This window comes from Notechis scutatus, chromosome 11, assembly GCF_049901735.1.
Source record: "Notechis scutatus isolate UNSWTSFEM ecotype Mainland chromosome 11, rNotScu1.2, whole genome shotgun sequence".
In the NCBI taxonomy this organism is placed as follows: Eukaryota; Metazoa; Chordata; class Lepidosauria; order Squamata; family Elapidae; genus Notechis; species Notechis scutatus.
The window spans coordinates 14077444-14149322 of NC_142019.1; the positions used below are offsets into that span (position 1 = coordinate 14077444).

Sequence of the window (71879 nt, forward strand, 5' to 3'; positions counted from 1 at the left end):
GGAGGAAGGACAAATCCTGCTGCATTGACACGCCATTCCTGCCAAGCAAGATCGTTGCCAACAGCAACTTGTTTTTGGCTTTGTTAAGAGAACTCACCTGTGGTGGTTTAGATAGATAGGTAGATAGATAGATATGATATTGAGATAGATAGATAGATAGATAGATAGATAGATAGATAGATAGATAGATAGATAGATAGATAGATAGATAGATAGATGATAGATAGATAGATAACAGTAGTTAGACAGATAGATAGACAGATATAGATAGATAGATGACAGACAGACAGACAGACAGACAGGCAGGCAGGCAGACAGATATAGAGGGAGGGAAGGATTTCTTTAAATGCTCTAAATCTTGTACTATGGAAAATGCCATCACTGGATTGTCAGCTTCAGTTATTTATACAAATCTATAACTCTCTGGTTTGGCATTGCAACCAATCAAGACAAACACAGACTTCAATGGATAATTAAAACTGGTGGTGGGTTTCAAAATAATTTTTCCTACTGGTTCCGAGAGAGCGCTTCTCCATTACCTAGTTTGGCTAATAAAACATCTGCAAGAAAACAACCAAGCTCAGAGAGCACCAAGGACCCCTCATAAAGGTGCCACATTGGCTTTCTTGTCCACATCTTGAAGGAACCCCAGCCCACAATTCTACTATTTCAACTATTTATAGTTCAACTATTAAACAGTTCTCCCTTCGTTTATTCTATTTCTCTCCTCCTTAAGTGGTGGGGGGCAAGACTTCAAGAGTTGATGACTCTGTGAAAGGCACATCTATCAGTTAATTTACTCACTGGCTAGCCTTCCCTTTGTCAAATTCTTATCAGGCTTAAGTCAATTAACTAGCAGTTTTAAGTTCAGGACTCTAAGCAAGCAGAGGCCCAGTTATAAATCCCATTCAGCTTCAAACACAACAGAGATCTTACTAGCTGACAAAGGTCCTAGGGTAATGCAGGCTATAAGGCCAAGGTTCTAGTGTGAAGTGAAATACATACCACACAGGCTAGGCTCCTTTCTCACACAGTGTCCATCCAATACCAGTCAGAAGAGAGAACTTCAGCTCAGCTGCAGGCACTGATTGTCCTTGATTTCCTGCATCAAATTCCTCCTGTGCAGACCTTCCTGGATCAGGGGTCCCTTCAGTTTGTCTCCACTTGTCTGCTTGCTGACTCTTCACAGAACATTGAGGCTGCAGGATGAGCCTCCAGTTCAAGGTTTGAGTCACAAAGAATTGGATCCTGATGCCCTCTCGCCACGGTGTCTAGTCCCTGTTTCTTCACTGTTGTCTCTCTCCTTCGGGGAAAGCTTTTTGATCTGGGAACAGGACATATAAATCCCATACCCATTGGATTAATTCAGTAAATCATGCATTAAATAAATCATGAGCTTATTATTAGTGGGCACCCTACAGTTCTAAGAGTCCCGCTGGCAATGACAGCTGAAAATTGAAGACATGATTTCCTATCCATTTCAAAACGGGATACTGTAATGCATATTACTGTTTGTTTTTTAAACAAACAAAGTGAATTTCCAAACATGTCCTGCAAACCTGGCTCAACCCATACCTGGAATCTGCTCTCCACCGACTTTGCAACTCTCAGCTGCACAACAAATATTAAAAATGAGTGCTGAGTTTGCACGTTGGGTGCATATCACGCCATTCTGTGGAGTCCCAAAGGCCCACAGAGGAGAGACTGCAGGCAAAGATGGGAGGCGGTAAGCAGTACATGGCCTGAGATTTTCAGGAAAGAAATCCTGAAGCAAACAATAGGAACAGCGTATGAATTTCTCATCTTTGCTGATAAATCCAGAACTAACAACCCCCAGGTCTTCTTTCCATCTTGCTTTTCGAACTTGCAAGATGGATGTCAGCCTTGTGAGGTGACAAGACAAGAAACTTACATTAGGTTACATTAACAGAATCTTGTGCGTCTAAAAATGCTGTCAAGAGCTGTGACAATATATATATGTGTGTGTACAATTGGGCATGACTCACATAATGCCTTACTTAGAGTTAATTCTGGTCCCAATTGTAGGAATAAGTCCAGGACTACCAAGGTTGGCATTTCCTTTGCTGCTTTCAGAGGAAGGGAAGTTGCAGCATAAAAAGAAAAAAAAATTAAATTAAATTACAAAAGCTCTCACATTACTTCGTTTTTTTTCTTTTTATGCCACAAGGCTCCACCTGGGAAAACCCACACAAAGAACACGTCCTTCTGTTGTTCTACTTCATTTGAAAAGGGACCCAAAGCTTGATCAGCAAATAAATGCAGAAATATGACCTACTATAAAATCCTGTCCCTTTCTAGGTTGCAATTTCTGGAGAAAGAACTGTTTTATGACTCATTGCTGAGTACAGCCGAACAATGCTATAGTAAGTCACATTAAGAGATGTACAAATGGGCTGTGTGTTTCTTTGTTTTGTGGTGACTTTCTAGTCTAAAAGTCTCCTCAGAGTCACTTTGAATAGTGAGACGGGTGGCATACAGGTAGACTTCACTACCCACAATTGAGCCCAACATTGCTATGGTTAAATGAAACATTTGTGAAGTGACTTTTGCTCCATTTTGCCACAGTGGTTAAGTGAATCACTGAAGTTGTTCAGTTAGTAACCCGGTTGTTAAGTGAATCTGGCTTCCCCGTTGACTTTTGTCAGGGAATTGCACAGCCGGTGTCCGAATGGAGTCAGAGACGCTGGGAGAACTTGTGGTTTTATCATGAATAAATGTATTTAGAGTAAATAAGAAAGGCAAATAGGAGCATAGTCAGGTAAATCAACACAACAGGAACATCATCAGGTAAATCCCAGGTCAAAAAGGCGGGAAACAAGGGAAGTCGCCCCTTTTTGCTCAGGGCAACCAATCACAGCTTAGATTGCCTCATGCAGTAGCCAGCTCTCTCTTTAATCCATCAGCTATAATTGTGTTTTGTGACTTTTTACACAACCCCCACTCTTCCAGTTATAAATTTAAATATCTTGACAACTTTGTTTGTCAGAAGGTCACAGAAGGTAACCCCAGGACAATGCCACTGTCATAAATATGAATGAGTTCCCAAGCATTTGAATTTTGATCATGTGGCCATGGGGATGCCACAACGATCATGTGTGAAAAATGGCCATGACTCACTATTTTCAATTCCGCTGTAACTTTGAACAGTCACTAAATGAGCTGTTGAAAGTTGAGGACTACCTGTATATCACTTCCTCTAACCTTTACAGCTCAAGAAACTAGAGAGTGTCCATTTTGGGACATTTGCTACACCCTACTGCTTCGGTGGGCTCAGCTACCTCTCTTCTGACCATTGTTCTGGCTTTGGTGTTTCCACCTGCCTCTTAAGGTCATTCCCATATCTCATTTACAGGAGCTTTGATTATCCAGTCTTGGCTACTATCTTGATTTGTTTTATCCTGCTGTCAGAAATGGTATAGGGTCTCCTGCTTGAGCAGGGGGTTGGACTAGATGATCTACAAGGTCCCTTCCAACTCTTCTATTCTACTCTACTCTACTCCATTCCATTCTATTCTCTATTTTCTACATTCTATTCTATTTTATATTCTGTTCTATTCTTCTCTATTTTCTATTCTATATTCTATAGTATTGTATTTTCTATTTTTTATTCTATTTTATTCTACATTCTATTCTATTTCTGTTGAATTCTATTCTTTCCTATTTTCTATTCTATATTGTATTGTATTGTATTGTATTGTATTGTATTGTATTCTATTCTATTCTATTCTATTCTATTTTATTTCTATTCTATTCTATCCTATTCTACATTCTATTCTATATTCTATTTCTATTCTATTCTATTCTCTCTACAGACATCCCTGAGCTATCTCATATTTTTCTTTACTGTATTTTAAAAGGGAAGGTGGGGAACTGAAGCCTACTTCAGACCCTGCTCATGAGCACTAGACATTAATTCCAGTGGCCAATTGAAATTTTATTTTAGGGAAACAAGCATTCAGCCTTATTTAAAATGGATAACCCTCCAACCCAGTCTTCATAGCACGGCCCTTCTCATGAACAGAGTTTTAGTGGATAGCCAGAGGAATACAGGTTTAAGACCACAACTGAGCCCATAATTTCTGTTGCTAAGCAAGACAGTTCTTGAGTGAATTTTGCCCCATTTTATGACCTTTCTTGCCACAGTTGTTAAGTAAATCGCTGCAGTGGTTAAGTTAGTAACATGGTTGTTAAGTGAATCTGGTTTCCCCATTGACTTTGCTTATCAGAAGGTCATAAAAGGGGATTACATGACCTCAGGTCACTGCAACCGTCATAAATGTGAGTCTGTTGCCAAACATCTGAATTTTGATCACATGACCCTGGGTGAGGCTGCAATGGTCGTAAGTGTGAAAAATGGCCATAAGTCACTTTTTTCAATGCTGTTGTAACTTTGGTCACTAAATGAACTGCTGTAAATTGAGGACTATCTGTACCACACACAATAGCAAGTGAATACATCTGATATGACCACTAAGCCACACCCACCCAGTCACATGACCACCAAGCCACACCCACCCAGTCACATGACCACCAAGCCACACCCACCCAGTCACATGACCACCAAGCCACACCCACCCAGTCACATGGCCACCAAGCCATGCCCACCCAGTTATATCACCCCCAAGCCACACCCACAGTACCAATAGTAAAAATGTTTGAATCCCACCACTGATGAGGTCCCCAAAAGAACTATTCTTAGACTGTTCTCCATTCAGTTCCCAGGACAGGATATTTGCCCCTTACCCAGGCCCTCCCCGTCCCTTATCATCAGGTGTGATTTTCAATCTTTCTGGCTTTAAACCCACATTCGTTTTTCATTGCATTTAGCAACAATGCTGTTGCAAATGTTTTCCTGACAATATAAACATGCTCCAAAAGATTAAAATATCACAAGAGAGACACAATAGAGAATGTGTTTATTTAATGTGTTTCTTCCATTGAGGACCTATATACTACATGAGTCAAAAAGGGGGCTGTGAAAATATTTACAGACCCCTCACATCCCGGACATAAACTGTTTCAACTCCTACCCTCAAAAGGAGCTATAGAGCACTGCACCCCAGAACACAAGGACAGTTTTTTCCCGAATGCCATCACTCTGCTAAACAAATAACTCTCAACACTATCAAACTATTTACTAAGTCTGCATTATTATTACTATTACCATTACTATTAATCCTACCATCCTTTCTTTCACCCATCTCCTCCTTGTGACTATAACCTTGTTGCTTGTATCCTAACAATTTTTACTGACTATTTCATGGTATGATTTGAATGCTTATTTGTACCCTGACTATTATTAAGTGTTGTACCTGATGATTCTTGACTCTTGATGAAGGTATCTTTTCTTTGATGTATACTGAGAGCATTTGCACCAAAACAAATTCCTTGTGTGTCCAATCACACTTGGCCAATAAAGAATTCTATTCTATTCTATTCTATTCTATTCTATTCTATTCTATTCTATTCTATTCTATTCTGTTCTGTTCTGTTCTATTCTATTCTACTCTACTCTACTCTACTCTACTCTACTCTACTCTACTCTAGTGGGTGGCTTTAAGATGTAGATAATAAACAGGAAGACAAGAAGGTTAGAGATAGCCTTTTTCTACTCATGAATTCTGGCTGGGTTGGAGAAGAGCTTCCTGATTCCAGCCCACAGCAAATACAATTCTCAGATGACACAAATTTCCAACCATCTGTTGGTGCAGGGCAGTGGGAATTGTAGCAGTTTTTCTCTCAAAGGCCTCCTGGTCTCATTCCTAGCTGTTGCTGCTGCTTGTGACATATTTTTCCTACAAGTTTGCATGATTCTTGTACAAAGACATCTCAAAGCCATTTACAACACATAAAACCCACCATCAAATTTAATAATGGAATATAATGCCAAAAGCTTCGTGCAATAAATACAAAGAGAGGAAAGCAAAAGATGAATGAAAGAGCATTTTAATCCAGCATTTATTTAGAAAAGGTCAAGAGGGAGACATTAAATGGATACCCCAAAAGTGTACATGGAAGCAGAGCAACAATTGTGCAAGGAAGCACAAGTCCAATTGCAGGTCGAAAGAGCATTTAGGAATGTAGGGGATTATAGACTATAGGGAAGACTTTCCGACAAGCACCTATAAAACAGCAATTATTAATTCCCAACACACTCAGGAGAATTATCCCTAATATTCTTAGTAATCAAACATGTCTATAATGGGAAAGCTTGTTCCCAGGCAGGTATTCAAAAGTCTATTACAGGTAGTCCTTCCTTAACTATGATAATTGGGACTTGAATTTCCACTGCTGAGAAATGCAATTTGAAAGTATGACATCATATGACTGCATTGCATAAGGACAAGCGGTTCCAGCAGTCTCCAAGCTGCCATCATTAAACAAGAATGTCATGTGTTTGCAACTTTCAATTTCCTGCCAGCTTCTTCATTGACTTTGCTTGTGGGGAGCAGGCAGAGACATCACAAATTGCATCCACGTGACTGTGGGATGCTGTGTGACATCATAATCAGGCACCTAGTATCTCTATCACAATGATGTGACTGTGGGGTCTGCAAATGGCTGGAGCTTCAAGGACCAGTTGCAATTACTACTTATCATCACAAGTTCAAGTGATTGCTGAACAAGTGGTTGTTAAACAAGGACCATCTCTATATAAACAACTGCTACAAGTGTCTTTGTTGTCAGAGAAGGCTCTTAGAAAAAGAGTATAGCCTTTATCCTAATATACTCAGGATATATTACCTCTAAATGGGAAAGTTCAGTTGCTGCATTCTCCTAACCCAATTGCTTCAATCTCAATAAACCTTGTTAAAGAGAGCTCTGCAAGAATTGTGCTTGGAAAGTTCTTGGGATTACTTTTAATTTAGGCAACTGTCAAGGAGCTGGAGAGAAAGGAAGTCATGTCCCTTCCCTTAAATCCAGCCAAAGTTTGTGGCTGCACACTTTCCAACCATGTAATTGCATCACTAGATTGCTTCCTTGAGGTTATTCGGAAAACTGAAGGCTGTTTTGTGGCTCTATCCTCAAGGAGGTTGCCCTACACCTATCTGGCTATTTAAGATCAATCTCCAATATTCATTGACATCTTACATTTGTAACTTCTAAAAACATTAAAGGATGCTCATTTTTGCCTTTCTGCCTGTTATTGCATCCAACCTAAGAAAATATTTCCGCCTCCCTTCTGTCCAACTCTGTAGAGTTGTAATTGCAGGAATATTCCAATCTTGGATGGCAAACCTCAGATAAAGAATGTATCCAAGCAAATACATCTCAGGTAAACAAAGTCACTAATCTAAAGGAGGATTAGAGAGAGGAAGTAAACATATGTTAGACTTTAACTAGAGATAATTAATTGTATGGATTACTATGCTAAACAGTAACGAAAGTTAAGCAGTAACCAAAGTTAACCAATGATGGAGGATAATTAAAAATGTGTATAAATGCAAGACTAGACTCCAATAAAGATCATCATGATTCAGTTGTTCATGATCAAACAACTCGACTGCCTCGTCATTACAACACAACTCCTTGAGAGTTGCTTAAATTAAAAGTAATTTCAACTACTTTCTGCAAAGAGACTTAAATGATGCAGTATGAATTGGCTAAAATATATATATCTAAAATATCTACTATGACTTTGCTGCTTTTAATAGTGGGAAATAATAGGAGGAGGAGGAGGGATGGTTTTAGTCACACACTGTGCTGAGCTCGTTTCTTTAACAACGCTTTGGCAAGTGAATCACAACTAGCTGACAGAAGTTGTGGTTTATGAGCCTTAGCTAAGTGGCCAGATATTAAACCAAATTCTTTAAAACACGCACGCACACACGTTCAGAATTAATTCAGTTTGCATACTCAGCTATTGAATGAACTCATTTGTTTATGATCCCTTCAAGTTATTGGTGACTCCTGATGGCCATCTGGATTACTTCCTGCAGTTTTCTTGACAGGATTTTCAGAAGTGTTTGCCACTTGATAGGGCTGAGAGACAGTGCCTGGCCCAATGTCACCCAGCTGTTTTCATGCTTAAGGAGGCACTAGAACTCATGGTCTCCAAGTTTCTAGCCACTATTTAACCATATATAATATTTACCAAAAATAAATATGAAATTATGTTTTTATATTTCCCTCCTTTCTTTTTTCTACTATGCTCATTTGAAACGTACTCCTGGCTGTTTCTTCTAGAGCTCTCTCTGTCCATCTCTCTCTCTGTCCATCTCCCTCTCTCTTCCTTTCCCTCCCTCCCTCCCTCTCCCTCCCTCCCTCCCTCTTCTCTCTCTGTGTTACAGATAGACAGAGGGAGTGTCATCCACCTCCACTCAAAAATTTGAGAAAATTTGATTGCAAAGAAATGCCAGAGCATTTTAGTACTGTTGGAAGTTTGGCCATCTGGCCCTCAACATTTCCAAACCTTTGCAAAAGTCCATCATATCAGCCTTCCAATATCAAATTGTCCCCTTTGCAGACTTTCTCGCCCCCTGGTGGGAAGGAGAACTGCAAAACTTGGGAGCTTATCCAGAGAGCAGCCAGAATGGAGAAGACCGAAGGAGTTATTCACGACGAACAGAGAATAATAATAATGAAAATAATAATAATAATCAAAGGACTGGGCTTCACGAGCTTCAGGACCCTGGAAAGCGCGAGGCAGGGAATCCGGAAAGCGAGGGAAATGGCCACGCCGAAGTTTCCCTTGAATTGGAAAGAAACGAGCTGAATTATTCGTCGAGGAACTTGGAGCAGAAACAGAATCAAAGAATCAGCAACAGTATGAACACAATGGCATCGATGAGTAATGATTACATATCGTTAATCTGTCTAATCTACTCCTTTTAGCCCACCGCACAGATAAATTTTCTCCATTTGATCTGTCCCTCTTAACCTGGTCTTTCAGCTCTTCCAACGGTACAATTAAATTAGCATGTCTGTAACGGATGCCGCAACTGGCATGGTGTCCAAAAGGAAGATCAAATTGATCTAGTCGCCCCACCTCTAGGAGACATAAAGATATTCTCCCTGCAACTTTCAGCCGAGAGGCGTTTTCCTTCATTCTCTCCGGTTCCAAAACCGACCCGTGCAGGGTTCAAGTAAAAGCTGAGGGCGAGGAGGCAAGTCGGTGTCCGTCCTCTGAGCGTCTTTTAACCTGGTTAACGTTATCCTGGGTCTTTATAAAGACAAGGGGAAGGGGAAGAGAGGAAAGGGGAAGGGAAGGGAACGGGAGGAAAGGGAAAGTGGAAAGGAAAGAGGCAAGGAAAAGGAACGACAGGGAAGGGGAAGGAAAGAGGAAGAGGCAAGGGAAAGGATGGGGGAAGGGGATGGAATGACGAGGAAGGAAAGAGGAAAGGCAAGGGAAAGGAAAAGAAATATTAATCATGCACTATATCTAATTTGTGGGAAGAGTCGGCGGAGAAATTGCTGCAGCGAAGAAAAAAAACAGCCAATCCCCCCGGAATTCCTCGTTTTCACCTCCCTGCCCTCCTCCTCGTAGCCCGTCGGGTCCCTCGGGCATGGCCACAAGGCGCCACAAGGCGGGTGCCGCCCGGGCGCGGGCGCGGCCCCGGGAGCGCGCGTGGAGCGCGCCCGCGTGCAGCCTCGTCCTCGGATCGAGGCAGGTTCGGCTCCCCCCACTCCACCCCCTTCCCCCAAATCGCCCTCTCTTTCCTGGGCGACGCTTAACCAGGTTATTTTTAGGCCGGCTCTGGCGAGGGACGGAGGAGGCCGGAGCCGCAGCCACCCCGGGAGGACTCCGGCCGCGTCCGCCTCGAAGGGGCGTCCTCCCCCGGAACGACGGGGATGCTCGGGCGGTGAGCTTTGCCGGAGGCATGGAGGACGACTTGGCTTCCGAGGAGGACACGCGTGAGTATCGGGCGAGGGAGGCGCGCGCGTGGGGACCGGTCCCTGCCTCGGGGCGCCGGCAGGTCGGGAGGCCGAGAGCGAAGAGATCAGCCTGGCGGGGCGTCGTCATTTAAGGGCTGAGGTGGAGGGGTCGCGGAAGGGTCCCTTCCTTGGTGGGGGAAGAACCGGAGGAAGGGAGGTGGCCCCAAGCAGCGACAGATCCCTGCTGGGTTCCGCCGCCGCCGCCGCCGCGCGATCTTCAGCCTGCTTGTCGTCCGTGAAAAGACGGGAGCCAAAATCGCAACCTTTTGCATTGGGGTGGGATGGATTGGAAGACGGGGAAGAGGGAGGGGGGGAGGGCATTGCCACCAACCAACTGTGATTCAGGGTCAAAATCCTGCAAGGGTCGGCAGAAACTCCTTGGTTCTAGAATACTAATTTTAGTATTTGGGGTTCCACCCACACCCCTCTACCAACTCCCCACCCTGTTGACTTCAACGGATAGAGAATTATTAGGTCGGTGGAGGCGGGGGGTGGAATCATATTGGCATATGGGCAGAAATGAATGGCTTGTCCCTCAAGGTGCAACTATCCAGGTTTACAAACTTTAAGGCAGATGTTTCGTTTTTTTTTTTTTTTTCAAATCGCAGGGGCTGAACTGACAAGCTAAACCCATCGGATCAGTTAAAGCAGAGGTCTCCAACCTTGGCAACTTTAAGGCTTGTGGACTTCAACTCCCAGAATTCTCCAGCCAGCTCTGCTGGCTGGAGAATTCTGGGAGTTGAAGTCCACAAGCCTTAAAGTTGCCAAGGTTGGAGACCTCTGATAAAGTATAGTCCCGCTTTTTTTTGTATCTTCTCTCTTTATTCGTTTTATTCAGCAATTGATATGACTGCCAGTCTCACCAGATTCTAGGTCTTGTGGTTGTTGTTGGTTTAGGAAGGAGGAGGAGAAAAGGGAGCGATAGTAGATCTATATCCTGATCGCCCAAGAATATTTCAGATTTTATTTATTTATTATGTTACATTATTACATTTATACAGCCAGGTAGTCCTCAGCTTATGAGGTTACAGCAGCACTAAAAAAAATGACCAGTTTTTTCACACTTATGACCATTGCAGCCCCCCCATGGTCACGTGATCAAAATTCAGAGGCTTGGCAACTGACTCGTATTTATGACAGTTGCAGTGTCCCTGGCTCATGTCATCCCCTTTTGTGACCTTCTGACAACCAAGCCAGATTCACTTAACAACCGTGGGACTAACTTCATGACCACAGTGATTCACTTAACAAGAATGGTTGTAAAATGGGGCAAAACTCACTTAACAACTATCTTGCTTAGCAACAGAAATTTGGGGTCCAGTCATGGCCGTACATCAAGGTCTACCTGTATGCCACCCATCTCACTATTCAAGGTGACTCTGAGGGACTTTTAGACTAGAAAGTCACCACAAAACAAAGAAACACACAGCCCATTTGTACGTCTCTTAAAAATGTGACTTATTATAGCGTTGTTCGACTGTACTCAGCAATGAGTCATATAACCCACATTACATATCTGATATTAACACGGTTGAGAAAGTCCAGAAATATTTCACAAGAAGAGTTCTCCACTCCTCTACTTGTCGCTGAATACCTTATGCCACCAGACTTGAAATTCTAGACCTAGAAAACCTAGAACTACACCGCCTTTGGTCCGATCTAAGTATAGTATATAAAATCATACACTGCAATGTCCTACCTGTCAATGAATATTTCAGCTTCAACCATAACAATACAAGAGCACATAATAGATACAAAGTCAAGGTAAACCACACCAAACTTGATTGCAGGAAATACGACTTCAGAAACAGAGTGGTTGATGTCTGGAACACTCTACCTGACTCTATGGATTCTCCCCCAACCCCCCAAAACTTTAACCTTAGACTTTCTACTATTGACCTCACCCCTTTCCTAAGAGGTCTGTAGGGGGCGTGCATAAGCGCACCAACGTTCCTGCCATCCCTGTCCTATTGTTTCTTTTTATTTTTCTTATATGTATCCATTTCATGTGTTCATAACTATATTTATACTTATACCTATTATCTTATAATGGCTTGATAGATAGATAAATAAATAAATAAAGCAAAAACAAAAACAAAAACAGTTCTTTCTCCAGAAAGGGAAAAAGGGAGAAATTACATAGTGGATCATATTTCTGCATTTATTTCCTGATATATATGATTCTATGATTCTTATATTTTATATATATATAAAAGCTAAATACCACTCAGGCATCATCACAAAATCTCCAGAACTGTAAAGCCTACAAACCTGAAATTTGGCTTCTAGGTGCTCACTAAGAAAGGATTTTTCGAAATGACCATCAGAGCATTAATATTTGCTATATTATTATTAACACGCTCTGATGCTAAGGAGTTCTGCTCCCCGTCCCCACCTGAAAAGAACTCTGTTCCAACTGCCAGTTGCCTCACGTTCCGTTACCTCAGTTCAAACCGCCAGACATTTCACTCCTTCCTCAGGAGCAGCCTGGGGCTCCTTACAGTACTAAACGTCGGTACCTCACCAAAATGTCTACACCTTCCACCTCTGGAACTTGCTTCTGGACTGAAGGCGGTTGGGGGCCATATTCCCTTATGTGTTTCAGTCACCGACCACCACTGAGCCAATGGATGGTGAACCAAATTTCTCCTTCATAGCCCGATCCCAAAGTTTCATCACGAAGCACAGGGAACCAGCTAGTTTTGTTATACTTTTTCTTGTATGCTGCAATTTTCCCTCCTGTGAAAGCAGCAAAGGAAACATCAACCTTATTTTATTTTTTTATTTTATTCGTTTGTCAAACATGTACAAGATAACAAGTATAAGTATGAACGTAAACAAGAACAAAGGAAGTAAATACAGATAAATGGGGACAATAAGACAGGGATGGTAGGCACGCCGGTGCGCTTATGCACGGCCCCTTTAAGGACCTCTTAGGAATGAGGTGAGGTCCATGGAAGGCAGTTTGAGGTTGAAGCTGCGAGGGGTTGAGGCAGGGATGGGATCCGACTGGTATAACTACCAGTTCTGTTGCTCTGCGTCGCACGTGAGTCGCACGAGTGCAATTTACGACTTGCTGAGCAGCGCTGCGTGCAAGTGCGCAGTGGTTGGAAAAACTCTTTTTTTCCCGCTTTTTCAACTGCAGCTGTGTCACGCAAAGGAGCTGCGGTTGAAAAAGCGGAAAATAAAGCTCAGGTAAGAGCCCAGGCGGGTGGGCCAAAACAGCAGCAGACATAGAACCGGTTCTATGTATGCTCTATATCTGCTACTTTTCAAAGCAACTGTATCTACAGAGGTGGACAGAACCGGTAGAATCCCACCCTTGGGTTGAGGCTGTAACAATGGAGTTGGGTAGGGCCTTCCGGGCATTGACCACTCTGTTCCTAAAGTCATATTTTCTGCAATTGAGTTTGAAGCGGTTTACCTTGAACTTGTATCGGTTGTTTGGCCATATATTATTGTGGTTGAAGCTGAAGAAGTCGTTGACAGGCAAGACGTTATAGCAATATAACGTAGAGTTAAATATTATAGACTTATTCCTACAATGGGGACTAGACTCTTGCTAAGTAAGGCGGTTGTTAAGAATTAAGACTGAAAGAGATCTGTGCTGACCCTCTGCTCTGCATCCAACCCCACAAACCCTCCCTCCCCCGAATTTTCACTTTATAATTTTAACAATCTTTAACAAGCCCTTTCCTTCTCTCAAGTGCTCCTTTCGGAGAAGATGTTCCACGATGCGGCCAAACAAAACGACACGGCGTCCATGATCAAGCTGATCAAGAGAGGGGTGGATGTCAAAGCAAAGAATAACGTGGGTATTTTAACTGGGTGCGGGAGGTATAGAACGGGGTTATTTGGCAAAGATTTGTACCTCTCTGTGTCCCTGTTTCTCAAAATTTAAATCCTGAAGTGTGATGCTTTGTGTTACTTGTGGAATGCACTTTGGCAAGTTGGGATGGCATGAAAAAAGAGGTGGGAAGAATAAACGGAGGAGGCCAATCCTATTGAGAGATTGCTGGTCTCCTATCCCAGGTGTTTTAATCAATCGGAATAGAGCTGGAAGGGACCTTGGAGGTCTTCTAGTCCAGCCCCCTGCTCAAGCAGGAGACCATATACCATTTCAGACAGATGGCTGTCCATCTGTCTTCTTAAAAACTTCCAGTGATGAAGCTCCCTCAGCTTCTGAAGGCAAGCTGTTCCACTGGTTAACTGACAATTAATAAAGCACCAGGATCTGGTAACTATTGCTAGATCCAGGAAATAATGAGGAGGGTAGCACTAAAGCTTTGAGAAGAAACAAGATGACCCCTTTCCTTTCCAAAGCAGTCCTATCCACAAACAAGTGGAATATAAGTCTGGTTGTAAAAATGTCTTCCCATGGACTTGCATTATAAGATCATGGTTTTCATCTCAGGACTGCAGATAGCTGATCAGCCACTAGGTGGGAGCCAAGAGATATGGTCTGCATCTCATTGCTACTACCTAGTGGTCATGCACGGATTTACAGTCCACATACGCTGCCCCTAACAAAAGACAACCAAGAGATAGATGTGGCTCAGAAGTTCCCATCAGGTTCCTGCCTTTGTAAATTCCAGGGCTCTTTCAGATCAACCAGTGTTACTACTGAGTGCTTCTAATTTGTCTCAGTTGGATAGGAGCAGAGACTGGGGCGGGCGGGGGGACTGGTAAGTTCCCAATAATGCTTTTTCAAGGGGCAACTAAACTTTGTTTTTCCTTGAAGATTTTTCACTTCTCATTCAAGAAGCTTCTTCAGTTCATGGAGGAGAAATGAACTATCTTCAAGGAAAAACAAAGTCCTTTTGATAAAGCACCTTTGGGACAACCATGACCTGGATGACTGAAAATCTCCATAGACACTTGGCATTGGCAAGGTCACCATGTGGTGATCCAGGCTCAGGCAGTCTCTTTTAGCTTGCTCCTTAGGAGCCTGTCTGTTGACAGAAGGACTAAGCCAACGAAGAAAAGAATGCAGTTGACTTTAGACTTGCGCAACTTTGACAGAGACAAACAAGGGGAACACAGTTGCTCTCCTGGCTTAATTTCTCTTTCTTTCCAGATAGACAGGACCGCTCTTCACTGGGCTGCAGGAGCTGGCCATGAACAGGCAGTCCGCCTTCTCCTGGAACACGAAGCCTCCGTGAATGGTGAAGACAGTGTGAGCTTTTTTGCCATGCTTTGTTTACTAGCTCGAACACAATGAGTAACATGTCTTTATTTACAGTTGCATATTGGGACGGGGAATGGACAAGGCGGCTCAGTGGCTAAGATGTTGAGCGTGTCAATCAGAAAAGGTTGGCTGTTCGACGGTTCGAATCCATAGTGCCACATAAAGGAGTGAGCTCCCGTTACTTGTCCCAGCTTCTGCCAACCTAGCAGTTCGAAAGCGTGCAAAAAAAATGCAAGTAGAAAAATGGGGACCCCTTTGGTGGGAAGGTAACACCATTCCATGCGCCTTCGGTGTTTAGTCATGCTGGCCACATGACCATGGAGACGTCTTCGGACAGCGCCGGCTATTCAGCTTTGAAACGGAGATGAGCATTGCCCCCTAGAGCTGGAAACGACTAGCACCTATGTGTGAGGGGAACCTTTATCTTTACCTATTTGGGGGGCGGGGGCTCTGCTTATAACACACTAGCCCATATCCACAGCAGGTATCATAGAGTGACGTCATCATGCAAATGACATCACCCTGCAAATGATGTATGTTGTGTAATTTTCATCATTTGCACAATAGCAACACGGCACACAATGTCATTCCATTCCTGTATGGATGCTTTCATTCACACTCAGTTGAAGTTACTTTACTTTCCATTTGCACCTCTTTAACCCGGGGTCCCAAGGGGTCTTTATTTGAGGGGGAAACAAGATTCTTCACAGAACTTTGGACCATTCAGATAGCACAGTAGACTGTTCATCTATGGAGATTCGCAATCATCCAGGTTATGGTTGTCCCATCGGACTTTTTTGTTTTCCTTCGAAAACTTTTCGCTTCTAAATCCTTCCAATCCCCACCATCAGTTAAAACTGAGGAAGCTTCTCGGGGAAGAAGCAAAATGTTTTCAAAGGGGGAAAAAAGGGAAGGGCTCTAAGAAAGTTCAGTTAGCTTTTGGAAAAAGCATCCTTAGAATAAACTGGACTGTTTTTCCCTTCTTTCATTTTTCATAATCTGCTGCTGCATTATAGCTACTTAGTTTCTCAGCCATCAGATTGGATTAAATTGTCTTTTTCCAAAGAGCATTGATTTGTTGTAATCAAAACTTCCACCAAGTGGTTCTGGGAATATTGAACACCTGCTTTCATGCCAATGAACACCGATTGCGAGACAGGACAGCAAAGAAAGCAAGATGTACACACTGAAAAAAATGGGGAAAAAATATAAACATTTATTTTTCCCTTTTTCTTCTTACCAAAAAGTGTCACTTAAATTCAGAGATTTTTTTTCCCTAGCTTCTCAAACACTTTTCAATGTTTGAGAAGCTAGGAGAGTCCATTTTTAAAGTCATGACTATTTTGAAGCAATCCTTTTTGGAAAAAAAAGTGCCAGAACCTCCGTCAGCTTATTTTCATGCTCTTTCATTCCAAAGGCTCGTTTTATTGACTTTTAGGGTGTAGAGGAAAATGGGATTATCTTGTCATTTGCATTCCTTTAACACTGTAAGTTTCTACAGAAATCAAGATGTTGACTTTTTGCTTCTTTGGCCCAGGATAAATCTTTGTTGCTGAAAAGCAAGAAAGATGATATAGAATCTGATGTTTAAATCAAATAATAAATAGTTAAGGGAGCTAAGTATGTATAAAGCCTTAGTAAGACCACACCTAGAGTACTGCTTCCAGTTTTGTTCACCACATTATAAAAAAGATGTTGAGACTCTAGAAAAAGTACAGAGAAGAGCAATGGGGATTATTAGGGGACTGAAGACTAAGGCATATGAAGAACGTTTACAGGAGCTGGGCATGGCTAGTCTAGGGAAGAGAAGGACCAAGGGAGACATGATAGCGGTCTTCCAATATTTGAGGGGCTGCCACAGAGAGGAGGAAGGGGTCAAGCTATTTTCTAAAGCGCCTGTAGGCCAGACAAGGAATAATGGATGGAAACTGAACAAGGAGAGATTTAACCTGGAAATAAGAAGAAATTTTCTGACAGTGAGAATGATCAACCAATGGAACAGAAGTTGTCTTTGAAAGTTGTGGGAGCTTCATCACTAGAGGCTTTCAAGAAGAGATTGGACTGCCCTCTGTCAGAAATGGTGTAGGGTCTCCCGCTTGGGTGGGGGGCTGGACTAGATGACCTACAAGGTCCCTTTCAACTCTATCTGTTATCTGTTATGTCTAGCCTATTGAAGAGAAGGATTGGGGGGCGGGCGAACATGATAACTGTTTTCCAGTGCTTGAGGGGCTGTCACAGAGAAGAGGGGGTGGACTTGTCTTCCAAATCACAGGAGGACAGGACAAGAAGTAACAGGGGTAAGATATTAGATTGTGCGGAGATGGATAGATTGACATTCAAAATAAAGGATAAGGAACAAACAGAATATTTTTTAACATGGGATTTGTTTTATCAGTGGCTAGATAAAAGGGGGAGAAATTAGAAGACAAAAGATTATTACTATGTATAAGTAAATGAAGAAAGATTATATTATAAATAAATAGTATTATTACTATAATTACCAATATTATCACCGTTATTAGTATTACTTAGTATAACCAAATTGACTCAGACAATACACTGTTTTACTAAGCACATGTTAATTAAAGAAAAAATGTATAAATAAAAAATTAAAAAATAAGAAGTAACAGGTGGAAACTTATTAAAGAAAGACCCAATTTAGAACTAAGGAGAAAATTCCTGACAGTGAGAACAATTAACCAGTGGAACAGTCTGCCTCTAGAAGCTGTGGGTGCTCCATCACTGGAGGTTTTCAAAAATAGAGAGGACAACCATTTAACCAGGATGGTATAAGGCAGGGGTGGGATTCAATTTTTTTTACTACTGGTTCTCTGGGCGTGGCTTGGTGGGCGTGGCAGAGGAAGGATACTGTAAAATCTCCATTCCCTCCTCACCCCACTAACCTGCTTTCCAGCTCTGTTCTCCTGTGCAGGGCAACCAAAGAAGACCCAGCCAATCAGCTGGGACTCCGATCAGCTGAGACTCGGAAGGCAGAGAATAGATGGGGGCAGGGCCAGTCAGAGGTGATATTTGGCGGTTCTCTGAACTACTCAAAATTTCCGCTACCAGTTCTCCAGAACTGGTCAGAACCTGCTGAATATACCACCTCTGGTATAAGGTCTGCTGCCTTGAGCAGGGAGTTGGACTAAAAGATTTTGAGGTCCCTTCCAACCCTATGATTCTATGTTCTAACTTTCCTTTTCTCATCTTCCTGTTTTCCAGTTTGGGATGAGTGCACTTCTTCTGTCGTCTTGGTTTGGTCATTTACGTGTCCTTCAGGTCCTGGTCAATGCTGGTGCTAAAGTCAACTGTGTAAATAAGGTAGGGTAGTTTTTTTCTGGATTGGGGGTCTCGACTGACAAACTTTCTATGGACTCCATAGGAAGAAATGAACGCAAGAACATGGATATCCGAAGGAGGCAATCACAGCATTGAGATGCAAATTCCCTTCTTAGCATACTTCCATGCAACAGGACAGTGATATTATGAGAGGGGGAAACTGGTATTTTGCGGACACAATGCACATTCTGTCATGGTGGCATCAATAAAATTGGGAGCACCTGGCTCCTATGCCATCAAGATCTGCAGAAAAAATATATTGCGTCTGTTAGGAATAACAAGGTTACCTAACGTAAGTAAGGTAAAATAATATATATAAACTATGATAGTAAGTTTAAGTGTGTGTCACTTTAAACTGCAAAGCAGGTAATTTTGGGTGCAGTTGTAAAACCGGCATAAGAGGGAGCAAGAGAACATGCTGGATTGCTGACTATGCTGGATTGATGGTTTGATAACTGCGTGTTCCCTGCTGCTGAGTTCTTGAACGTCGAAGGAAGAAAAGAGGTTTGACTGTTTTATATCTCTACTGCGAGGAGATATATTACTGGACTGATATTTGTAAGTTTACTGACCTCTTTATCGACACTGGACTTTGCAACTGAATAATCCCCAAACGGACTGAACTAGTGAATGATATATGGACTGTTTGACTATGATAAAACTCTTACTGGAATAAACTATTTAACTAGCACAGTGTATCTGTTTTACTGAGTGTAAGCTACAAAAACGTTTATCTCACGTATTTGCCTGCCTGCCTGACTGCCGTGCACATTCTGCTAGGGTGTATCCCTAACAGCGTCTTCTGGATGTGAAAAGTTCATGCAACATATTCAGCCAGGTCTATTAGAGAAATAGTGGCTGTTCACATAATATATTTATTGAGAAGGGGAGAAAGCCACTCATCTCCCCCATACATTTACAGCATAAAATAAAAACAACCATACAAAAAATATGCCAGAAGGAAAACAGCCATTAAAGACAATCAAACACAAATGCAACCCAAGATCTGGGAAAAAAGCCAAGTGTTTTAGAACTATTTTGAACACAAGTAGGGTGGATCTACATTCTCAGTGAAAGAGAGCAATAGGAGATGGACTGGGTTGATTCAAGTAGCTTTGAGACAACACCCAGCTGAAATATGAGGAAATTACTTTAAAGGTAGTTTCAGGGAAGACAGTTTGGGGGCTGGGGCATTCAAGACACATATGTTGGAGAGCTTAGAATTGTTTTCATCCCACAATACTGTATGGAACCAGCAATGCAACCCTGTGCATGTTTTGATCAATGCTAACTCAGAAGGAATCAAATATGAGCTGACAGTTGCAAAGCATAGAAAAAAAGTGCTTCTTTCATGGCAGCTTTTCATTTGCTTGGCAACAGGCAGTGAAATTTCACACATGGGGGAAGGAACTAATTTAAAAAGAAATGGACAGCTGCTTTCTTCTAAAACCTCAATCTTGGAAAGCATGTTTTGACCTTCCCCTTAGGACAAGACCATTCAGTTAGGGGTGCAACTGATTCTAGAGGCAGCGACCTTAGAAAGACAGGGGGTGAGGGAGAGATGGAGATTTTTTTAAAAAAGTTAAAATGTCTGCTGCAATTACATGATTCAAACTCCACCCCCTTTTTGCCAGCATTACAAGGGGGTGGGGCCTCAACCTTACAATCATATCCCCCATCTTGACTTTTATGATCTTCTCCTAGGACATTCCTGCTTAGAGGTCCTAGCTTTGAACGGTGGCATTACCTGGGACCTGAAGACCAAGATGGGGCAGGTGGCTGATTTATTCCTCCACACCTTGAATCCCTCATCCTTATTTTTTTCAGAATGGCCACAACCTCCTACACTGTGCTGCCCAAAGGGGTCATCTCAAGGTGATGAAGTTCATCGTGGAAGATCTGGAAGATGTGCGGCTGGAAAAGAGAGATAAGGTAAACCTTTAGGCTATGTGTAGTCTCCCTTTCCCCGGGTCCATGAATTGTTCTGGGATCCCCAACATGGTGCCTTTAAGTTCTAATGTACTTAAAGATTCTTCTTCTTCTTCTTCTTCTTCTTCTTCTTCTTCTTCTTCTTCTTCTTCTTCTTCTTCTTCTTCTTCTTCTTCTTCTTCTTCTTCTTCTTCTTCTTCTTCTTCTTCTTCTTCTTCCTTCTCTCCTCCTCCTCTTCCTCCTCCTGTTTCTTCTTTCTTTCTTTCTTTCTTTCTTTCTTTCTTTCTTTCTTTCTTTCTTTCTTTCTTTCTTTCTTTCTTTCTTTCTTTCTTTTTCTTCTCCTTCTCCTCCTCCTTCTTCCTCTTTTCCTTCTCCTGTTTCTTCTTTCTTTCTTTCTCCTCCTCCTCCATTTCTTCTTCCTCTTCTCCTCCTTCTCCTTTTCCTTCTCTCCTCCTCCTGTTTCTTCTCCTCCTTCTTTTTCTTTCTTTCTTTCTTTCTTTCTTTCTTTCTTTCTTTCTTTCTTTCTTTCTTTCTCTCTCTTTCTTTCTTTCTTTCTTTCTTTTTCTTTCTTTCTCCTCCTCTTTCTCCTCCTTCTCCTCCATTTCTTCTCCTTCTCCTCCTCCTCCTCCTCCTCCTCCTCCTCCTCCTCCAACAGATTACTTGCCCAATAAGACATTTTATTTGTTAAACCAGGATTTAATTATAAAATAGGGATTATGTAGTTTGGAGATTCCAATATGAAACCAGATGGATATTTCTGTTCACTTCCAACTTTGTAACTGGTTGTGTCTTCCTTGGTGGCCATTTTCTGAGAGCACCTTCAACACCTTCTCAAAATTCCAGAAGGCCCCATCAGACCAAAAGAATCGCTTTCCATAGATTGTTTCATTTGATGCTTTGCCACAGGGCAGTGTTGCTAAATGTGTCCTAAGTCAGCCTCCAAATGGTGGGTCCAAATGGCTGAGCAGGGGCTCATAATTGACAGCATGCCAGAAAGAGTTTCCCAGAATGTTTTGCCAAAGTTGCATCTACGATGAGTGCACAATGACCAAACAGCATTGCGGTCATGACTGCTACACTGCAGCCTTTTTATGTATGAAGTACAAGAAAAGACAATGTTTGCACCATAATGGTGTGATGCTGCTTTGATCATTTTAATAAAAACACCAACTCTTTCAACACAATCTCACAATATACTAGAGGTTTTAGTTTCCCAATGTGGAAAGAATCTCTGAGGCTAGAAAGTTTGAAAACTAGCAGACCAACTTTTCCTCTTTTATCAATAGAGCAGAGGAGAACAGAACAGAACAGAACAAAACAGAACAGAATAAAATCTGAAAGTGACTTTAGAGTTCTTCTAGTCACCAACCTTTTGGACTTCAGGGACCACCAAACTCATAATTTTAAATCCCGCGGATCAGAGACCCTGGGAAAATCCCCCAAAAAAGTCTGCAGGAAAATTCACCACCCCGTTTTCCTACCGATCAATCATTCTCTATTTGGGATTGCAGCTCCAGCTCCATTCTCAGGTAGAGAGAGAGTGAGAGAGACTTTTGGCTTCATGCAAGGAAAGTAGCAAGGGAAGCAGTAGAAGCAGAAGTCTTTCTCCCCCAAACTCTGCCAGAAATGAGTCTTTTCCGGTGTACCCTCTTGGAGCGGGATGCCTTGCAGGGTCTCAAAGACTCATTTCTGGCGGGGTTTGGGGGAGAGAAAGAAAGACTTTTGCTGCTTTCCTTGCATGCAGCCAAAAGCAGAAAAAGAAAGAAGTGGAAAGAAGCAACCCAGTGGCCAGGTGAGGCATGTGGGTCAAGTGTTGTTCACAATGCAAGCAACGCAAGCCTTGTGTTCCTGTGCAGCCCAGATTAATTGTTTTGGGAGGTGCTTTGGGGGTGACATTTCTCTGTGGACCACCAAAATTTTCTCGCGGACCACCAGTGGTCCCCAGCCCACTAGTTGGCGAACACTGTTGTAATCCAACCTTCTGCTCAAGTAGGAGACCCTATACCATTTCAGATAAATCTCCTCTTAAAAACCTCCAGCGATGGACTGCCCATGATATCTGAAGCCAAGTACTCTTATCCAGAACCAAAGCTAAAATGAAACGATCAGCATTGAATCCATTGATAATTTTTTGTTCTGAGTGCAAGCCTCTTGCAGCAGAATTCCTCCAAGCCCATTTTATTGTCTTTCATTGGCATGAATGTTAAATGTAGATGTGATGACCCAGAGTGTAACACAAACATAACAAAATCCAAAACATAAATAAATGTCCTTTAATGCCTCCAACTTGGCCCCACCGTTCAATAATTCTCAGGTGGAGATAAAACTTACTCAAAAATAGTCTTCAAAAGAAAGCAATACAGTCCGAACTTAATGAGCAGATAGAGGTGAAATAAAACACTAAAACAAACTACAATGAAAGAATTTCCACAACAGACCAGGATAAGTAATTACCAACTTCAAGGAGATAAGGCACAGTCTGTTGGAAGGATGCCAACCAAGATAACTTCAGCCCAAAATAAAACACACTTTGCTTCTGGCAACAGCTGTGTTTTAACCGTCTCTCTTATATACTATTCTCCCCAGCTGCAACCAATGAGGAGGATCATGGCCACTTCCTCTCTCATAAGCCAAGTTGTTGCCTTCTCCATTCTTCCCTGCGTGTCCTAGGATGAAGAGGGGATGGGCCTGGTTCTTCCTCTGACTGCCCAGCGGCCTCTGCCCTTCCCCAGCCTCCTCCACAACCTCTGGAGCCACACCTCCGCTCCCTGTGGGCTGTTCCTCCTCTCCCTCAGAGTCCAACTCTAACAAGGGCATGACAGCAGATAATGCAAAAGGTTTTTTTTAGTGATTGTTCAAAGTTACAACGGCACTGCAAAAAGTGACTTATGACCGTTTTTCACACATAACAACCATTGCAGCGTCTTCATGGTCACATGATCAAAATTCTGATGCTTGGCAACTGGTTCCTATCTATGACGGCTGCAGTGTGATCCCCTTTTGCGACCTTCCGACAAGTCAATGGGGAAGCCAGATTCACTTAACAGACATGTTACTAACTTAACAACTGCAATGATTCGCTTAACAACTGTGGCAAGAAAAGTCATAAGATGGGGTAAAACTCATTTAACAAATGTCTCACTTAGTGACATACATTTTGGGCTTAGTTACGGTCATAAGTCGAGGGCTACCTGTACCCAAATCCAATTTTCTGCAGTTTTCACCGCCTGGTTTTCTCTTCCTCTCCCTTCCCTCTTTTTCTCCCCTCTCTTTCTCTCCTTGTAGGTGGGCAGGACAGCCCTTCATCTGGCTGCCGAGAAGGGACACCTGGAGGTGGTGGAGTTTCTCCTGGCCCTCGGCTCTTCTCACAGCATCAAAGACAAGGTTTGAAAAAAGACCTGGGAATTGTTTTGCCAAAGATCTCGGAATCTTTTGGATCCTCCAGCTTTCTATCTTTCTCATAAACGTCCATTATGCTTTCCACCATTAACAGAAAAACAGACCTTTAGGAGGGATCTTGGAGGTCTTCAGATTCAATCGATTTCCCTCAAACTATAAAATAAAATGTTTGAGGAAAGCACCAACCTGACTTTCATTCAAGAATGTGCAGGGAACCTTGTTATTCCTCATAATCTCTCATATCTCGAAATGCTGCCGTTCCGTTAAACAAAGCCATTGATTCAAAGGTGCTTTTTCCAAAAAGCAATTCTGGACTTTCTTTGTTCTTCCTTGAGGAGGTTTCGCTTCTCATCCAAGAAGCTTCCTCAGTTCTGGTGGAGGAGATGGAAGGCTTGTTTCTGACTAACTAAGAATTAAGTCAAAACTAAACCTTCCGTCTCCCAAACCATCCTGCTAGAACCAATGAATCTTTTTGGATGAGAAGCAAAATGTCTTCAAGGAAAAAACAAAGAAAGAAAATTCAGAGTTGCCTTTTGAAAAAAAACACCTTTGGGACAACCATGACCTGAATGACTGAGAATCGCCATAGATGCACACCCATTGATTTATTGTATATATACAATAAACCATATATGTGTGTGTATGTATATGTATATGTATATATGTATATGTGTGTATATGTATATACATATTGACTAGAACTCACCGTTTCTAGCCTGGCCTCTTAATCGCTAAACCAAACTGGCTCGCTTATATTTACTTGCCTTGTTTAATATAGAACCCATCCGTCTGCAAATCACTTTGGGTGCCTTAAACTTTACCAGCCAGAACAATACAAGTAAGGAACTGTGGTTCATCTGGGTTAGCTGGAGCCGGTTTTTATTGAATTATAAAGTTTAGAAAAGTATTGTTATGTTTTTATGCCTTCTGGAGAGGTTCGGCATGATTGAAGGCAAATAAATTGTGTAAATAGACTTGTATAGCTCTGTTTGCTGGTGTTTAAACAAGTCATGTCTACAATGAAACCTTCAGGAGGTACCATTAGGGATAAACAAATCAAACAATCATTCAGAGTTTGATCCAAGTTCAGGTTCACATGTACTAGGAAGAGAATTATTCCTGGATTTGGGAGCCATTCAGCTTCTAAGCAATAGAAATCCCTCCTATACTTATTGATTTATTTAGCATCTGAGGAGAACATGACAAAAGAGAGGCAAATGTATATGGTAGTCCTTGACTTACAACCACAATTGAGCCCAGAGCTTAGGTTGTTAAGTGAGTTTTGTCCCATGTTGCGACCTGCGTGAAACATTTTGTTGTGGTTCACCGGTAGCCGTTGCAGATGGTAGCGGAATCGGACAAGGGGGAAGAACGGGGACCAGTCAGGGAGTCCGGAGAGGACTTGGATGAGGGTCCTGCGTCCAATGCAGGGGCGACTCGGGAGTAAGGCTTGGAGGTGATTGCCCCTCCCATAAGGGATAAAAGTCAGGCCAAGGTGATGAAACCTTTGCAAAGTCATTTGATTTGTTCTGAGTCATCCTAGAAGCTCTTTATACTTTGGTTGTTTGTTCTTGCATTTCAGTTGTTTTCTTTTCTAGTTAATTTGATACTTCTGTTTTGGCAGCACTTCACAGAACTGAAATGTGTGTGCTTATCTTGGGAGGGCGTTTGAGATTAATTCCGGCTGGGAATAAAAACAATTCCCAGCATTGCAATAAAACAGGTTTTGTTTATAAAACAAGTGTGTAAATAATTACGGTCTACGAATCCTGGGTCAGAACACATTTGTTAAATGAGGTTGCGCATTTTACAACTTTTCTTGCCCCCGTTGTTCAGTAAATCTCTGCAGTTGTTAAATCAGTCACACGGTTGTTAAGTGAATCCGGCTTCCCCCCCTTGACTTTGCTTGCCAGAAGGGCACAAAAAGGGATCATGTGACCCCCCCGGGACACTGCAACTGTCGTAAATGTGAGTCAGTGGTCAAGCATCCAAATGTAAAACATACGACCCCGAGGATGCTGCAATGATCATAAGTGGGAAAAATGGTTATAAGTCACTTTTTTTCAGTGCTGTTGTAACCAGGTGCGGGATTCAAATTTTTTAACAACTGGTTCTGTGGGCGTGGCTAGGTGGGCGTGGCCCGGTGATTGGGTGGGCATGGCTTCTTCTTCTTCTTTTTTGCAGCACCCCCCCCCCCATTTTTTTGCCTCCTAGGCCTCAGACAAGCCTCCTGGGGGGGGGACACGTTTTTGCTCCCAGAAGGCTTCCCTGGGGTCCAGGAAGGCAAAAAATGGAGCACAGGGGGGTGCATGCAAACCCCCCCCCACACACACACACACATGCCCTTTTTTGCCCCCTGGGCCTCAGGGAATCCTCCTGGGCAAAGCAGTAAGACATTGAGGGAGATCCCGGGAGACAGCTGATCATCGGAACAGCTGATTGTTGGGAGAGGGGAAAAGAGAAATACCTTAAGGCAGGGGCCCCAACCACGGTCCCGGACCGGTACTGGTCCGTGGAACAATTTCTACCGGGCCGCCGCGATTTGCTGGGCGCCGCCATCTTGTTTTGATGAAAAAGTGCTTCCGATGAGCTTTTCGGGTAGAAAGCGGCGTTTGGGTGCTGAAAGAATCATCGCGCCTTAGTTTCGTCGAAGTGGGGGGCAGCTTTGAACAAAACTAAGGCGCGAGATTCCTTCAGCACGCATGGCAAGGCGAGCTGAGCGACCATCGCAAAGCCGTCGCGAAGCCCATCGACACAGGTACAAAGGAGGAGTTGAAGGTGGTGGGAGAAGCGGGGGACAGCTGGCTGGCCGGTCGCTTGGCTCGCCTTGCCATGTGTGCTGATGCCGGGCTGCGGATGATTTTGTGATGCCGGTACCGGGCCACGGATGATTTTGTGATGCGGTACCAGGCCGCGCACAAAAAGGTTGGGGGCCACTGCCTTAAGGAGTGACTGGGCGAGGGAGAATGCCATCAGCGATGTCGCACATGCGTGATAAGGACTGACTGGGCAGGGAGGGGAGGGGCAGGCGGAGAGGGGTGGAGCCAGCCAGAAGCACAATTCGCTAGTTCTCCGAACTGCACAGAATCAAATCAACTGGTTCTATAGAACCGGTCCAAACCGGTAGAATTCCACCCCTGGTTGTAACTTAGAATGGTCACTGAACAAATTGTTGTAAGCCGAGGACTCCCTGTACACACGATCCACGTAATTATAGACAAAACCTCCCTCGGGGATGCGGCAGTGGCCTCATAACTGGGCATCCAATTCAGCTGGATGCAGCCGTACTGCCCTCTTGGGCTTCACGGCTGTGAAAAACAAGGATGTATAAAATCAGATGGCCCTTTTGGGGGATTTAGCATTACTGCTGGAATGGAACATAAAAATGAACTTAATAAAAGCATTTGAGAACTGTTCAGTGAAAAATAAAAGAGAACTCAATTCTCTGGGAAAAGGCACGAGAAAGAAACTCTAAATATCCTCTCCTTCTTCTGATTTTAATAAAGGAGAATATTTGCAGATCAGGATTGAAATGAGGGGTCCTTGGTGCTCTCTGAGCTTACTCATTTTCTTGCAGATGTTTCATTACTCAACTAGTGATATTATCAGCGCTAGAGCATTGACTAGCACTGATGGTGTTACCTGATTTGTCTAATGAAAGGTCTGCAAGAAAATGAGCTCAAAGAAGGACCCCACAGTGCTCCTCCTCCTCCTCCTCCTCCTCCTCCTCCTCCTCCTCCTCCTCCTCCTCCTCCTCCTCCTCCTCCTCCTCCTCTCTACAAGCCCTACTCCTTTCTTATAACTGATGATGTTACCTAATATGGGTAATGAAATGTCTGCAAGAAAACAAGCTCAGAGAACAAGGACCCCACAGTGCTCCTCTTCCTCCTCTTCCTCCTCCTCCTCCTCCTCCTCCTCCTCCTCCTCCTCCTCCTCCTCCTCCTCTCTACAAGCCCTACTCCTTTCTTATAACTGATAATGTTACCTAATATGGGTAATGAAATGTCTGCAAGGAAGCAAGCTCAATGAACAACAAGGACCCCACAGTGCTGCTCCTCCTACTCCCTACAAACCCTCCTCCCTTCTTACAACTGATGATGTTACCTAGTTGGTAATGAAATGTCTGCAAAGAAAACAACCAAGCTCGGAGAGCAACAAGGACCCCTCCTTTGATTCTGTCAGGGATAAGTGGGGCCAGAAGGGAAACTTTCAGGATTGATATCTGCCCTTCCAGATAGGCCAGGAGAGGAACAGATATTGCAAAGATTCCAGGAATGCCACTTTTACGTTGTAAGGTATAACAACAACGACTTGAAAGCCTGGCAGAATTTCTCTCTACTCCATCTTACGCCAAGTGGGGTCAAGGTGGGATCATTTTGAGTTTCTTTCTCATGCTCCCTCCTTTCCCCAAATGACATGCCTCTGAGCTATGGTGGTGCAGTGGTTAGAACACAATATTGCAGGCTGACTCTGCTCACTGCCAGCAGTTCGATCCTGACCGGCTCAAGGTTGACTCAGCCTTCCAACCTTCCAAGGTCATTAAAATGAGGACCCAGAATGTTGGAGGCAAGAGGCTGACTCTGTAAACTGCTTAGAGAGAGCTGTAAAAGCACTCCGCAGCGGTAGGTAAGTCTAAGTGTTATTGCTATTTCCCCTTCACAGCTCTTGCATACTTCCACCAAGGTAACTGTTCCATTCTACAATTGCCCCCCGCTGGGTCACTAGTTGATCAGTGTTTGACACAATATGTATAGTGGTTAAAATATTTGCTTAAGACTGGGGAAAACCAGGTTTAAGTCTGCCCTCTGCTATGAAAGCCAGGGGCCACAAAAAGGCAGGATGTAAATAATAAGTTTGAAAGTTTATTATAAAATCCAAGTCAAGGTCATGTTAAAATATTTACATGAAGGTTTGGAATGACTCCATTAATTCCAAATTTGAGATGACTGCATTAATTTACTAACTAATGCCCTTATTTTCTTGGATTCATAACTTAGAATGTGTGATCGTTGGATGGTGCTTTGGGTTGGCAAGGGGATTAGGTGGTGACACCTATTCCTCCATTTTCTATGTATACCACAATGTTACATGCAAACCCCAAAGGAACTGATCTTGTGGTGTGCCACACTGCAACACTACATCATTCCATGAAAGTAATAACACCTCGTTTGAAAGAATAGTTGTTTTGTTTTTCAGCATCTTAAACTAGAATTTTGCTTTCTCATTGCTAATGCTCTACCCATTGGCAATTAGCCAATATAACGATGATTATCAGATATAATCCCAGAAGTTTACTTTTATGGATTGATTTTATGGTATTGTGCCTGCCAGAATTCCTGGGGCTAGAAAATCCATAGAGATTTAAGATGTTGGTGGACTTGTATGAAAGCAAGAAAATTGGACAAAAATACACACATGGTTGGAAAAGATGATCAAGCAACACATAGATTTGAAACCAGAAATATTTTTGTTGGGTATAATGCCAGAAGGATATGATAAAGGGATTGTATATTTAGTTTTGCATGTATTGACAGCTGCAAGGATTGTATTTGCACAACATTGGAAAAATGAGAACACCCCATCAGATGAGGACATAATTCAGAAAATACTAGACTGTGCAGAGATTGATAGATTGACATTAAAAATAAAGGACAAAGAAGACACAGAATATTACTTAACATGGAACAGATTTTACGAGTGGTTAGAGTTTGAAATTAGGTGAAGAAAGATTATTGTTATGTATGAATTAAATACAAAGAGGGTTGATAATTATAAACATGTTGATATAATTAAGAGAATTATAAATAAGCTAATACATAGAGAAATTTAGTTAAAATTATTTTGCTACACTATTGTTATTGTTATTACTACATATGTTGATTCTTCTGTTTGTTTTTTGCTTTTTCGTAAATGATATGCCCTGACAATTTACTGTATTCAAAATGTTTATGAATAAAAATAAAACATACTGAAAAAAAGGAGAGGTTTAAGATGTGTGGAATTCAATTCCCCAAATTCCCCAGCCAGCAGGCTGATGGAGAATTCTGGGAGTTGAAGTCCATACAACTTAAAAGTGGCCAAGATTGAGAAACAATGTGTCAGATCCGTGTATCTGTCATTTCTTCAGTGGAAGAAGAAAAGGGTGGGGGGAGGCTGATAAAGAAATCCTTTCTTGATGTAACCTGAATATATTTAACCTTATATCGAATTTGTATAACCCACACATGATACAACGGAGGGAGAAAAGCCAGATGGTCAGAACCTATCACCTCCGAGAGGCACAGCCAGGAGATGAGAAGATCATAAAAATTCCACAGTGAGATGTATCCAGGGAATCTCTGGAAAAAGTTCGTTCTAAAAAGGGAGTGGGGGGAAATTAGGTATGTCCTGGGAAACTGGGAGAAAGATCATTCCTACAGAAGGGGTGGGAGGGGAATTAACATACTGGCTTTTGTTTCTCTAAATACACATTGAGATAAGGGGAGGGGTTCTAAACTCCCTTATGTATCCCTGTATGCCTGAGGGACCTCAGATGCTGCTTTGAACTCCTACATGAATTGTCTCATCTCAATAAAGGATTCCTTTTTGATACGTTTGGTTTTCAGAAGTTCATTCTTGCTAATTGAATGGGAAAAAGTTCTGTAGCCTGACACAATGTCTTAGACTTAGAGGAACATTTCTACCTGTTCTCCCACTGGATCCCCATGACAGCTCTTCTCCCCTTAATATGGAATGTCACCTTGGTTTACAGGAGAAGAACACAGCCCTTCATTTGGCAGCCATGAATGGACATGCAGATGTATTGCAGAAACTTCTAGAAGTTGGCATGGACCTGGATGACAAGAATGCAGTGAGTATAAAACTGAAAAATATGTTTTCCCGCATAGGAAACATGGAAATTTAATGCCAACTCTTTTTCTTGAGTTTTGGTAATAGCCAAAGCAGATTACATAACATAAGGCAGGTGTATGACACAGTCATCCTTATCTTGGCCCCTTGCCATGATTTAGTTGTTTGTGGAATTCTTGGCTGTCTCTGAACTTGTTTGTTTTCTTGCAGATGTTTCTTAGTTGTTTTCTGCAGACCTAGCACTGAAGATGTCTCTTGCAGAAACATCTGCAAGAAAACAACCAAGCTCAGAGAGCACCAAGGACCCAACTGAAGATATAATGTGGTGAGGTAACAAAACATCTTCAAGAAAACAACCAAACTCAGGGAGCTCCAAGGATCTCACTAAAAATGTAACCTAGTCAGGTAACAAAGCATCTTCAAGAAAACAACCAAGGACTCAACTGAAGATATAACCTTGTGAGGTAACAAAACATCTTCAAGAAAACAACCAAACTCCAAAACTTCACAGCTGAACTCTGAGCTAGAGAGATTCTCTTCTATTTAGTTGTCCTTCCAGACTGCTCCAGTGCTCCTTCGCTCCGACACCAATTCCATCTTCTTCCTGAGAGGGCTGCTTTGCAGATCTCATTCGTGCATGCAATGGCCACAGATATGCTACTATGTTGTTTATCCCTGACTGTGTGAGAACTAATTCTCATGCATTAAATTAGAAGGACAACCAGAGCTTTCGTTTCCTCTCTTTCTCCAGGAAGGGATGACTTCCCTACATTTAGCTGCTGAGGGAGGACACAGTGATTGCATCCATCTACTTCTGGAAGCTGGCTGTGAAGTCAATGTCCAAACGCAGGTATGGTTAGTTGATTTGAAGTATTTGGTCAAGACATATCGGAGGAATATTTATTTGTTCTTTTATAGAATAGAATTCTTTATTGGCCAAGTGTGATTGGACACACAAGGAATTTGTCTTCGGTACGTAAGCTCTCAGTGTACATAAAAATGCATTCATCAAGAATCATAAGATACAACAGTGATAATCATAGAATGCTACAATAAGCAATCAAAATCATACTAGGAAACTAAATAGAACAATATAAACTGTAAAGATGCAAGCAACAAGGTTATAGTCATAAGTAGGAGATAGATACTAGGAAGGATGAGAAGAATAATAGTAATACAGTCTTAGTAAATAGTTTTGACAATGTTGTGGGGATTAGTTGTTTAGCAGAGTTATCTATTTATTTGCATCATTTCTATAGCCCCATAATCATGGGGAGGCTACAATGGTTGTAAATATGAGAAACATTCATAAGTGACTTTTTTCAGTGTCGTTGTAACTTAACAGTCAATAAACCAATGGTTGTAAGTGAAGAACTAGCTGTAGTAGATTTTTGTGAGCTTGCATTGCCTGATGTCCTCTTTGATGTTTTTCTTTTCCCAGAAAAAAATGACCTGCCTCCATTATGCTGCACTGAATGGCTATGTAGACATGGCCAAAACCCTTCTTGCTGCAGGAATCCAGACGGATGCTCTGAATTATGTAAGTGACTGATTTCATCAACTGCAACCAGAATATCTTCACACCTCCAAATAGAGGAGACAGGCGCATCCTCTGAGTTTCCCTTGGAAGGATCACATAGGAGCCGTGATGGCACAGTGGTTAGAATGCAGTATTACAGGCTAATTCTGCCAACTGCCAAGAGTTCGATCCTGACCGGCTCAAGGTTGACTCAGCCTTCCATCCTTCCGAGGTCGGTAAAATAGTTGTTTGTCCCCAGATTATTGTGGACAATAGGCTGATACTATAAACTATTTAGAGAAGGCTGTAAAGCACTGTGAAGTGGAATATAAGTCTACGTGCTATTGCTATTCCACTCCACCTCTATCTGGAACATCCCCTGGTGCAGCCAGAGCACCAGCAGCTCAAAACTCCAATAGTGTCAGACTTCTGGCTACTATTAGAAGCGGACATTGTGTGTGCAATGATTCTGGGATGTAGCTCAGAGATCCATAAGATTGTTACAAGAACAAGGAAAATCGTGAAGAAAGAAACTCAACAACTGCCAAGGATGAACTATAAGCCCTATTTACAGTAAAAACAAAGGTTCAATTCCTGTTTATGTTTCTCCCACCTGTGGGGCACAACTGACAAAAGATCTTCCGCATTTGGTGTGGAAGGAAGATTTATTATTCAGTAAACTAGCCCGAGGACAGATTGTTTCCTTTTGTTCTGTTTGAACCCAAAAGCAATCAAGATGGCATTTCTAGAGAAATTTTTCTGAGGGCTTCTCTATGACTTTAACTCTGACTTGGAACAAGGAGAAGACTGTTAAACTCACTAGATACACAACTGCATTCCAGAGGGCTAACATCACGGTGACCTTCTACCACTGCACCATAGAGACTATCTGAACTTATTGACCTGTGTCTGGTTTGCCAATTGCACAGTGGCAGATAGGAAAGCACTCCAGAGGGTGAACATCATTGCCAGAGGATCATTGGTTGCCCTCTCCCCTCTTTGGAAGAGCTTTATAGCTCCCGCTGCCTTAAGAAAGTTCAAAACATTCTCAAAGATCCACCTCATCCTGGGAACCCTTTTTTTGAACTATTACCATCTGGCAGACGGTACAGGACAATAAAAACAAAGACAAATAGGCTGAAAAACAGCTCCTATCCCAGGGCAGTAGCTCTTTTGAATTCTGCTGTATCGTGCAATATTAATGCAATATTGGGTTTTCAATTCAGTTGTATAGAATGTGAAGGATGTGTGTTTGTGTTATTTTCATAGTCATAATGTACACTAAAGATGTGTTTAATTTCGTTGTACGAGGTGCAATGACAATAAACTAAACTAAACTAATTTGTGGGGCACTTTGGGATTAAAGCTGAACCCTCTGAATTAATAATCTGGGCCTGTTTTTCCCTCATGGCCCAGGAGAATGTGCCCAGGTAGTCTTCTACTCAGGACCACAATTGAATCCCAAATTTATCTTGCAAAGCAAGATAATTATTACGTGAGTTTTGCCCTGTTTTAGTCTTGTCAGAAAAGGATGAGGAAAAGATGGAGAAAACAGGGGTGGGTTAAACTAAGGATGGCCAACTCTTTGTCTTTAGGCAGAGATCTGAAAGCCCGATAGAGTTAGTCCTCGACGTACAACCATTATTGAGCCCCAAATTTCTGTTGCTAAGTGAGACATTTGTTAAGTGGGCTTTGCCCCATTTGGCGACTTTTCTTGTCACATCTGTTAAGTGAATCACATTATTATTGTCCTAATAGCACGGTTGTTAAATGAATCCGTCTTCCCCACTGACTTTGCTTGTCGGAAGGCTGCAAAAAGTGACACTGTCAGAGCTCCCAACAAATCCACCCTCATTCAAATCAAAAGTCTCTAGCCGCATCTCAGAAAAAGTAAACTGGTTTATTAGAAGTTGCCATGTTGGTGCGTGGCTGGGTGCAACCGGTACTAAATCACATCATACATTTCCCCCTTGACCCTGGTCTTTCCCCCACCCTCTGCATGTGACTTCTCCAATGGGACACATCAGTCTCCAAGAGTCATCCATCATGCTCTCCAATAACCTTCTTATGCTCCGAAAACTTTGGGCTACCGAGGTGATTATCTAGGCATTTCAAGAATGCCTTGTTTTCCCCCAGTCCCTTTTTCTGGCAGCTAAAAAGACCAAAGGAGTAATCTTTTTAGTTGACAATCACATAACCCTGGGACACGGCAACTGTCACAAATAATATCAACCATTTGCCAAGCTCCCAAATTTTGATCAGGAATTCATAGGGAGGCTACAACGGTCATAAGTATGAAAAACAGCTCTAAGTCATTTTTTCAGTGCAGTTGTAAGTTCGAGCAGTCACTAAATGAACTGGTGTAACTTGAGGACTCCCTACATTGTGCTACCAAGATCAGCAAATAACCACAACTTGCGTGAAGTTCCAATGTGGCTTTTTCCAGTTTCAGCAGAATGCAACTTAGAAGCCTAGATTTGCTCAATGCTCCAAGTATTAACATTGCCTTTTTTCCCCCACAGCAAAATGCATCAGCTATGCACATTGCGGTGCTACGGAACCACCCAGCCATGGTCAAGCTTCTCATTGATGCTGAATGTGACCTTGATGTTCCTGATAATGTAAGGCTTTTTAAACTATGGAGACCAATGTGTTTAAGTTCTAACAAAGCTTTGGCAGCAGATTAGAGTCCTTGCAAGTTCTTTGCCTAATTCATCATCATCAGCCTCTTTTAACAACCCCCATAATCCCTTGCGGGATGGAATCTGGGCAACTGAATGGAGCTGTGAGTTTACTGACCAGATTCCCTTCCTGTTGCCAATGTGGAGGTTTTTTTTCAGCAGATATATTCTCAGTGTGCTCAGGGAGAGAAATATCTGCCTCTACCTAGGATCAAAATCACAGCCTCCTGCACTGCTTTCATTTCTTTTAATTAAATTATTTATTCAATTTAGTTGCTACTGCACTCCAGAACACCTCTGGGCAGCTTGGAACATATGGAGGATAAAATCTAATATGAATAGGGAAAGAAAGAAAAAAAGCAAGTTAAAGAGACGGCAAGGAAAAAAATGGAGAAGAAAATGGCAATACTGGTCAACAACCCAACAAATATACACAGATAATGGCTCAGTCACCTTAAATGAATGTCTAGGAGAAGGTAATGCCATCTGAGAGGGATCTATCTGGATCTCAAGGGGATCTAATTCCAGAAGAATTAGAAGATGCCATGACAAGAGACGGGGCACTTCCTGGGTCTTTGAAGATGGCATTGCTTGGTCGAAGACTCGTGGAGCTGGTTGCATTGGTTGTAAACTGAAAATTAAGTTCACTTGCTGGAATTCTTTGTCTAATAGTTCAGGCATCAGGCTGGAAACCGGGAGTCCGGGAGTTCTAGTCCCACCTTGGGCATGAAAGCTGGCTAGATGCCTTTGGGCCAGGCCCATTCTTTCCTCCCAACTCACCTCACAGGGTTGTGGTTGTTGTAAAGACAAAAGGAGGAGGGGAGAGTATTAAATAAGGCAGCCGTCTTGAATTATTTATAAAAAGAATAATTATGGAATATTGAACAATTAATTAATTAAATCTCTAAATAAGATCTCTTTCTTTGAGAGAAATGGACAGTTCATAAATGCGAAATACAAATACATACGTAATTTTATACCTTATAGCTCTTTGTCTTAGCGCATCCTGGTAATGAAATGGTTATGGAATCCAAGTTGGAGGAAAATTCCCTTTGAGTTCAGGCAGCTGCCCCAAAGTCCAAGGAATTATTGAAAAGGCTTATCATTATTTCTGGGGTGAAATTCAGTAGGAATTGGGAGCTGGCATTTTCCGCTAGGTATTCAAGATTAATTAACTATGATTAATATTGATATTTATGTGTGTGTGTGTGTGTAAGTTTTGCCATCATTTTGTATAACTTGGCACTTTTGGCTGCTTCTGCTATTATATTACTGCTATCCTTGGAGTGCTGACATTGTTTGGTGGGTGGGGTTTTTTCTTTCGAGAGTGGACATTGGAATTTCATTTTAATGTGTGTACTACAGAAAAATAACAGTAAAGGCTACTTATTTCTTATCTATCCCTTTGATTCAGTTGGCTCCCTCCTGCTGGAGCTTCTTGTCCCCACAAGGTGCCAAAGATGGAAGAGAATGCCTCCTTAAGGCTACAGGAAAAGCTTTTATAACCAGATTCCCAAAAGCGGTTCATCTCAATGCTAAGGAACGGATGCTTCTCCCAAATTCTTTGCACTGCTGATTTCTGATTCTCTATTTTTTGCTTTCAGAGGCAACAGAGCCCTCTTCATATTGCTGCAGAGCACGGAAGGCAAGATATCGCTGAGTTGATCCTCATGGCTGGGGTGAATTTAAAATTAACCGATAAGGTAACGTCGCTGTTTTGCTATGCATGAAAGCTTACCTCTTTGCAAACCTGTGCCAGCCATGGCCACACAGGATTTTAGCATGAGAATGCACCAGGGATGTTTTAAAGGGAACTTACCTTATACATCCCACATTTGATCTACAAAAATAATGTTTTTCAGTGCACATCCTGTCCCCATTATATTTTTTACTCCTAGAAATTCAGATGGGCCAGTCCCTGATGCTCTTAACTTAAAGACAGTCAAAATAGCCCCCTCCGGGAGGGCAATAGGTAGTAGATGCCACTTAGCTTCATGCTAGGGGTGGTGACATTGTTGTTGTTCTTATGAGTAGTATTAGCTTATTTTAGGATCTTAACCCAGCTCCCGGTGCTACATAAATGAAAGGAAGGTTGCAATCTGGGCTTGTGTGATTAATGATTGTGGTGATTTGTTTAACAACTGTGGCAACAAAAAAAAACATTAAAAAATCAGTTGTGGTCAGAGGATGCTTTATTTAATGACCAAGATGCTTAACAATGAATTTTCCAGACCCAACGGTGGTTGTAAGTCAAAGACAAACTGGTCATACAAGATAGAGGGAATGGTTGCATCTCCTGGTCAAAATGATTTGAGGGCAAAGCATCTAAATGTTCCAGTGTGACACCTCTTTTATATAATAACAGCATTTGAAGATAATGGATATATGAGGTCATTGTAGCAGAAGTGTCCTGGGTTAAATCTGTCCTTCTGGACCTCATCAAAGCTTCTCTGCTAGTCTTCATTCTAGGTTTTGTCTAAGCCTACTATAGGGAGATACTGGAGAGCAAACTCACAATGGATCATATCAGATGTTATTGGCTTCTATGTCAGGGAATTATATGAGTTTATCAATACAGGTTGGATGGAAAACCCATCTATATAGATATTTTATTTTATCTTCTGCGATAACAAGAGTTTTACTGAATCTGGCTTCCAGATATTCAACTCAACAGTCCCAAAGGTGCTTTTTCCAAAACGCAATAGGACTTTTTGGTTTGTTGGTTTTCCTTGAAAACGTTTCTCTTCTCATCCAAGAAGCTTCTTCTAATTGACTGGTGAGGAATGGAAGGATTTAGACATTCTTTGCAGTCATCTGGTTGTTAGCACTAAATCCTTCCACTCCCCAGCAATCAGTCAGAACTGCAGAAGCGTCTTAGATGAGAAGCTAAAAGTTTTCAAAGAAAAAAACCCCAAGAAAGTGCAGTTGTCTTTTGGAAAAAGCAGTTTGGGACAACCATGACCTGGATGACTGAGAATCTCCACAGACATTCAGCTCGACCGTAAAATATAAAATGCTTGAAAATTCCTCCATGCTTTAAAAAATCACAGTATAAGATTGTTATCTAATAATCTGCATGGCATCAGCTACACAGATGTAAATTCTGTTTTCCATTACATCAGGCAGAACTAAATCTAAGATTCTGGGATAAGTATCTATCAATTAGTGGAGTAAACACAGTCATGATATGGCCAAAGTTAAATATTTGCTGCCCATTTATTTTTAAAAACTCCAATGTTTTGTCTTGTTCAACTCAGAGGATTTATATATATTTTTTCTGCAGCAAGGAAAAACATCTCTGGACGTAGCTGCCCGTGGGAACCACGTCAGTTTGGTTGATATGATCATCAAAGCGGATAGGTTTTACAAGTGGGAAAAAGTAAGTGGGATTTGTGGTTCTGAGGTGACCGAAGGAGGTGAAGGAAGTTGAGGGCTGAGGAGATAATGGAAAGAAGTTAACTGGGCAGAAGGGAAAGAGCACAAAATGGCTTTTGGTAATAAAGATAAGCAGTTAATTGTGCAGGGGGGAAAAAAATAGGCAAGCAGGAAATTGTAGCTGTGGGATGGAATCGGAGGCAAAGAACTTGTTGGAATTTTCTGTCAAATCTTGGGAGAATTTCTCCAGAGGAAACCAAAACCCTGCAATTATTTCTCAAGAACAAAAATCTCTCTTTGTGACAACAGTCATGCTGCTATTGGAAAAAGCCCAGGGACTTGATTGATTGATTGATTGATTGAGCTGTATGGCTTGCCATCTCATTTAAATCCCTCTGGGAGGGTCACAACAGGTAAAAATGATCGAATAAAATGGATGGAAATGTGAAAAGCCAGGGAGACTGCAGAAGTCTGATGACAAGATGGCTAATACTGTAGGACATTTATTGGACATGCATTGCATGTCCACCTTGACATTAAATAGCTGCAAGAACATGCAGTGCCTTCCTGGGATATTTTTACCATCATCCTCTTTCCTTTGAATGGTTTTTTTTTAAAGCCACTTTGTTTTCGTCAAACGGAGTAGTAAGATAGAAAAGAATATCTGTAGCTCAGGGATGAACTGTGGGTCCTTGGTTCTTTCTGAGCTTGATGTTTTCTTGCAGACATTTTGTGACCCAACTAGATAACATCATCAGTACTGGAAAGGAATAGGGTTGGTTCTTATTTTTATATACAAAAGGCTTGCCCAGTCAGTGACGGTGAGACTGGATTTGGTAGCTCTTTGATTGTGCTGTTGTTTACCGTTAGTGTGTTTGTCTGACACACTATTGTATAACCCAAGATACTGTTGGCTTCTTGATTGTTGATCTAATGTTAATCTTGGTGCTAATTTCAGCTCATCAGGATGTTGATTGCTTAATAAACACCACTCCCTACTGGCACTGATGATATTACCTAGTATGGTAATGAAACACCTGCAAGAAAACAAGCAACCTCAGAGAGCACTAAAGACTCCACCAACTAGTAGGAACTGGTAGAAGAAATGCAGGATAATGAGGAACCAGACAAGAGAGATCTTGAGGACTGAAGGGCAGGAGTAACAAAAGGCAGTGACATTCCCCCTTTTTATGGACCATGGCAGTCTCTGATGTGGCTGGAACATCCAAAGGCTTAGGGTTGGTAGACATCTTACTCTAATCCATATTGTGGTTTGTGGGATTTGGGCTTCGGACATTGGGTAAACCGAGTCTTCAGGGTGTGCTGAATCATAGTTTACTGGTTTCGATGTAAGCTATGGTTAGATGTCTAGTGGTTAGATTGGTGTTTTTCAACCTTGGCAAGTTTAAACTGTGAAGATGTCAACTCCCAGAATTCTCCAGCCAGCTGGAAGTCGAAGTCCACACAGCTTAAAGTTGCCAAGGTTGGGAAAAACTAGGTTAAACAAACCATGACAAACCAGCTTTGTGTACTGCTCAGAGGTAGATGAAGAATTAGAAGTCAGCTAAAAAGGATATGATAAAGTTGAGTCAGCCTTACATCCTTCCGAGGTGGGTAAAATGAGGACCCAAAATTGTTGGGGGCAATATGCTGACTCTGTAAACTGCTTAGAGGGCTATAAAGCACTGTAAAGTGATATATAAGTCTAAGTGCTATAATCCATTCCATGTTTAGATCTGTGGGGATGATTTGCCCCACAGCTCCTCCATTTCCCCCCTATAGAAGAGTCGTTACAGGAATCAAATCTTGCTCAGCAAGACAGTGATTCTAAGGGACTGTACTCAATCATTAAACAAAACCTGGGGTGTTTTAACCATGGTTTGTTGAATAACCATAAGTATCTGGGTTCATACTGTGAACCGTGAAGGAAATTGTGACCTTTTATCTCCAGGATAACCTCAACAGCGATTCGGATTCCTGGATAACCGAGCGTTTAACTTTCAAGCAAGACCATCGGCTGGAAACGCGACATATCCGTTCGGTGATATGGCGGCTCGCAACCAAATACCTCAAGGCCAATGAGTGGAGGAAACTTGCACACTATTGGAAATTCACGGAGGCGCACATCCGTGCAATTGAACACCAGTGGACAGGTAGGTGACAGGGGTGACTTTCTTCCCACCTGCTGCTGAATAGGAGACCAGGGACTCCAGATGGTCCTGGCCCCATCTCTGCATCGGACGCAGGACCCGTGTCCGAGTCCTGTCCAGGCTCCTGGACTGTCTGATTCCGCTGCCATCTGCACCGGCTGCCGGTGAACCATAACACATGCTATTAAGTGAATCTAGCTTCTCTCGTTGACTTTGCTTGTGGGAAGTCATCTGGAAAGGTCACAATTGGCGATCACAGAACCTTGGATGCTGCAAACCTTATAAATTACATACTGGTTGCCAGGGCCCCAAATTTTGATCTCAATCACGGGGATGCTACAACAATCCTGATCATGAGTGCCTTTTTTTCAGTGCCGTTATAACTTTGAACTATCACTAAAAAAGTGGTTGTAAGTTGAGGACTATCTGTATTATGAAGAGGGTCTAACTTTCCTAGAACATAGAATCATAGGGTTGGAAGGGATCTCGGAAATCTTCTAGTCCAACCTGTTGCTGAAGTAGGAGACCCTATCCTGTTCCAGACAAATGGCTGTCCACTTTCTTCTTGGAAATATCTGATGTTGGAGCACCCACAACTTGTAGAGGCAAGCTAGAAGGTTGGTTCTCTGTCTTAATGATCTTCCACCTGATACTATTTCTTCTGCCCTCAGGTGCTTTGGAGAATAAGTGGACTCCCTCTTCTTGGTGGCAACCCCTTAAATATTGGAAGACAATTATCAGATCCTCCCTAGTCCTTCTCTTCATTAGACTAGTCATACCCAGTTCCAGAGGTGGTATTCAGCCGGTTCTGACCAGTTCTGGAGAACCGGTAGCAGAAATTTTGAGTAGTTTGGAGAACCACACCTTAAACGTTTGAAAACTCTGGAGACCCAGCCTTGAAAGCCGACACGAGGTGTAGCGGTGCCAGTCGCCAGGCGAGGAACGCAAATCCCACCTCTGACTGGCCCCACCCCCATCTCTTCTCTGCCTCCCATTGAGTCCCAGCTGATCGGCTGGGTCTTCTTTGGTTGCCCTGCACAGGAGAACGGAGCTGGAAAGCAGGTTAGTGGGGTGGGGAGGGAATGGGGATTTTGCAGTATCCTTCCCCTGCCACGCCCACCAAGCCACGCCCACAGAACCGGTTGTCAATTTTTTTTGAATCCCACCACTGCCCAGTTCCTTCAATTGTTCATCATATGGTTTAGCCTCCAGACGCTTCATCATCATTGCTGCTCTTCTTGTTACTCTTTCTAGGGTCTTTCAGACAGGCTAGAACAGCCGTAGCCCTGGGTTTTTTAAAAATGCAAGACTAGCATTTCGACTGTGAGACCAGCACTGAAGGAAAACATCTCATGAAATATGAACGATGCATCTCTTTCAGAGAGGAGACCAAATCAAGAAGCAGTTTGCAAGAAAAAAGGAGAAGTAAAAATTGAAAACCACTTTGCCAGCCAGTATTTTTCTCTAACCTGGCTGCCATCCAGTCCTTATTAAGAGATTAGCTGGCTCAGCTGTGACCGGCTACTCATGTTGAAAAAAGGTGGATGAAGCATGTTTGAATTGGGTTTTCTGGTCTCCCACACCCCAAGTTATGTTCAACCCCAGGCAGGTTTTATAAAGAGAAAATAGAGCTGCATCAGTGAGCAAGCCCAACCCTCTAGGGAAGCTGAATTACTACTGTGCTTCCTTCATCATCTCCAATGAAAGCCAGAAAATTCTTTTCAGTTGTTGTTTTTTTAAATCCCCAGTGGACAACAATTGAGAACAGTTACAGTAAAAAAAATTTAAAACATTCAAAAATTGGCAATTCAGAAAAAGCCTTGAGCAGTGACATACTCAAAGACACTATTGGAGGGCCGCTATGTTGGTCTCTTAGCGGCACCTTTTCAAACTATTCTGCTTTATTAAAAGGCAGAAGCTTTCTTATAATATTTAACACAATTTGTTAGCTCCAGAGGATGTATCTGCAAGCAACCCATACCTATTTATCTGGTTCTTAGGAATCAAAGTGCGAATTAACTGATCTTTCCCTTTCTTTTTTGCTGACATTTTCAATGCATTCACAATGAGGCCCATTTAGAAAAAAAAAAATTCTTCTGAAATCAGATGTATTCTTACAGCAGTTTTATTCTTCTGTTAAGTCGTGTCCAATTCTCAGAGATTTCCTGCAGACAAGTCCCTGCAGTTTTCTTGGCAAGGTTTTTCTGAAGTGGTTTGCCACACTTCCTCTTAAGTAATTCCCCGTTCTTAGGAGGGGAAGAGGTGGGATTCAAAAAATGTTATTACCGGTTCTCTGGGTGTGGATTGGTGGGCGTGGCAGGGGAAGGCTAGTGCAAAATCCCCATTTCCTCCCCACCCCACTAACCTGCTTTCCAGCACTGTTCTCCTGTGCAGGTCAACCAAAGAAGACCCAGCCGATCAGCTGGGACTCGGGAGGCAGAGAATAGGTGGGGGTGGGGCCAGTCAGAGGTGGGATATGCTGGTTCTCTGAACTACTCAAAATTTCCGCTACCGGTTCTCCAGAACTGGTCAGAACCTGCTGAATGCCACCTCTGGAACTGGCCCAAGGTTATACAGCTAACTTGGTGCCCAGGATGGGACTAAAACTCATGGTTTCCTGGTTTTTAGCCTGATGCTTAAATGCGGCACCACATTGGCTCTCTACAACAGTACAAGAACCTATAAATCAACTTGACTTGATTATTGAGATTTGAAAACACTGTTCTGAATCAATGAGTTCCATGCAGAGCCTAGTTGCCTATGGCACAACTTTTGAAACTAGAGGAAGTTTGACAGAGAGAGAAAAAAAACTTTGCATAGGTAAGATATACAACACACACACACACACACACACACACACACACACAGCATAGTTGTATTCAAGTGCCATCATTAACTTGGTTATTGTGTTTGGGGCTTACACGATATATTGCCCTATATACAACAAACAGCTGTGGTGACGCAGTGGTTAGAATACAGTATTGCGGACTAACTTTTCCAACAGTCTGGAGTTCAATCCAGACTGGCTCAAGTTTGACTCAGCCTTCCATCCTTCCGAGGTAGATAAAATGAGGAGCCAGATTGTTGGGGGCAAGAGACTGACTCTGTAAACCACTTAGAGAGGGCTGTAAAGCACTGTGAAGCAGTATATAAGTCTAAGTGCTGTTGCTATATTTACCTACTGAACTGGATTTACACAATATTTTAAACTGGGGGGGCGGGGGAGCCAGGAGCATCAGCAAGGAGGGGTTAAATAGTCAAGATGGTAAATGGCATGCATGAAAAAAGTGCTTTGATTTCATCCTTGTAGCTGCCATCTTCACTTATTTGGGCACACAAATCCTCACAGATGATCCTCCTACCAAGATTACCAAGCGTAGCAGGCTATATGAATCTCAATGGATCTTCATCTGACTTGCTTAAGCTTGTTCTATGAACATAACCACTCATTATCTGGTTGCTATGCTGCCTTTTCAGTTATGATAGTGGCAATATAATAGAAATGATATGATGATGATGATGATGATGATGATGATGATGATGATGATGATGAGTAGTAGTAGTAAAGATAGTACCAACAGTAATAGGCACCTTGGGTTCAATCCCAAAACAACCCAACTTGAACATCCTCGGCATTGACAAAATCATCAGTCAATTGCAAAAGACAGCTTTACCCAGAACAGCTTATATCCTGCCACAATGCCTTGAACACTGTCAAACAATGACATCTGCCTATCATAGGTCCTTATGAAGGACTTGATAGGTGGATAAAAATGACAAATCCAGTCTGACCATCTGACTGTGCGATGGACCATAATAATATAAGATTGTCACATAATATTAGGTCAGGGAAATAGAAAAGGGGGACATGGGACTAATTTTAACTGATAGGGAATCTCTCTCAAATAGTTAGCTAGACATGCAACTAGAATAGAATAGAATGGAATGGAATGGAATGGAATGGAATAGAACAGAACAGGAATCTGTATTGTCACTTTAAATGTACACTAACCAACACTATTCTGAGATTCCAAAGCCTAGTCATAATACACCTGTCACAACAGGAAATTACACATTTCCATGTGCATCAAGTAGGCAAGAGACTTTCCGTGCATCAATCAAACTGCCTACAGTACATCATGAATGAAGTGACATCGTTTGTGTCATTTGTTGATGATGTCGTGACACGTGATATCATTGTGATATCTGTAATCCATAATCTTGGAATATTTCACTTCACCTGTGCTCTTCCTTTTTCACCAGGCACCAAAAGCTACCGAGAACACGGCCATCGGATGCTTCTGATATGGCTTCATGGGACCATCATGGCAGGAGAAAACACAATCAAAGAACTGTATGAAGGGCTGGTTAGCATTGGGAGGAGTGACTTAGCAGGTAGGGTGATGCCTTGGCCCTTCTCTTTAGTCTATTGAGCTGGTTCAGTCCAGGATCAGAGCCGAGGTGGCACAGTGGTTAAGAATGCAGTCTTGCAGGCTACTTCTGCTCGCTGCCGGCTGCCTGCAATTTGGCAGATTGAATCTCATCAGGCTCAAGGATGACTCAGCCTTCCATCCTTCCGAGGTGGGTAAAATGAGGACCCAGATGGTTGGGTGCAAGAGACTGACTCTGTAAAATAGTTGTTGTGGCCCACCGGTGAGCTGACAGAGCTGGAAGCAGAGTCGGACAGTAGTGAGGAGGTTGGGGAGGAACCTCGGCCAGTTGGAGACTGAGGAAGTCCCAGAGGAGGGCCCAGCACGAGAGGCAGAGATGGGGCCAGGGCAGGCTGGCAGTCAGCAGCTGCCTTTGGATTCGGACAGCAGTGATGCGGGGGAGCTTCTGGAACCGGTTCCCAGCCTGCGCATGTGCAGATCTAGCAGAAGACAAGAACAATTGAGAAACCAGGGTCGATTCAGGAGTAAGGCCACACCTCGGAGATGATTGGTCTCTCCCATAGGACATAAAAGAGGAGTGAATGGGATCTGAGCTTTTGCAGGAAGCAATCCGGTCAGTTCAAGCTTTGAAAAGTTCTGTTTGACTCTGTGGCAAGTTTGGCCTTGCCCTGCATCTGGCAATTAGTTCTCTGGCCGCATTCTAACTGTGATAAGGTGGGTGTTGATAAGCATCCCCCTGAAAGACTGTTTGGGAAGCCTTGTGAATGAACGCAATTCACAGCCATGGAAACAAAAGAGGTTTTGCCAGGATTAAGATTGTGTTTTATGCTTTCTAAGGAAGCCTAGGTCAGAACAACCGCTCAGAGGGGGCTGGAAAGCACTGTGATATAAGTCTAGGTGTTATTGCTATCTCCTGGATCAAGCCAAAGTCCAAAGTTTAGACACATATGTATGTTTTCTCTTCCATCAGAAAGTATCCGGAAACAAGCGAATGCAGATTCACCCGCATCTCCACGGAGGTGTTCAGCAATGTGAGATCCGAGGTGTTTCAGAACATGGCTCCACCATGCAACTCTGCCAGAGATTTCTTTCAGAACTTGCATCAAAAGGGCCACCATTTCCAAGGGCTTCTTGCCATCTTGAATGGCAACCTTTCCAATCCAGGTCAGGTCCACGTAAACTGTCTTATCAGCAGCCTCCTAAATCACAGCAATGCATCTGTAGGGCCTCAGCTGGAGAGAAGGGGAAATAACGGATTTTATTTTTTCCTCCCCGAGGTCTGAGACAAAGTCTAAAGCTAACTTTGCAAGGGATTTTTTTAAAATCTGTTCTTATCATTGCCATACGATCCCATTGACTTAATGTTTATGGGAGATTCTCAGTCGTCCCGTTGACTTGATATCTGGAATAATGGTCACAAGGAAGAGCAGGGCTATACCGCTTTATACGTGCCCTTAATTGGGAAAATCTCAGTGAGGTTCAGCATCCAACCAGCTTCCTGTTGTCTTGTGTTGTAGTAACACAACTAATGTCTCTAAAAACTTTTGGCTACACCTCACACCACAGCACCCGATTGCAAACTTGCGTTGCTAAGGACAATCATCACTCTGGTGCTAATAATCTCTTTTTTAGTCCAGAGTTAACTTGTTTAACTTGTCCTATTCATGTTGCTATCTTTGTTTTCCAATTAGGGTTCCTAAAGGTGCATTTCCTTCAATGGAATCTGCTCACCCATCCTATCCTAAAAGCATGCTTTCTAGACACATAGCCAGAATGTCTGCAATAATCTGGCAGCTCCACTTTGGATTAATCCGAGTTTCAAAAAGTTGTGCAATGCTTGCTTTTCAAGTGACTGTTCTAAAATATTGAGAAGTGGGGATTTTATGCCTCTCTCCCCCAACATATAATATAGCCCAAATACTTGTGCAGATTTGGGATACACTGAGATGAATATGATAATTGGGATCATGCTCGTTTGCATGGGAAAATTTTCCAGTTCAAATTTTCCTTGAAATTCACATCTTTTGCTTCTAAGTTACTTTATTTCTTTCACTTCCTTCCAATACCTTTGGAAAGCTCTTCTTTGGCTAAATTTCTGATACCTGTAGATATCACAACATCCACCTCTCGCCATAGATTATAGCAAAATGATCCTCTTAAAACTCAATGGGTCTGTCTTGAAAACTCTTTGAGTTCACACAGTACACATTCCATCTAGTTATTATCTCATTTGCTGCATTAATTGAACCATAAGCTTATCCAAGGTGAGCCATCAAGCAAAACTTAACCGTGGTTAAAACTGACCGCAATTACAATGGAACACACACTTATGGCTGCTATCTTTTGCTAACCTGATTCAGGGTGTTTTGTGAACAATCAAGGGATATAGGTCTTCTGGAAACAGAGTCAAAATTAGTTGCACTAACACTACAACAGCCACAAAGTCTCACTAATATAACAGCAGCTCGGTTCTCTAGAGCAGTGGCCCCCAACCTTTTTTGTGCCACGGCCCGGTACCGGCATCACAAAATGATCCGCGGCCCGGTACTGGCATCAGCACGCATGACAAGGCAAGGCGAGCCAAGCCACCGGCCAGCCAGCCGTCCCCCGCTTCTCCCCGCCACCTTCAACTCCTCCTTTGTACCTTTGTCGATGGGCTTCGCTTCGGGACAGCTTCGGGACGGTCGCTCGGCTCGCCTTGCCTTGGGTGCTAAAAGAATCCTCGCGCCTTAGTTTCGTTCAAAGCCCCCCCACTTCGATGAAACTAAGGCGCGAGGATTCTTTCAGGACCCAAACGCCGCTTTCCAACCGGAAAAGATCACCCGGAAGCACTTTCTCATCAAAGAAGATGGCAGCGCCCAGCAAATCAGCGGCCCAGTAGGAAATGTTCCACGGACCGGTACCGGTCCACGGCCCGGTGGTTGGGGACCCCTGCTCTAGAGGGACCTGGCCATTTCTGCTTTAGTTCACTGCATCCTTTTGTTGAACATTACTCCAAATTTGGATGTCCGCATCTGGGGAGAACAGCTAGCTCAATCCATATGACATTTAATGCTAGGTGGCTTAGGAATGCAAGGGGGGAACCATTCTACTGTTTCAGCCAACATTTTTGTAATTCATATTTTTATTTTATATATCTCAACTATGCACCTAGCTAGGGTGGGTGGGTGGCTTCTCTGCCTCTGTCTGGGCCTCTTCAGCCCGGCCTCTTTCAACCTTGGGTCATTTCCTTTGAGGAAGGGTCTTTCAACGTGGCAAGTTTAAGACTTGTAAACTTCAACGCCCAGAATTCCTAAGCTAACATGACTGGAGGAGGGATTCTGGGAGTTGAAGTCCACAAGTCTTAAAGCTGTCAAGTTTGAAGAGCCCTGCCTTTGAGAAAGAGATTGACACACCAGCTGGTGGGCTAGGATACAGCTCTAAGACTGGTGCCTGGAGGTGCATTGCACACTTTCTTTGGGCATTGGTTGCTCATCTCTGGTGAAAGGGAAGGCAGGAAGAAGTTGCTCTAAGTCACGCCTTGCACTTTGAAGTCGCTTCTGTCCAGGTGGTGGATGATACCAATTGCAGGGGAGAAGCTTGGGACTGTCCCCAGCCTCCATCATTATTTGCCCTGATCCCAAAGTCCTGGAGGGGACCCTGGGCCTAGGATTCACACACACATACAGACATGTTTCCAGCTGTACAAATATGCACTTTCAAATTCAAAACAGTGTTTTGTTCTCACAGGACAGTGTTTTATCTACAGACGGTACACTTTTCTTAAATTTGTCATGAAGTTTTTGTATTTTTAAAGCAATGTTGAAATGTCTGGTTTTCAAATAAATGGTTCCCCCCCCCCTCTTGTGTAGTTCATTTGTTTGTAGTTCCCGAAAACCTGGGAACTGTCACTTCTTAGGAAACCTGGATTGTTTCAGGTCTCAATAACCATCTCCAACGTTCAAAAAACTTTAATCTTCTGTAATTATGAAGAGCACAACTGGAAATTCTGAATTTGTAAAATTTGTAAAATTCTAATCTAACTGGAGGGCTCCAGGTCAGGCAGGATACTACATCTCCAAACCTTAAGGACGAAGCAAAGCTATTACCTTGCAAATTCTTCATAGCAGAATAACTGGGGTCCTTCCCACACCCAGTTAAAATTTTATTCAAAAATGATAGCAAATTAATTTTACAAAAAAACCCCTTTGATTTCAAGTCATTAAGCGGCAACAATATATAAAGAAACGTAACAGCAATACTGACACTTCCAACACAGTTTAAAACTAAATATTCAAATTATAAATGAGCTTACAGTCATCTGTAATTTGTTCATAATAGCCTTTCTCTGCATGGAGATAGAGATTTGTATATATACATATATATTAAAAAGATTTATTCTCTGTAAGAGCACAGTAATGAAGGCTTTGGTACCAAAAGTTTGTCTCTGACAGTTGCATTCGTTCTGTTTTTTTAAACGAGTCTGCCAAAGTTGCATCCTTAACTTTTATTATCCAAACTTAGCTTGTGAAACAGAAATGGGAGCGAGCATCCGTAGCCTTATTTCATATAACGAAATCCATCCAGCTGAGTTTAAAGGACACAATTCTAGCCAGTTTAGTGGGAGACAAGAGAAAGGCAAGAAGGTCAGATGTGACTGGGTAGGACATCTGCCAACAAAGGAAAGAGGCGAGGCCCTCCAGGTGAAAGAACAGCCAAACAGCTGCTTACAATGGTGGTTCTTGTTCGTTGCTAGATTGGAGATTGGCTTTCTGGACTTCTAGTTCTTCTGCACTGATCATGGAAGGGTCAATAGCAGCATATCTGGTCCCATGGAACTGAAGCAAGTGTATCTGTAGGGCAGATGGACAGAAGTAGAATCTATTCGTTCCTTTTTTTCCCCCTTTAAACCATAAAACATCGACATTGACTCTACTTTCACCCATGAGAGAGGAAAATGTTGCTCAGAGTTGCCTGAACTGTGAGTGGCAAATAAATTGGGTGGATGGATGGATAGGTGGGTGAATTGAATGAATGAATGAATGAATGAATGAATGAATGAATGAATGAATGTGTCAGCTTTGGAAGCCATATTGACATTCAATGCTCCCACGCTGCCACAAGCCTGAGAAAGTGGGATTTCAAATTGAGTATCTCTACATAGACAAAATGAAATTCTTTTGTCAGTTCAAGGCCATTGAGTGTGGCACAGAATGAAATAAGAATCTTACTTTAGGATGGACCTCGTGACTGGGCCATGTGATGTGATGGACGGCCAAGGTGGGGGATGGATTTGTAGTTTTGAATATTGCAAGGAAGCCCGAAAACTTCCAGATTCGCGATTCCACAGATGTGCCAGTTACTATCCTAATAAAGCAATCTTTGAGAAGGTGTCTGTCTCGGAGTTATTGGCTGGAAAGGAGGGTTGCTGGAACGCTGACAGAATGAGTGAGTGAGCAGGATTTACCTGGATATACAGGTTTACTTCAGCACTTCTGCAGAGATATGGGAAATTGCCTCCTGTTTTAAGATGAGCTCTCCTGGCGTTGGGATACAATTTATACATCTCTTCCTTGGCTTCTGTAGACAGGGCACTCTGATCAAATACCTAAAAGTCAAAACCAGCATGAGCTTTGCCATCCCTTATCACTGAGCTCAGGGTCTTCCCCTGAAGGGAATAACAGTTCTTTTATTCCAGAAGGTCCCAATGCTTGGAGGAAATGGTGCCGGTACGACCACCGTAGACACAGATCCTCCTGGATTGGAGATTCCCACAAACCAACACCCAGCTAACCCAGTTTCATCTCATGCTTATCAGCTAGGAATATTGCAAGGTTGCTCACATCCATGATGGTGACAGGGACATCTCGGATCTTATGAGGTTCAACGTAGGAATTCTGGCAATTGAGAGTGAGTCTTGAAGCCAGCTCGCTCTGGCCCAAACTTTCTAGCTGTTAGACGTTAAGAAAAACAAAACAAAAAAACAGAAACCATCTATTTTGGATCTGAAATCTGGCGACCAAGAAATAGAATGCAGAATACCAAAATAGAAAGGGATCTTGGAGGTCTCCCAATATATACATACAGGTAGTCCACGAGTTACGAACACAATTGAGCCCAACGTTTTTATTACTAAGTGAGACATTTGTTTAAGTGAGTTTTGCCCAGGGGTTTTGCCCAGGGGTGGGATGCAAATATTTTTACGACTGGGTCTTGGGGGGGGGGGGGGGGGGGGGGGGGGGGGGGGGGTAGCCCCCCCCCCCCCCCGGGCCCCCCCCCCCAAAAAAAACCCCCCAAAAAAAAAAAAAAAAAAAGCCACCCCAAAAAAAAAAAAAAACCAAAAAAAAAAAAAAAAAAAAAACCACCCCCCCCCCCCCCGCGAGGGTGTGGAGAAGAAACAAAAAAGGGGAAGGATTTGCGGTTCCCAAAACCCCAAAAAAATATACAACCGGTTCTATAGAACCAGTCCGAACCGGTAGAATCCCACCCCTGGTTTTGCCTCATTTTACGATCTTTCTTGCCACAGCTGTTAAGTGAATTGCTGAAATAATTACAATTAGTAACATGGTACATAAATGAATCTGGCTTCTCCAATGACTTTGTGAGGTCACAAAAAGTGATCACATGATCCCGGGAATTGTATGACCACACGATTCACTTAACAATCATAGTGATTTAGGAAACACTGCAAAAACCATTATAAAATTGAGTCTAGTTACGTATTGACTTATGGTTGCAATATCTTACGACCAACCATCATGAATATGAGCCAGTTGCCAAGCCTCTGAAATCTGATCATGTAACTATGGGGATGTTCCCACGGTCATTAAGGATGAAAACCGGTCAATAAGTCACCTTTTTCAGTGCCATTGTAACTTCAAACGGTGACTAAATGAACTTGTCAAGATTTGATGTGTACTGATGCTTCTTTCACTGCTATTGCTTCTCAACTTGCCAACGAACTATGGGGAGGGGGATTGAAGAGGGAATGTGGATTGTAACCATCAAGCTCTCAGCCCACGAGAACCAAGGTCACTTCAGCAGGTGTTTGCCAGACCTTCTAGATACCTTTTCATAACAATATTGTGACATTTAATTGAACAATGTGACCTCCACTAATTGGAGGGAGGGAGGATTCTATACTTTAATTATATTGAATTGTGCGGGAATTAGCCAGATCTGGTTTTGCTTTTATTGTGTGCCGAAATGATGTACTCAACAAAGTTTTGCATTAAGAGATCTGATCGTCTTGAGAGTGGTTGCTGGGTTGGGACCATCAGTAGGAACCTTGACAGAACTGTTGTAACTCAGGGACTACCTACACGCGCACACACACACACAGCTCACTGAACAGAAAAAGGAAAAAGAAAAGAAGATCAAAAGCACACAGTATTTTGCTATTTCCTGGACAAACTTCAGAACACCATCAAAGTAACCAAATTGACCGTTATGGATCTTTACCCTATCCACCATGAAATCAATTCCGTCAGCCATTTCAGGATCTACAGGACCAGAGGAAAAATTCCCAAGGACAATTTTCTTCAACATGAAAGCGGGCAACAACCAAAAGCTGGAAAGAGAGAGGAATATAAAGGTAAGTTAGGACTTCAGGTTCAGGAGAAGCCCTGTGTTGTCAAGTTAAACATAAAAAAATATCTTTGCCCAAAGATCTCTGCTTACCTGATTTCACACTGTTAGTAAGGCCGTTCTGGCCATCATCTAACAATTCCCAGATGACTATTAAATTATCCTATCCATTATTGTAGACAAAGACATCCAACCTAGATTGCTAGAGTTTAAGCCAGGGGTGGGTTTCTACTGGTTCTATCCACCTCTGTAGAACCGGTAGCCCTGAAGACCAGCAGACATAGAACCGGTTCTATGTCTGCTGATGTTTTTGCCCACCTGCCCACCCAGGCTGTTACATGATCTTTATTTCCTGATTTTTCAACTTCAGCTGCCAAATGAGGCACAGCTGCAGTTAAAAAAACAAGAAAAGAGGGCTGTTTCAAAGGCTGCTTCTCTGCAACCAGCGTGCTGATGACGATTTACAGGCCTGCGGCTCACAGCAGGCAGGGAAGCTCGTAAATCCCGAACCGGTAGTTAACCCTGTCGTATCCCACCCCTGGTTTAAGCTAGTGTTGGCCACTTCAAATGTTAATGACTACTTAATGTTGAACAACACCATTGGGTAACAAAGCTTTTTACTCTGTAACTTCCAATTTTAATTTCTTTTATTCTTTTCCTGCTGGCACTGACTTTGTGTTGTGCAAAATTGCATGTTGTGTGGTTGGACTTTTAAGGTCTATGGCTGGTTTTAGGGTAATGAAATATCTTTAATCTCCAAATCCAAGTGGGAGAAAAAAATATTGATTATATACCTTGCAGATTTATATGGCCACCCATCTTAAACAAATCAGTCTGGGTGGCTGAAAAAACAGTGAAACCAAGATACTCATACAAATGAACAACCACAAAAAAAGATCAATAACTTGCCCAGTAAAAATAAACAACTCCTTGATAAATGCAGAGGCTCTAATGCTTGGAGGAAGAGCAAAGTTTTCAAGGATTTCTGAGCAGCCAATAAGGTTGGCTTTTATAACAATGCAACAGATTTTGCAATGTTGGATTTCTGAATTGAATAAATGGAAATAGAAACTCTATATTTAACAGAATAACAGAGCTGGAAGGGACATTGGAGGTCTTCTAGTCCAACCCCCTGCTCAAGCAGGAAAGCCTACATCATTTCAGATAAATGGTTGTCCAATCTCTTCTTACAAACTCCACTATTGGAACATCTAGTGCTTCTGGAAGCAAGTTGTTCCACTGATTAATTGTTCTCACTGTCAGGAAATTTCTGAGTTCTAGGTTGCTTCTCTCCTTGATTAGTTTCCATCCATTGATTCTTGTCCTGATCTCAGGTGTTTTGGAGAATAGCTTGACCCCTTCTTCTTTGTGGCAGTCCCTGAGATATTGGAAGATTGCTATCATGTCACCCCTAGTCCTTCTTTTCATTAAACTAGACATAACCACAGTTTATTTGTGGACACACTGCAACCTCTTGAAGTCAAAGCTCAGAGTTGTTAAAGTCAAGTGTCTTTTCTGACACAACCATGCTTCCAGGGTAGGAAACTAGCAGACTTGCTTGCATATGCTAGCCAGGATGGTTCCCAGAACCATACAAACCAAGCTTCACAAACCAAGCTCCAGGACTCCAGAATGTATGGACGTGGCTTGCAGAATGCATTCCCTCCGGCTCATCATGATGGCCCTCAACTCTCCCAAAGAACAGAAGCCATCCAAAAACCTGCTTTTGTGAGCTGCAGAAAGGGAAGTTCTATTCAAACACAAGGAATGTGGATCCAGGGGTGGGATTCAAAAATCCCAGCAACCGGTTCGCTGCCCAGTCACCGGTTGGGCGTGGCCATGGTGGGCGTGGCCTACCGGAACTCCCGAGGGGCCATTTTTCACCTTCCCAAGAGTCTGGAGGCTTCTCTTGGGTCTCTGGGGGAGGGGGAAAATGGCCTCCCCCAGGCTCTGGAGGCCCCCAGGCTTGTTTCCGGACTTCCGATACTTTCAGAAGGCCCGTTTTTCCCCCTCCCAGAGCCTCCAGGCAGACCTTGCACTTATCTGCGTTGAAAATGGGCCACGTGCTAAATAAGATTTGTATGGATAATAAGTAAAGGTGTTATACTCCAGTCTAATAACTACAGGGGAAAAATTGTCTTATGAGAAAAGAAAATATGAAATTGTAAATAGGACAGACAAAAATATAAAAAATGTTGATTAGAAAGATACTGAAATTCAGAAAAAGATATGTAATTAAAATTAGAAAGGAATGAGATAATTAAAAATAAGGTTGCAGAAAGCAAGGGAAGGGAAAAATTACTGAGAAAATGTGAAAATAGTTATTAGACATGGAATAGAATATACAAGAGGAATATGTAATTGAGTGTTTATATCTGTATGGAAAAGTGACAACCCAGGATCATGCTGCTCTCAAAAAAAGATATCTTATTTGCATTATGTTTTGTGAAAACCCAAATAAAACTTTATTTAAAAAAAAGAAAATGGGCCCCGTGAAGACTCCTGGGAGGGGCGGGAGGGGCCAGCCGGTCGGTTCAAATACTGGTTCAGCGAACCAGATGCAAATTTAACATCCAGTTCGCCTGAACCGGTCCGAACCGGTAGAATCCCACCCCTGTGTGGATCCCAAACAAATGTCCTGCCTTCAAAAGCGAGCACACAACCTGGACTCGTCTCCCAACCGGAGAGACGGACATGTATGCAAAATGCTTCAAACTCAAAAAACCCTTGGAAGGAGAGGAACAGCATGTGAACCCTTTGTAGTAACATCAGATCTGAGCTTTCACCAGTCTTCCCTACTTCCACCAAGAGGCTCTTGTGCCTAGCTCCAAACTTCACAGCCGGGATGTTCTGAGAATCGTTTAACAGGGTTTGTCTCTTTAAGAAAAGAAAAAAAAAAGGCAAATGCGGATTTATTGACTGGCGCCTCACCTATTTGCTGTCCACGTCTGATTGAAAATCGAGGTATCGCTGAAAGAGTTGCACAGAATCAAAGATTGGACCCGGGGGGATTTGTGGGTGTACTCAGCAAATTTCTGAGCAAGGAAACCTCCCAATGAAGCACCAAAAAGGTGAACCTGATAATAAAACAATGAAAGAAAAAATCCTCTTGGTTATTTTTCTTTTTATCAAACACATTTTACCGTTCCAAGCATTTGGCAACTAGACCAGTTTCCACCTACTGACAGATCAAGAGGCAAGCAGAAAACATTTACAGCAGGAATCTCCAAGTTCGGCACCTTTAAAGACTTGGGAATTTCAACTCCCAGGATTGTGGAAATTGAAGTCCACATGTCTTAAAGTTGCCGAGATGGGAGTCCCCTGATTTATGGCAAATTCGGTAATCAGATTAAAGGTTCAGACAATGGACTTTCCAGTTAATCTCTCAATTTCATTCTATAATCTCTGCCATCTCCTGTTGGTTCCCTTCACCCGCAGAAACCGAATCATTTCAAATAAAAACACCACTTCCCCATTCTACTTGTATTTTCTGAATATTTTTATCAGTGATTATCCAACAGAATAGTCCTCCCAGAAATAAAGCAACATCTTCTTGGTGAAAATATATTCATTTTATCAGTAAACAAACCCTGAATCTTACATAAATGCTCTTTTAAGTTGATATACACTTTTTAAAAAAAATAAAAATAAACCATTTATGCAAACATCAGTTCAGAAGCTGTGTTAAACCGTTATGCAAAAAATTAGGGGCAGATAGAATGTTTTGAATCAAAGCATCTTAAATTTAAAAGCCCGTTTCGAATGCAAGGCGGGTGGCTGCAGTATTTGGGATGTGTTTGCCCTTCAAAATAGCTCCGTTTCAGGTGAGGAATGCTCTGTTTTGGGTTTGAAGTCCTATTAAAAAGTAAGAGTCTGTTTTCATACCCCTATAAAAAGTATCTTTGGTTTCAAGTCTGTTAGCAGGAAGGCAGAACAAGTATTCCAAGAGGTTCCACTTTTTTTCAAACAACCCCACTTTTCTTCCCAATTGTTAACACTTTTATTGCTTTTGATCCTACTGTTCTTAATATTGTGTTTGACATTGTACATCACCTAGCAAGGGACCAGTTTAGAAATCTGATAAGGAAACAAATGCCTAAGATTAATAGATTAGTGACTCAGTACAGACTAAGGAGATTCTCTCTCGGTTGAGCCAATAAACATGAATAAACTCTAAGCTTTTTACCTAACATTTTATTGTAAGCACTAACTTTATCCAGTTGTAGGTGATCTAACAGCTTCCGGAATCCATCGCAGAATTCAAAGATCTCCCAATAAACTGGATACTGTAACTAAAACGGTAAAAAAGAAAAAGAAAACAAAAACAGAGGAAAAGATGCAGGGTACCCTTATAGAAATTTAATTGCCACTTTCAACATTTTCAGCAGATAAAACTCGGAGCAGAGGCATAATTGCATCTTAACTGGGGAAATCCCATTTTGAAGAAAAGACCTTACTCCATACTCTTTATGTGCATGACTGTATTCTCACTCACGCTAGTAACACTATTACTAAATTTGCAGATGATACTACAGTGGTGGGAGGGATGAGCCTGCCTATCGAGATGAGGTGGACCAGTTGCTTTTGTGGAATGGAGACCATAAGACCAAGGTCCTCAACACCAATAAGACCAAGGAGCTTATAGTGGATTATAGAAGGAACAGATCAGACATCCAGCCCTTGCTTATCAATGGAGACCGAGTGGAGCAAGTGGACAGTTTTAAGTTTCTGGGTGTTACCCTAAAAGAGGACCTGACCTGGGGTGCCCACATTGCAGCCCTGGTCAAAAGGGCCCAGCAGAGATTATACTACCTGAGACTTCTCAGAAAACAACAACGGAATGTAAAACTGCTGGTGACCTTCTACCGCTGCACCATAGAGAGTATCTTAACTTACTGCACCTGTGTAGGGTTTGCCAATTGCACTGTGGCAGATAAGACAGCACTCCAGAGGGTGAACGTCATTGCCCAGAGGATCATGGGTTGCCCTCTCCCCTCTTTGGAAGAGCTTTATAGCTCCCGCTGCCTTAAGAAAGTTCAAAACATTCTCAAAGATGCATCTCATCCTGGGAACCCCCTTTTTTTGAACTATTACCATCTGGCAGACGGTACAGGATAATAAAAACAAGGACAAATAGGCTGAAAAACAGTTTCTGTCGCAGGGCAGTAGCTCTTTTGAATTCCACTGTATAGAGCAATATGAATGCAAGATCAGGGGTTTTCAATTCAATTGTATAGAATGTGAAGGATGTGTGTTTGGGTTTTATTTTTATAGTTATAATGTATACTGACGATGGTGTTTAATTTTGTTGCACGAGGTGCAAGGACAACAGAATAAACTAAAGTGAAGACCTGCTTAGATCCTGTGGTTCTTGGGTGGCTTTACTTACAGAAGATAGTTAGATTGTTGACGGTTTTCTTATTGATTTATCTTATTCTAAACCATTTCCAATTCTAAACCATCTGCAACTCTTAAAATGGGGAATCTACTGATAATTGCAAAATTTAAAAAACAGTGAGTAAATATTGTAAGCTTCAATTTCACAAGTATACTCAGTATTGTTTTTGTGGCCTCCAAAGTCTAAATATAGAAATTTGTAGTCTAAGTCTAGACAAAGACTAATATAAAATGTACTGAGATGGCAGAACTGCCCTACCCAAACAGGGCTCAGAAGCAGAGATGGGTATTCAGCAGGTTCTGACCACTTCTGCAGAACCAGAAATTTTCAGGAGTTTGGAGAACTGGCAAATACCACCTCTGACTGGCCCTGCCAACCCCATCTATTCTCTGCTTCCCGAGTCATGACCCCAAGCCTCTGCCCCCTGACCATGAAGGCAAGTTCAACAAATGAAACACGGGATGGTCTGAAGATACTCACAGCGATGACTCTGTAACCCCATCCAGACAGGGCTAGAATCTGTTGAAAGAAGACGTCCGCCGTTCCACTGACCGGTGGGAGGAATATGAGGGGGCACCGGATACTCCTGGGTCCAGCGTCATAGAGCGACCAAATCTTACTGTCGTCATCATCTACAATGATCTGCAAGAGAGACGTCAGAGAGGACCAAAAGGTGACTCCTTAGCAGAGGTGACTCTTGGCAAGTCCAACTGAAGACTGTCAGGGGTGCAAGAAACCAGAAACGGAGTAGAGTTCAAAGCCCCAAAACTTTATTTCATGCTGGCTATGTACAAGAATCTGATCTGCTAATACTCATGCCAAATTGGCACTAAGATAAGGGTTAATGGAATTGACGGGAGGTGAGAGCTTGGAAACTAATCAAAGAGAGAAGCAACCTGGAATTAAGGAGAAACTTCCTAACAGTGAGGACAATTAACCAGTGGAGGTTTTTAAAAAGAGACTGGACAGTCACTTGTCTGAGATTGTACAGGTTCTCCTGCTTGAGCAGGGGGCTGGACTAGAAGACCTCCAAGGCCCCTTCCAGCTCTCTTCTCTTCTCTTCTCTTCTCTTCTCTTCTCTTCTCTTCTCTTCTCTTCTCTTCTCTTCTCTTCCATTCCATTCCATTCCATTCCTCTGTTCTATTCTATTCTATTCTATTCTATTCTATTCTATTCTATTCTATTCTATTCTATTCTATTCTTCTATTCTATTCTACTCTACTCTACTCTATTCACTCAACTTAACTCGACTCTATTCCTACTCTATTCCGCTCTACTCCACTCCACTCCACTCCCTATACTTATTCCTATTCCATTCCATTCTCAACTCCAAAGTTAGAACAATGTAGCAGTGGAACAACTTGCCTCCAGAAGTTGTGAAGGCTCTAACACTGGAAATTTTTAAGAAGAGATTGGACAACCATTTGTCTGAAATTGTACCGGGTTTCCTGGGTGAGCAGGGGTTGGTCTAGAAGACCTCCCAGGTCCCTTCCAACTCTGTTATTCTATTCTAACTAGCGACGTATTTGACCCTGTCCCCGGGCTCCAATTGGTCATCTCTTAAAAACACCTCATGTCACTTTTAATAGCAACCATTAAATGGCCCTTAGATCTTATTTTGCCTACTTTTCTCTCAGTATCGGAAGTATTGTAATAATTATCACTATCATCCCATCAAAAAAGAAAAAAAAATCCCATCAGTGTACAAAACATCAGGAGGAACCCTTTAGCATCGTTTCCAACTAATACCGGATTTTATTAAAAGGCGTAAGCATTTGTGGTCACTTGCTGCCATAGACCAACAGGGCTCTCCTAGAACAGAACAACAGCGTTGGAAGGGACCTTGTAGGTCATCTAGCCCAACCCCCACCTCCGCCCAAGCAGGAGGCCCTACACCATTTCTGACAGATGGCAAGATAAAACAATTGATGGGTGGTAAAAGAATCAGCCTGGATCACTTTAGACCCAGCCCCACAACTTTTGGAGTGGTTCCAAAAGAAAAACCACTGCAATTGTACGTTAAAGATTCTTCTGGCAACATGGGAAATATTGCTGGAGAGATGGCGAGAGAGGCGCGTGGCAGGATTGTGGCCCATGTTATCCTGCAAGCTTTCTGGTGTGTGGGCACACTCTGATGAAATTCAGCTGGTGCCAGTACATTTGCAGCTCATGAGTTCCCAAAGCCTTCCTCACAAAAAGAAGGGATTTTCTTTGTGCCACGTGACAAGTAGGGCATATTTACTTTTCTTGTGAGGTATCTTCATTATATTTCTCTCATAATAAACTGGCCGCATTTTGCCCTCACATCCTGACAAATATTTGCTTGATGGACAGGCTGGTATGGCCAAGCACATGGGAGTGGCAATCGAACAAAACCTGAAGACCCAGGGATGAGAAAGGCAGAACAGATAGTCCTCAACTTACTACAACAGTTCATTTAGTGACCGTTCAAAGTTACAACAGAACTGAAAAAAAAAGTGACCGAAGACCATTTGTCACACTAACCACCGTTGCAGCATCCCCATGGTTACATGATCAAAATTCAGACGCTTGGCAACTGACTCGTATTTATGACATTTGCCATGTCCCGGGGTCACGTGATCCCCTTTTGTGACCTTCTGACAAGCAAATTCAATGGGGAAGATAGAATCACTTAATGACCATGTTACTAACTTAACTGCAGTGATTCACTTGACAACAGTGGCAAGAAAGGTCGTAAAATGGGAGCAAAACTCACTTAACAACTGTCTCACTTAACATAAATATTGAGCTCCGTTGTAGTCGTAAGCCAAGGACTACCTGAACTCCTACAAGACAGGAATGAAAGAGTCTCCATTCAGTTCACCTCAGCATTGCTATATTTTGCAAAAGATAAAGAGAACCTGCATTTAATTCCTCCCGTTTACTTCCCAAAGAAAATTAGACAAAAAAAGAACCTTGTTTGCTTCTGTTATCATCCTCTTGATAACACACAAACAACCCTCCTGTTTTAAAATTAAATTATTTGGGGAAGAGGCTGGTCATCTTTTTCGGATAGAGACAAAATAAGTAAGTAAAAGGCAGTGGACACTTGTCACTTCCACCTAACCTGGAGGAAACAGCAAAGTTGTGAAATAAAAATCAATTGCTTTTGTAACTGAAAACCACAACTTTGCCCATTCAGGTCGCCCCCAACTTGCCAATCCTAAGAGCAATCCACCGTCTAGACAGCATCTCATCGGCTCACGATGTTCTGTAGCACAAGGCACGAAAAATTAAAGTATGATGCACAATGTGCTTTTCAGATGGGTTTGCAACGGTGTTTTAAGGATTGATTGATTTCCTCGCCTCCAGCCGCAATGACTTATCAAGTTTCCTTTATCTTGCACTGTTTTTCACACTCAAGTGTTCTGTTTTCTTCTAAAATGCTTACAATTCAACAACCAATTAAAAAAAAATCCTAACATAACCAATTGGAGCTCTACTTCCGCTTACTCTTGGAAACGGGTGATCATCACATGAACACCAAAACCGTTCCACTTTGAAAGGGAAGGTATTAGGAAACAAGCAGGCTTGAAATAGTAATCCACTTTTTTTTTTCAGCAGCTCAACTGCTGTTGTCAGTGGCAGATCATAAGTCTAAAGACATGAGAAGGTTTCACCCTCCGGGGGAGATTAGAAAAGGGCCGACTTCCCTTTCATAGAGAAAGCAGAACTGCTTAACTCATTCTTTGCATCGGTCTTCACGCAAAAAGAAACTATATTGCAACCCACCAAAAACATAACTGTAAAGGCAGATCAGAAATAAAAGTTAAAATAAGCAAAAAAAAAAAAAAAAATAGTAAGAGAACACCTGTCTGATCTTGATGAACACAAATCACGGGGGCCTGCTGGATTACATCCCAGAGTTTTAAAGGAGCTGGCAGAGGTCATCTCAGAACCACTGCACCATATCTTTCAAAAATCCTGGAGCACCGGGGAACTACCAGAGGACTTTAAAAGAGCTGATGTGGTTCCCATCTTCAAAAAAAGGAGGAAAAAAAACAAACAGACCCAGGAAACTATAGACCAATCAGCCTAACATCAATACCCGGGAAGATACTGGAAAAGATAATAAAAAAACAGATCCACCAACGTCTAGAAACAAGTCAAGTAATAACTAGCAGTCAGTACGGGTTTGTTAAGAACAGATCATGCTAAACCAATCTCATTTCATTCTTCAACACAGTGACTAAATTAGTAGACCAGCAAAATACTGTGGACATAATATATTTAGATTTCAGCAAGGCATTCGACAAAGTAGACCACAACCTACTTCTTAGTAAGCTAGAAAAAAGTGGAATAGATAGCACCACTACTAGATGGACTTGCAACTGGCTGACAAACCGTACTAAATGTGTAGTCCTTAATGGATCTAAGTCTAAATGGAGGGAAGTAAGCAGTGGGGTGCCACAAGGTTCCGTCTTAGGCCCAGTACTCTTCAATATCTTCATTAACGACTTAGATGAGGAAATAGAAGGGGAACTTAGCAAATTTGCAGATGATACTAAGCTGGCAGGAATAGCTAACACCCAAGAAGATAGGCTCAAGATCCAGAGGGATCTTGACAGACTAGAACACTGGGCCCTATCTAACAAAATGAAATTCTATGTAGAGAAAAGTAAAGTCCTACACTTAGGCAAGAAAAACCAAAACTACACATATAGACTGGGTGAAACCAGGCTCAATAGCAGTAACTGTGAGAGGGATCTTGGAGTCTTAGTGGACAACCAGCTAAATATGAGTCAGCAGTGTGCAGCTGCCGCCAAAAAAGCTAATGCCATCCTAAGTTGCATTAACAGAGAGATACAATCAAGATCAAGGGAAGTACTAATACCACTCTATAAAGCCTTAGTAAGACCACACCTGGAGTACTGCATCCAGTTTTGTTCACTACGTTATAAAAAAGATGTTGAAACTCTAGAAAAAGTACAGAGAAGAGCAACCAGGATGATTAGGGGACTGGAGGCTAAAATGAACGGTTACAGGAACTGGGTTTGGCTAGTCTAGTGAAGAGAAGGACCAGGGGAGGCATGATAGAGGTCTTCCAATATTTGAGGGGCTGCCCCAGAGAGGAGGGGGGTCAAGCTATTTTCTAAAGCGCCTGAAGGCCAGACAAGGAATAATGGATGGAAACTGAACAAGGAGAGATTCAACCTGGAAATAAGGAGAAACTTTCTGACAGTGAGAACGATCAACCAATGGAACAGAAGTTGCCCTCGGAAGTTGTGGGAGCGCCATCACTTGAGACTTTCAAGAAGAGACTGGACTGCCATTTATCAGAAATGGTGTAGGGCAGGGGTCCCCAACCACCGGTCCGCGGACGGCACCGGTCCGCGGAACAAGTCCTACGGTCGCTGGCTTGCTGGCGCCGCCATCTTTTTGATGAAAAAGTGCTTCCGGTGAGCTTTTCCGGTAGAAAGCTCACCGGAAGCACGTTTTCATCAAAAAGATGGCGGCGCCAGCTGATGCGGTGCACCGGGCCGCGGCGCCCAGCTGATGCCGGTACCGGGCCGTGGCGTAAAAAGGTTGGGGATCACTGGTGTAGGGTCTCCCGCTTGGGCGGGGTTGGACTAGATGACCCACAAGGTCCCTTCCAACTCTGATTATCTGTTATCTGTTTATCTTCTTTGTTACTCTTCTCTGAAACAAAGTGAACCCCTCTACAAAGTGAGTCAAGGATAAAATGGCCCGGTATAAGTGAAGCAGCAGCTGCCAAGAAAGATATGAAGGTAAATAACAAAGCAAATATGTCTTTGTCGTGCAAAAACGAGTACTTGTGTAACTGGCTGAACTGAATCAGATCTTTCTCCATAGTTCGCTTACTGCTAAATACAAATCCCGAATCCTGGTTTGCTCATCTCTGAATTAAGAGTTATTAGCCGAGGACAAACAAAGGAGGATCTAAACAGAGTCCGTTCATATGAAGATCATGTGGTCACTTTAGATCAGTTTTCCGAGATTCTGTCAACTGAGAAATATAAAGAGAAGTGCAACTATTTCTCAGACAGGATATACAAATAAGTCTCAAAGGTTCTGGAAACGAAACAGAAACATTACAGATGTTCAAACTTCAGGCTAAATGAGCACAGAATACCTAAGACCTTTTTGGCACAAATGTGCTGAAGTCCCGTATTTCATTAACCTTTTCATTATTATGCCAAACTATTAGCTGTTATCAGCCGTTTCTCTGGAAACCCTCAAGTGTCCTTATCTCACTCAATGCAGGATGATTTGGAAGTTTTATTTTAAGCAAGTATTGCAACACCCTAAAAACATAATGGTTGTTTTAAATTTCCGTGGATTGCTTCTTTTCTCATTATTTTTTTAAATGTATTTATATTTATTGAGGATAATGATTTCTTGTCCAACAAATGCATAAATAAATGCAACAAATGCATACAGGATTACACCATGGGTTTGGTTTTTACCTGGAAAATGTTTAAATGAAAAAGATTCCTTCGTATTTTTCTCTGAACGTGGCCATACAAACTAATGAGATTTTCCTCTCTAATCTTTGTTTTATATGGGGATTATCTTCAAATCAGGGTCACCTTCCTTTTGAACAAATAAAGCACTCTTAACCTGGCACATGACATGTTTCTGTTGTCTGGAGACATTTTATAAATATACATCACTGCCATACTGCAACATACCCCAAATATCTTCATGCGAGTTTCCTTAAAACAATGGCAACTAGCATCCTTAAGGCACCTAGTATCCAGGAATTTAGCAGGTGCAGCTGTGCTAGGACTCCTGTTCCCAGAATTCCCAGCCAACACGCGCCTTTGCTGAGCATCTTGGAAGCTGCACACATCTCGAGACAATATCAAGCTCAGAACAGTTATTACAATATTTTCTGATGGTTCCAAAGGCGATCTTTGCCCTTTGCGCAGCATAATGACAGGCTAAATATCTGTTCTGTGGCAGGATTTCCTGGGTTAAAAAAAAGTGCAGAAACAAGGAAAAGATTCTCTTCCTCCTTCATCTTCAAATTGGTTGATATTCAGGAAACAGACCGCTTCACAGATCCTTGGAGACGGAGAACAGAATTTGATCGAGCATGTGAAAAATCACGTGGTGGGAGAAATGGCTGCCCAGTTCAAACTTAAGCTGACTTTCTCCTGCTTCCAGGAAAAGCTGATCAGGCCTATGTGCCCGAAACCCAACATCGAAGTGTCTGAGTTCATGCTGAAAAATAATTTGTATTTACTGGTGGGACCAGAAAGCAACGCTCAACAAAAAGAGCTGATCTCATTTTGAAATACCGTGGTACCTCGGTACTCATCGTTAACTGGTTCCAGGAGGTGCAATGTGTATCAAAAACCATTAGTACCAAACAATATTTTTTCTCATAAGGAATAAGTGAGTCATAAGGCAGCCAAAAATGGCAAGTTCTACCTTGTGTGTTGAGTACCAAATAGCATTAGCACTTAGACTTATATAATGCTTTACAGACCTCTCTAAGCAGTTTACAGAGTCAGCATATTGTCCCCAACAATCTGGGTCCTCATTTTACCTACCTTGGAAGGATGGAAGGCTGAGTCAACCTTGAGCCTGATGAGATTCAAATTGCCAAATTGCAGGCAGCCGGCAGTCAGCAGAAATAGCCTGCAGTACTGCACTGTAACCACTGTGCCACCGTGGCTCAAACAGAGTTTGCATCGAAATGCATTGAGTATCAAATTCGATGAGTTTCAAAGCAGTTGAATGCCAAGGTACCACTGTACGATACTTTGACAGGGATATTATTCTGTGTACATGCAATTATTTTTAGATCTATATGTATACAGATGAGCCGTGGTGGCGTGGTGGTTAGAATGCAGTATTGCAGTCTACTTCTGCTGACTGCATGCTGCCAGCAGTTCGGCAGTTCGATTCTCACTGGCTCAAGGTTGACTCAGCCTTCCATCCTTCTGAGGTTGCTAAAATCAGGACCCCGATTGTTATTGGGAGCAATATGCTGACTCTGTAAACTGCTTAGAGAGGGCTGTAAAGCACTGTAAAGCGGTATATAAGTCTATTGCTATATCTCCCCTGCAATGCCTCCTGATACCTTTTGTGGCCACTAAAGTCTCTGCCAACTGCACTCTGACTTTCAATTTCCTGCCAGTGATAGTATCAAGAAGCATCTAGAAAGCATAACGTGAGTTAAAAAGAAATTTCCCTTTACAGAAAAAAAAGAAAAGAAATTAAAGTCTTGCTTGATCCACCCACATGAAACTGTTCTATCAAATCAGCATTGCCACCAACAGATAGAGGCCTCTTCCTACCAGGTCAATCACAAAGCTTAGCTTCTCTGATGTAAACCTACAGGAGACTTCAATGGTCTCTTTGAAACATAAAAGGTAAAGGTTTCCCCTGTCCAGTTGTGTCTGACTATAGAGATCAGTGTCCATCTCCAATTCTTAGCCGAGAGAGCACTGTTGTCCGAAGATGTTTCTGTGGTCATGTGGCCAGCAAGACTATAAGCTAAAGGTGCATGGAATGCTGTTACCTTCCCACCAAAGTGGTACCTTTTTATCTACTTGCATTTGCACGCAAGGAACGGGAGCTCACTCCATTGCACAGCGCTCAGATCTCAAAACGATCAACCTTCCGGTTAATCCCAGCATCTTAACTGCTAGGCCACTGTGCCCCTTCTCTGAAACCTATAAGTGTTCTTATCCACATTCCTTCCAAGCTGAGATCTCAGCTCACTCTGTCCTATGAAACCAGCCATTTGGTCATATGCTGTAATTTTTAGGTAGAACATGTTCTAAAAAGCATCAGGTTCATGTTTGGTGGGTCTTCAGAGGCAAAGAAAGGCTACAAGGTTTTCCCACACATTGCATGTCAATTAACCAGCTTAAAAACAAAAAATTAAGAGTCACCAGAAGGCTGTCTGTTAGGTCTAAATTCTAGAGACCCTGGGGCCGCAGTGGCTCACATAGTAAGACGCCGAGCCTGCGCACTGCTGAGGTCGGCAGCTTGGTGGTTCGATTCCCGTGAGCCAATAAATCACGTAGGAACAAGAAAGGAACTTCCCCTGATTGCCTACTGACATTCAGGTGTCCCACAGGTAAAGGTAACACCACCCGAAAAAAATTCTTTCACAGAGGCAGGCAGCCATCTCGGTGACCCCTGGCTAACACGTGCTATATGCTAAATAAATAAAATCTAGAGACCCAGAGTACTCTGACCTCTGTCATTCTCTCTCTCAAATTCATATGACGTTTCTACAGCATGACACAGAAGGGGTATAACCAGAAGTTCATTAGCCTGGGAAAAACCACACAGGAAACTGAAAAGGCAACACACAGAAGGCCCAATGTCCAAGAAATTCTGAAAAACAAAGAGCCACGTGTTGTTTTGTACAGACAGCCAGTTAACTAACTTTTTATAGTAAATCAATACTACAGGTGCTCCCCAAACAAACCTACATCTGCAGACCTCACTGTGACTCTCCGGCCTTAATGGGAATGTTCATCGTAAGCCCACCCAAACGGACAACATGACATGCAGACATTTTGGGGGGTTAACAAATAAGGATGACAAAATCCTTATCCAAACTAGAAGTTAAGACAAGCCAAGCAAACACTTAGGTCCTTGCAGAATAGAGCTGTGAGGTTTTAATTACTCTTTGTAGCTGGACGGACAAAAATAGGGATACGGCTAGTCATTTGCATTCTTTTAGTGAGACGCTGAGGTTACTCAAAGAATGCAAAGGACCAGCTGTCTGCCAGGAAAATCAATCCTTGCATTCCCCACCCTCTAGTCAGAGCTGAAGAAGCTTCTTGGATGAGAAATGAAACATCTTCAAAGAAAAACCAGAATAGTCCAGTTGCCTCCTGGAAAAAGGACCTTTGGGGCAACCATGACCTGGAGGACTGAGAATCTCCATAGACATCAAAGTAGTTTCCCCCCCAACTTTCTTTTCCATTCATTTTAAACATTTAGTGCCGGTCTCAAAAAGTAGTCTAGTGCTCAGACAGAACAGAAATGTATGTTCTGCTGTGAGTACCAAAGCATTTGCCAACTTTTTCTATAAGTATAGGATTGGTTTTCAAAGAAAATGAAGCCACTATGTTCACTGACATATGATATCCTGGAGCTGTGGTAGCACAGTGGTTAGAATGCAGTAATGCAGGCTAACTCTGACCACTGCCACGAGTTCGATCCTGACCAGCTCAAGGTTGAATTCCATCCTTCCGAGGTGGGTAAAATGAGGACCCAGATTGTTGGGGGCAAGAGGATGACTCTATAAACTGCTTAGAGTAGAAAACAGTATGAAGCGAAAGATTCCTCCATGGAACCCTGAACTTAAAGAAGAATTTACAACATATAAAATAGCAGAGTTGGAAGGCATCTTGATGGTCTTCAGTCCAACCTTCTGCTTGGGTAGAAGACAATCTTCAGCGACGGAGCACCCACAAGTCGTTCCACTGATTAATTGTTCTCACTGATAGGAAATTTCTCCTTAAGTTCTAGGTTGGATCTCTCTTTAATGATCTTCCACCCATTATTCCTTGCCTGCCTTTGGAGAATAGGTTGACCCCTTCTCTGCAACAGCCCCTCAAGCGCTGGAAGACTCTTATCATGTCACCCCTAGTCCTTCTCTTTGTTAAACTAGACATACCCAGTTCCCACAACCGAGGCAAGCATTTGTTCTGAAACCAATCTTTCTAAAGCTCTTCATGGGTTGGGGTCGAGTTACTTATAGGGCTATAAGTAGGGTTACTTATAGACTGACCTACTCAGTCTTATCTACCATCCAGCAGAAGAGAAATGCTCTGGGTCCAATCCAAGGATGGGCTGCTGGGGGCTCAGGAGAGCCCCTAGCTAAGACTCTGCAGGGCTTGGAGAGCCCCCATAACCTCAGAAAGACCAGCAGGCAAGAGAAAGCTCTTAATAGGCTTAATTGAACTTCTGGGCATTCAGCCAAGAGCATTTCACTCCTCGTAAAAGTTGTTGCAAGCTAGATAAACAATCCACTCAGCGCTTGCGAGGGACAGCCATGGAGAAAATCAGATAACATAGCCACTAGCCTCTGAGGGTATTAATTCCCAAATAATAAGAATCACGTAACTCACCAGAAACTCCACTAAGACTCCAAGATCCCTCTTACAGTCACTGTTATTAAGCCTGGTTTCACCCAGTCTTTTATTTAAGTATTAAATGCACGAAATAATAAACAACTTTTTTGTATATTATCTTTTCTTAGGCAAAGAAGCGACATCGAGTTGGCCACATCCATCCAGTCACATGACCATGCCCACCCACCTAGTCATTAGGGCAGAGAGCCCCTTGCTAAAAAACTTGAAGCCCACCCCTGGTCCCATCCATGAGAGAGTGCCATCTGGCAGGCCACAGGAAGATGGCTTTTTTCTGGCCATGGCACCTACCCACCCTTTGGAATATCATCCCTCAAAGATCAACTAAAACAAATAAAAATAAAAGAAGAAGCATCCTCCTTCCAGAAACCCTATTCTTTCTTTTCCATCAAAAGCCAAACCACACATAGATTTGAAACCTGAAATATTTGCATTAGGAATGGTACCTGAAGGTTACGGTAAAATAAAAAACATACTTAATCATACATGTCTTAACAGCAGCTAGAATTGTATTTGCTCAGAATTGGCAAAGCGATAAGATACTGATAGAGGGAAAAGTAATGGAGAAAATATTTGAATGTGCAGAGATGAATAGGTTAACATTTGAAATTAAAGAAAAAGAGTCTGAATGTTACATGGAATGGGATTTGTTTTATCAATGGTTAGAAAATAAAACAAATTAAAATGGATTAGATGTATGTATAAAGTAATTTAAGAGAAGCCTGCAAAATAGATATATTGGATATTACTTACATTACTTATATGGGAATGTGATTGTTGTTATATTGATAAGAAGAGTATTATTACTAATTGTTAAGCACATGAAATATGTATCTGATTGACACACGATAATCTGGCTCAAGGGAGGCTGCGGAGAGAGACATCTTATTCACTAGAATGAACTATTTGACTGCTTTTTGCTTTTTTCTTTTGACTTTAATAAAGCACTATGAAGCAGTTGGCCACATGCTTTTAAATGGCTCTGATCTTTCATTTAATTGCACTGTTGTGATCATTCAGGCGGACAACTGAATCAGGAGGAAGTTTAAGGATTTTGCAAAGGAACAAAGGCTTCTTGTGAAGAGAGAGGGAGGTCAAACTCACTTCATCAAAACCCCAACTGCAAAAACTGCTGCGCAATTTATTCCTCTTTCCTGGGTGGCCCTTGGCCAGGGACAAGCTCAAGCATGCCTCTCTTCAGTGTGAGTTCTAAAATGTGATTTATCCGTGCAAATCAGTTGATATTGGAATGCAGAAGAGTCTTAACTTTCTAGCGTGCCCTTTAGGTTTTTTTCTAGCCTAGAAAACTACTTCAATGTTAGGCAAAACATTCTCAAGTGGCACAGTTCTCTCCAAAGCCAGCCATTAAGCAATACAGCTAGCAGTTGTGAATTTCTCTGGACAACTTTTTAAAATTACACTTGCCCAAACATCTAGGGGAGACGTTTAGCCAAGCAAGATTCAAACAGCTTGATACAATGGTTAGATTTAGGAGATTCCATTTTTTCTATCCCATACAATGAACGTACATATATCTGTGCAGTGGAAGAGGTAGAAGATCTGACTCCTATATTATTTGAATGCTGACTGTATAAGGGGGCAACAGAGAAGTACCTTGATCCACATATTAAACATACGGACCAGTGGGAAGCCCATATTAAAACATCTACCTCATGTGTGGCCAGAATCTGAAAATGACGTTTAATACAGCATAATTTCTGACTAAAATGGTCCGACTGAGATTGTATGTGGGCCTGATTGGGGTAGATTGCAAGGGTGATACAGAAATATAATTGTATGTCATTTTATTCTATTTTACATGTTTATGTATTAAATTATTCTATTTTAGCCTTTTATTGTATTTTACCCTAGTCTCACTTTAAATTGTAGGTTTAGAATTTTACTGGTAATATATGTTTGAATCTGTATGTTTTGAGAGAGAGAGAGAGAGAGATTTTTTTATATGCCGTGTTTCTCTGAAAATAAGACCTTGTCTTATTTACTTATTTTTGCCACCAAAAAAGGCACCAGGTCTTATTTTCGAGGAATGTCATCCACTAACCTCACTTGCGCGCGTCACCCCTGGCCTCCTTTTCGCTGTCAGAGGCCTTCAGGAACTTCTTCTTCTGTGGCCGGCAAGTCTTTCCTGAACGCCACTGCAGCCGATAACGGAGCTCTGGATCGATCCAGAGCTTTGTTATTAGCTACAGAGGCCTTCAGGAAAGCCTTGCCAGCCTTGCCAGCTGCAGAAGAAATGGCCCGGCAAGGCAGGTGTTGGGGTGTGCGAGGCCTGGCTACAACTGTTGAAAGGTAAGTAGTAGGGCAGCTCCACCACTCCCCATCCCTACCCTAGCTTAATTTTTACCTGTCCACTCTGGAGTGGGCGGGATCTTAATTAGGGCTTATTTTGGGGGTAGGATTTATATCGGGCGCACGTGTAAAAATCAAGCTAGGACTTACTTTCAGGATAGGTTGTATTTTCGGGGAAACGGGGTATATATAAAAAGCCACTCAACAAAAAACAAGGCTGGAGGAGAAATGCATGCCCCAAGCAGATTGCAGAAGATTAACACAAATAATAAATCTTGTTTATCTGAAAGACACGCAATATAATTCCAACACTGAAAGCATATCTCATCTATGTTTACAATATTTGCAATGTATAAAACAATGCAGTAAAGTGAAGTAAATTGGAGCAGAGAGGGAAATTAATCTGCACCCACCTTTTTGAGGGGCACCGTACTTCTGAACCAGCTGTAGTCTGGAGAGATTTTAATCTCTCCCATGACGATGGCAAATTGCAAGGTAAGGGAAACCTGAAATATACACAGAGAAATCATTTCAGATGAAAAATTCAGCACCGCAGAAGATACAGAGAAGAAGAAGAAGCAAAAGACTCCTTCGGGATAAATCTTTCTAATCCTGTCATTTTATTTATCCCTGCTCTCCAAAATGTTTTGCTTTATAGAAAAGCAGTGAGAAATGGTTTGGAAGAGATGCAGGCAGAGACTAAAACACAGAAGTTTAAAGTGGAAAATATTCTGATCTATTCTTTAACCCAACAAATATGGCATTAAAAATCCAAAG

General features: G+C 42.3%; 2 protein-coding genes across 4 annotated transcripts in view; one reads left to right on the top strand and one right to left on the bottom strand.

Moving 5' to 3' along the window:
- Positions 1 to 9462: 9462 nt before the first annotated feature.
- Positions 9463 to 46086, top strand: ANKDD1A (ankyrin repeat and death domain containing 1A). 3 transcript variants are annotated; one of them, XM_087972830.1, is made up of 15 exons: positions 9587 to 9876; positions 13605 to 13708; positions 14975 to 15073; positions 18308 to 18406; positions 20252 to 20356; positions 23639 to 23737; positions 30504 to 30602; positions 31353 to 31451; positions 32043 to 32141; positions 34643 to 34741; positions 36406 to 36504; positions 38085 to 38180; positions 40128 to 40329; positions 44590 to 44721; positions 45688 to 46086. In XM_087972830.1, the coding sequence occupies exons 1-15, from the start codon at positions 9843 to 9845 to the stop codon at positions 45750 to 45752; spliced, it is 1530 nt and encodes a 509-aa protein (XP_087828956.1). In that variant the 5' UTR covers positions 9587 to 9842; the 3' UTR covers positions 45753 to 46086. The 3 variants fall into 3 exon arrangements, with proteins under 3 accessions (XP_087828957.1, XP_087828956.1, XP_087828958.1); XM_087972831.1 differs by lacking the exon at positions 44590 to 44721 and having other exon boundaries at positions 9463 to 9876; positions 45688 to 45882; XM_087972832.1 differs by lacking the exons at positions 9587 to 9876; positions 13605 to 13708 and having other exon boundaries at positions 14975 to 15062.
- A 2730-nt stretch (positions 46087 to 48816) lies between these two features.
- Positions 48817 to 71879, bottom strand: part of SPG21 (SPG21 abhydrolase domain containing, maspardin) — a 33183-nt gene continuing 10120 nt past the window's right edge. Inside the window, exons 3-10 of the mRNA XM_026673085.2 lie at positions 71516 to 71608; positions 58162 to 58323; positions 56495 to 56575; positions 55215 to 55360; positions 52158 to 52266; positions 50540 to 50647; positions 50164 to 50304; positions 48817 to 49549 (exon numbers count right to left, since the gene is read on the bottom strand). Of these exons, the coding sequence (XP_026528870.1) occupies positions 49424 to 49549; positions 50164 to 50304; positions 50540 to 50647; positions 52158 to 52266; positions 55215 to 55360; positions 56495 to 56575; positions 58162 to 58323; positions 71516 to 71578 (936 nt within the window). The 5' untranslated portion in view covers positions 71579 to 71608 and the 3' untranslated portion in view covers positions 48817 to 49423. The remainder of the gene's footprint in view (positions 49550 to 50163; positions 50305 to 50539; positions 50648 to 52157; positions 52267 to 55214; positions 55361 to 56494; positions 56576 to 58161; positions 58324 to 71515; positions 71609 to 71879) is intronic.

Bases quoted from the DNA above. Each gene is read 5' to 3' on its own strand.
- ANKDD1A (XM_087972831.1), top strand. From the start codon at position 9,528: ATGGCCACAAGGCGCCACAAGGCGGGTGCCGCCCGGGCGCGGGCGCGG. The intron at 9,877-13,604 runs GTGAGTATCGGG...CCTTCTCTCAAG, and splicing joins GGCTTCCGAGGAGGACACGC to TGCTCCTTTCGGAGAAGATG. The intron at 36,505-38,084 runs GTAACGTCGCTG...TTTTTTCTGCAG, and splicing joins ATTTAAAATTAACCGATAAG to CAAGGAAAAACATCTCTGGA.